The 71309-nt window shown below is 45.6% G+C and overlaps 1 protein-coding gene across 4 annotated transcripts; it reads left to right on the plus strand.

Annotated features, from left to right (window-relative positions):
• The first annotated feature begins 2502 nt into the window (after window positions 1–2502).
• On the plus strand, window positions 2503–32432 carry FAM204A (family with sequence similarity 204 member A). 4 transcript variants are annotated; one of them, XM_037059665.1, is made up of 8 exons: window positions 2503–2576; window positions 6871–7115; window positions 7615–7702; window positions 7823–7850; window positions 8260–8359; window positions 20140–20229; window positions 31218–31324; window positions 31609–32432. In XM_037059665.1, the coding sequence occupies exons 1-8, from the start codon at window positions 2516–2518 to the stop codon at window positions 31658–31660; spliced, it is 771 nt and encodes a 256-aa protein (XP_036915560.1). In that variant the 5' UTR covers window positions 2503–2515; the 3' UTR covers window positions 31661–32432. The 4 variants fall into 4 exon arrangements, with proteins under 4 accessions (XP_036915560.1, XP_036915561.1, XP_036915562.1 ...); XM_037059666.1 differs by having other exon boundaries at window positions 2517–2576; window positions 6874–7115; XM_037059667.1 differs by lacking the exon at window positions 2503–2576 and adding an exon at window positions 2594–3096.
• The last annotated feature ends 38877 nt before the right edge of the window (window positions 32433–71309 follow it).

A 71309-nucleotide genomic window follows, 5' to 3' on the forward strand; every position in this document is an offset into this window, starting at 1 on the left:
TTAGCAGCCACCAAAAAAGACCTCCACAATTAATCTTTTATAACATGAGTGTGACTTGTAATCTCTACACTAAGAAAAAAATGATGAAATATAAGGAAAAACTATTCAGAACCTATAATATTTCTTGGCAAAGAAAAACTGCTTTATGATTTTTCAGATATGTTTGATAATTTAAGTGAAACTTACATGTTTGAAATTAGTGCCAGATGCAACACAATTCAAGCTCAATTCACTAGCTGCATCACATTCAGTATGATTTAGTAAAAGGTATTCAATAATTCTATGTTGCATAGAAATCTCACAAATACAAGTATTTCATTCACAAAATGCATGGTTTGGCAGGTTTCCAGGACAGGAATTTGCTGGAGGGAAGGTAAATTTATTGATTAAAATAAATCAAATGACTGGCAGTTCCCCCAGACAACTGGCAAAACAGTAATATTCAGAGAGTAAGTCTTACAACTAGAACCAGAAGAAAAGTCTGAGCTATTTGCACTTATTATAGGAACCCAATAATGTCAAAAACCACCAGATATTTGAGAATGCTCAAATTAATAGAGAAGAATTTAAAATACCTATTTTAAAATAGGACTTACCAAAAACCTTTGATGTGAAATCTGGTGTTCGTGGGTCTTTGGAGCACCTATAACTACATTCCCCCTCTATTTTGCACATTTACATGTAGTAAAAAAATATGAGTATTCTTTAATAGAATTTATGTGGAAACAATCTAGATAGTCATTAAATGGGCCAACATTCCTTCCTATTGCGTGTCCTAATTCTTCCCCCTCTGCACTCCTTTCCCATTCTGGCCACACTCCCACCATAAGCATTTTAACGGGCTGAATGTTTGTGTCCCAATAAAATTCATATGGTGAAACCCTAACCCCCCGTGTGGCTGTGTTTGGAGATGGGGATGCTAAGGAATTAAGGTTACTTAAGGTCATAAGGGTGGGGCCCTGAGGGGATTAGTTTCCTTAGAAGAAGACACCTGGGATAGGAGATAGGTTGCTCTCTCTCCCTCCCTCCCCATTTTTTCTCTTTCCACACACACATATTAATAGACGAGAGAGAGAGAGAGAGAGACAGAGAGAGACAGAGAGAGACAGAGAGAGAGAGAGAGAGAGTCATGTGAACGCACAGCAAGATGGCTGCTGCCTTACAAGCCAAGAGACAGGACTCAGAAGGAAACCCATTTTGCCAGCATCCTGGACTTACTTCCCAACCTTCAGCTTCAGTACTACAAGAAATAAATTTCTGTTGCTTAAGTCACCCAGTCTGTGCCTGAGCTAATAAAGCAACTAAGAGGCCCAATGCTACAGCTAAAACAGCGCTTTCACACACATCGTTTCTTTAATTCTTTAAGGTTTTGGATCCAGGGAAAACTCCCTTGAAAAGGCAGACTCACTGGGCCAGGACAGTTTCATACAGCTTCTTAATAGCCCAGCTCTGCTTTCTAGAATCAGAGAACGTGAGCCTGTTAACAGGACCTTAGCCACCCAAGCTTGCCAATGCAGGTTTCACTATGATTCTGAGGTTGTAGAAAACTAGTCCATAAACCTGGCACATCTGCTGGAAGACACTGGGGATAGGACATCAGATAGTCAAGTAATGAGCTTAAAGACCTGCTTATACTAAAGCAAGACATATTATTGAGTGCCACACTAACATTTTATACATTCTCAGAATGTTTCAAAGAGAGGCATTATCGGTAATGTTAACAATAATAAATAGCTAAGACAAAATTACCATGGGCCAGGAAATGAATAGGTTAAGGGCTTTAAGTGTATTTTCTTACATAAACATTACAACACCAGAAAACAGGAAACATTCTTAGTCTTCTTATCATTATTACAGGTCACTATTTTAGAAAAAGGAAGCCCTTTTAAAAGAGCCCCCACTCCCATTGCGATCACATTATGGTTTTATTTTTTTCATTGCGCTTTTCTTTTTTTCTTGGCTGTTTTTTCCTTGCTTCTTTTCTGCGCTTCCCCAGGGTCTAAAACAGTGCCTGCCATGGAACAGGAAGGAGTTCGATCAAGAAGCTCTGGGCCAAGGTCACACAGCTGGCTGGTGAGGCAGATGGTAAGCTCCATGAGAGCAGGAGACGGACCGTTTCCTCCTAAACAGGGCTTAGAAGGAAGCCTGCTTAAAATATATGTGCAGAAAGTAAAAAAGGAAGAGAAGGAAGAAAAGGATGAATGAATGGAAACATTCCCAGAAAGGGCCTAGAGAGCGTCTACAGCGATTCTCTTTGCAGCGATTCTCTCCTTCGTGGATCGAACTCAGGTAAAAGTCTAAGCCAGCACCGGATTGATTATTGGAGGAAATGAAGAAACAACAAAGTCTGGAGAAACGACCAGGAGAAAGAGGGGAAACTACGGGAAAAAAGAAGCAGAAAGAAAACAACCACCCTCAGTTCAGCCCCTTGCGCCACCGAGTTGAGCTCTGCAGGTTGCCATGGCGACTGCCAGGCCAGAAAGGCCCCAGCCCATTGGCTGAGGTGTCAGAGCCAATGAGGAAGCCCGATGTTGGCGGGGTGTTAAGATGGCTGCCGGGCGGCTGGCTCTTTACCGGTGAGTAAGGTTGCTTGTCCGGTTGGCTCCCGGGCGGCTTGGACTCCAGCAGGAGAGGTTGGGGAGGGCCGGGTGCGGAGACTGAGGGAGGGATTGTGGGCGGCCTTACAGCCTTTAGACCCAGGCGCCCCGGCCCGGGTCCACGGGAGCTTCGGCGAGGCTGGCCTCCCGATTTGCTCGGAAGGGGCGTCGCGGCGCCTTGTCTAGCCCGTTGGGCGGGAGGGGGGTTCCCCGTCGCACCCCGGCCCAAGTGAGACGGGTGGGGAGGCTTTCGGTTAGGGAAACAGGCTCTTGTTTACTATTGCTGGGTCCCGGAAAAGAGCTGCAGTTAATGGGGTGTCAGTAGGTTAGATTTCCTGTACCGGAACCTTGGGCACCTAGTGCTGTGCCCGGGACGGGAATCCTGTTTGGGGACCGGAGTGTGACGCTGCCGCCAGGGAGCCTGCAGAGTTCCGGGTTGCGCGGCCAAGCAGAAAAAGGTGTAACTTTGTAGAGCCACCCGCTTGCAGTCTTGAGCCTCGTAAGTATTTTCACAGCGACATTCGACTTAAAAATGAGTCCTGAAATGTTACTGGTTAATTGTAAATGTTTCTGGGGTCTGAGGAAGTGTTTGCCACTGCTGGACTAAACGGGCAGTCTCTTTCATTAAAACATGCATACGTGCAAAACCCTGCTAAATACATATATACAATACAATAGTTTATCTGGGACATCGGATTGGTAACATATCCTACGGCAGGCCTGCCCTACACTTTTACTTTCTACCTTTTTGGGAAGAGGGAACGCGTTTATTTCATGAAAGCAAATGGGATGTTTACATTAATGTTAATGATACATGTTTAAAAGTATTTTAGTTAAGTAATTCCAAGCTACAGAAGCGTCTTCAGATGGGTGGGGGGTGGTATCTGATTATTACACCAGTAAGGTTAAATCATATCATACAAGGCTCAGGTTCCCGGGATTATTTCTAATTGGATACAAAATATGGGAAATAAGCTTCATTCAAGGAAAATGGAATTGAGATTTTGGACTGTTAGAGACAGGAGACATTTACTCACTAGATTGCTCAGATTATATGTTTTGTGTTTGGTTATAAGCAGCTGCCTGGTTGCCCAAAATGTGAGTCTTACTTGAATGTGACTTGGATATATGCAAGTTAGTGTAGCATCTTACATAGCTTTCTGCACTTAAACAGTGAGAAAAAAATCTTTTCTTAAATTTTAGAAAGTCCAGGGTTACAGGCTAGAGTCTTTCTTCAGACCCGCTTTCAAATCTTTGTCTCCAAGAATATATTACCACTTAAAGTGCCCTCTGAAAGTGTATAATTTGAAGCCATAGAGTTCCATTTTTGTAAAATAAGCGGATCACGGTGCATAACTGACTTGCCACTTGCTTGGCAAGTCAGTTACCTTATTTGTAAAAGGTAGTCATTCCTGGTGGAAGATGGTTGTGAGGTTAATGGTAAAATCAGTGCCTGTCACATTGTATTTTGTGTGTAGCAATGACTGCCTTTGTTTCCTTTTTCTGGTTCTGTTTCTTCTGCCATGACTGGGGTTTTCTTCCCTTTCTCTAGAGCATCTTTCAGGTGTCCTGTGTGAAGTGTGTTGTCTAATTGAAAACTGTTAATCTTGGCTTTGGCTGCTAGGTTGAGGAGAGAACCTTGTCTGCTGGGAGACTGGGATTTAATCACTGTTGCATCTGCCTGGGAGAGAATGGAGAGTTGCAGCAAAGAATTCAGTGACCGAGTATTTGGGCACAGACAATGCTAAGATCCATAAAGAAACTTTTAAAGCTGCAGGACATCTCGGAGTTCATCTAAACAGACCTTCATTTTGTAGCTTAAGAATGGAGACCCAAACAGAATGCAGTGGCTTGCCTGCAGTTATGTTGCACAGGACTAGAAACCTGTCTTCAACTCTCAAAACCATGTTTTTTCCTGCTGTACTGGCCGTTCCCAGTCTCTTCCACGGGTGCCAATCAGAGCCTCTGATCAAGGAATATGTGATGAAGAATAATGCTTACTTGAATTTATCTCCTCATCTAAAGGTCGATGATATTGTTTAAGGAAAAAATATGTTGGCCTTTTGGATATTGAAGAGTAACTTGGGGACCTCCATTACTGTCTGTTAAACTTGGTAAAAACCTTAGATTAGGAATTGCCAGACTGGGTCATGGTCTTCTTGCTGCATGAAATGAAAGCAAATAGGATGTTTACATTAATGCAGTCAGCCCACGTGTGCTAAATGAATAGTAACCGTGGTAGGTTTTCAAGGGCCAAAGAAAACCCAGCCATTCAGGCTGGAGTGATACATAAATATTTTCAGTTCATAGTAAATCATGTCAGTGCAGGACTAAAGATGTGTTCTGGGTGGTATACACATAATTTTTTAGAAGAATTGTGTGATGAAAAAAGAAAACCCTTAAGAAGTAGAGAGTGTTTGAAGTGACGAGGGTAATATTCAAAACCATAGAGTAAAGGGGGCTTCTGAATTATTTACATTGTTTTTGGGGCAGGATAAGTAAATTAAAAATTATTTGAATTACAGGCTAGAAACTGAAAGGTTATGTATCACTGATACATGGACTGAGGTATATACCTGGCTAGAATCTACACTAAAACGCTTCAGTTTCTAGTCTGGTGTACTGAGTAATTTTCCATCGTGAGGGGTATTATGGAGTGATCTGCTTTATAGTAAAGGAATATGCTCTGAAAGGTGTGGCGTGAGAGATGCTCCAGAGAATCAGAATAGCCAAAACAGAAATAACATTGGTTATTTCTAGTGATTGAATTATGGATACTAGTGGTTCTTTCTAGTGGTTGAATTATGAATGCTGCCATCCATAATAGAAATGACCAAAATTTAGTACATGCAGTTCCATAGCCACCGAAGTAATGATGGCAGAAAGCACTTAGCATTGACCCAGCCCCTGGAGCCTCCTAAGCGTTGCATTGAGTGGCTTTGTGGCTTGTCTCGTGTAACCCTCTGAATACCCCTGTATGCAGTATAATTATCGCTGTGCTGCAGTGCAAAAACCGAGGGGTTAAGAAAGGATTTCCACGTAAAGTACCACCAGTATACGGTAGACAGGATTGCAGTTGGGCAGTTAGACATCAGAGCCCTTTCTCTTAAAAAGCCCGGAGAATATTTGGGTGAGGGTGATCAATCTGGACCAAAGTGGCAGAAAGTAAGATCTGATTCTTTGGACCTGGGAGGGAGTTCTCCAAGTTCTCAGGAATCCATTCTTCAGAGTTACGTGAAAGCCCGTGAAGTCTTTGTCTCAGGGATAATGGTGGTGGTCTTGTTACTAGGCTAATCACAACAGGGGGCAGAAAACTCAGCAGAAAAAGATTTCTACCCTTTCTTTTCATTCCTCCAGGTTGAGAGTAAGTCATGAGCAGTACAACTGACGTCTCAGTTTTAGGCATCTTTTAGACAAACTGGTTTTGCTCAGTACATGTGCTGAAGTAGGCTGTGCCATGGAGATTAATAGTGGAAATATACTCGGTCATCATAATTTGAGCAGACTGATTGCAACTCCCAGTTTTTTTAAAAAATTTTTATTAAACTTAACAATAGTTAGTGGTTCTTTCTACCAATGGGCAGTATAGCTAATGCTAAACATTATTCTGAACTTTAACATTAGTTTCCCAAATACATTATTGTTATTCAAAAAAGCTACATGTTTTTGTTGAAATGTTAGGATTATACTCCATTTAATATTACTTTAGCAAACAATAAACAATTTTAAACTAGGATTTCCTTTTTACTATCATACTTGTCTCAAACTATTTGTACAGCTTAAAAAAATTTTTTTTGAGTAATTGTTTTCCTGCCCCTTAGTAAGTCCCCTGAACGCTTTATACATTCCGATGCAGGTGAAATAGTCAGTTTTGTTTTCTTCTCTAGTTGTTACAGCTTGCAATACAGTATTGCCATTCTTAAATTGCCTGCAATGTGTATTGTTAGCTCTTAACATTCTTGAGCAGTGGATGCTTTTAGTGCATTTTTTTAGGCAAAATTATGCATATAATAGAGAATCAAGGTCCTACTTTCTTCAGGTCATTCATTTATAGGTGTGTTTTGTAACAACTTGCTGCACTACTTTACACTTTTTAATTATATAGGCAAAGAGTTGAATTATTTTAATATGGAGGGCATAGCTCATTATAGATTTTTAAAAAGTTTAGATGGACTGTTACCGAACTATAGGTATAATTATTAGGCTCCTGGGGTGTTATTTAATGGTTTTAAAATTCTTTTAAAGAGGTCTGAATTCGTCCTTTTCCCTTTAGAAGGAAAAATGTGGAGTGGGCTGCTACCTCCTGGCCTAAATGAAAGTGATGTTGAGTTGAGTTCAGAAGATGAAGAAGACACTTTAGAGAACTCTGGACTTAACTTACAGGAAGGTGAAGAAGATGGGACCGTTACAGAAACGGAGATCTCAGATGTCCCTGCGGGTGGACCAAAAACTGACGCAGAGGCAAATGTGAACGCGTATGAAGAGTGTCCTTCTGGAGTTCCCGTACATGTGTGGAATGTAGGTTTTCTCAGCTGTGTTCTTATTAAATAAAGCCCGAGTCTCTGCCATGGTGAGAATGTGTACGTTCTTGGGAGCCAATGGGCAGGAAGGGTTGGCTCAGAATTCTTTTATTACTCAGTGGGTCTGTGGTCAGTCCACTGGCCACTCAGACCCTTGCTTTCATTTTTGTTTTGTTTTTCATAAAAAGAGGAAGAAAATATTAGTAGGATTAGCTACTTTGCCTAACAATGATACAGGAGGAATTTCTATCTTAATTTTATCTTTTTGTTATCTATGAGTCATTGAATTTGCTCTCAAATTATTGGATTGGCTTATTTAGAAATAAAGTATGATGAAAGTTCAGGTTGCGAAAGCATCTTGGGGGGTAGAGTATCTTAAGAACTTAAGTTTATATGTTTATAAATATTAAAATTCAATTTTTAACATTTGTTATTTTTTTGGATGTATGCTTTGCCTCAAGATATATTTGCCTTTTTTTTTTTTTACTTTTAAATAGAAATTTCAAGAATTGCATAAAAAACACTCCGAACAGAAAATTTCAGCTTCAAGGTTCAGAAGGAAAAAGAGGAAACGCTCCAGAAAAGGTGTTTTGTTTTAATTCAGATTAATTGTCAGTAATGCAGATGTTCAACTGTAAGTTTTAATGAATTAACTTTGAAATAACAGCTAAATACTGAGCTATTAACACTGGGAATTCTTTTCAGGTAAATCGAAGAATGAAGAGTCTCATAGGTAAGTGAAATTAAAAATATTTGTCTCTTCCAGACAGTATTCATGGAATTCGTACAGATAGTTCCATTACTAACCTCTGAAACATAAGAACTAGTTGTAATATATTTATAGTAACCAATTAAAAATAATTCAAATAACCCTGGCTGGCGTAGCTCAGTGGATTGAGCACAGGCCTGCGAACCCGACGATCGCGGTTCGATTCCCAGTCAGGGCACATGCCTGGGTGGCAGGCCAGTTCCTTGCAGGCTAACTACCAGCAGGGAATGCACAAAAGGCAACCATACATTGATGTTTCTCTCCCTCTCTCCTTCCCCTCTAAAGATAAATAAATAAATAAAATATTTAAAAAAAATAATTCAAATAAAAATGAGTACATTTGGTGCAGAATGTATTGTCTGTCTTCTTACAGTGAAGAGTCCACAAGTGAAGCGCAGTGGAAGGAACTTACTCAGTATTTTGGAGTCAATGACAGATTTGAACCTCCCGTGAAAAAGAAAAAAGTTGAGAAGGTGAGGTCTTTTTTTATTGCATCTTATATTTCCCAGTAGGAAGTTTTTGTATTAGCCTTACCTAGCATATTTCTCATTAATGTGTTCAGTGAAAATGTTATGATGCCTACTGTGTGCAAATGAGATGCTAGGCAAACAAGTAAAAATGTAGTTAGTTACAAATTATTTAAAGGAAAAAAAGCTGCAAAGGAAGACATGCACAGGGTGTTTGAAGATTGTAGGGTGTTTGAAGAAATGCAGATGGGGGCCCCATTAGCCTGCTGTGGTCAGGGAGGGACTTTCTCAGGAGATGCTGTTTCATGGAGCCCTAAAGGGCAGGAAGAAACTGTCTAAATAAGGAATGCTGGTAACAGCCTGGCCAAGGTCCTAGGGTAGGAAGTCTCCATGTGACCTTTGAGTAACTGGAAGAAGGTCCGGCTGGCTGGGGTGCAGTCAGTGAGGAGGATGGTGGCCCAGTAGAAGGTTGGAGAGGCAGGTGGGCACCAAACTGTGGAAGACCGTAAGGAGCACAGACAGGAGTGGGGTTTTAGTCACAGTGCAGTTGAGAGTCATTCAGGGGTTTTAAGTTAAAGGAGTGACAGGATCTAAATTCTGTTTAAAAGGATTGCTATTAGGTAGAGAATGGACTGTGGGGCAGCAAAAGAAGGTGAGAAAAGACCAGGTAAGAGGCTCTTCTAGGCTTGAGGTCATGGCGGCTTGAACCAGAATGCTGAACAAGATGGAGAAGAGTGGAAGGATTTGAGGTTTACGGTAGAAGTAGAATTGACGGTATTTGCCTCTGGGTTGTTTGTGAGGTGGGGGGAGGGTTTGGGGCATGAGGAGGGAAAGAGCCGTTCTAGGCTTTACCTTAAGCAGTGGTGTGAATAGTGATGCTAGTTACGAAGGTGGGAGAGCTGGGCAAGGGAGGAGATTCACAGCGGGGCCTCTCCAGAGTTCAGTTTGGGGCAGGGTGATACCAGCAAGCAGGTGTAGAATAGACTATTAGTAAAATGAGGCAGGAGCTCGGAGGAGGGTCTGAGCTCTAGAAACACATTTGGGAGTTGTCAGTCAATAGATGGTATTAATACTGTGTGGAAGCTCGAATCGGTGAGAAACACATGCACATACCGAGTGATGACTGACTCCAGCAGTGGGAACACACCACGCAGTGGTGGGGTTGGAGGCACAGGGACCTGCCTGGTTGAACCACAGGCGGTCGTGCCCTGCCTCTGCAGATAGATGCCTCCTTTATGGGTCACTGCTGCAGACTGCTTTGTGTATAGAGGGAACATTACCACTTTCTGATGAGTCAGTATTTCTTGTGAAAAATTCTTGATGTTCAAACCGTTGTGGGGTGGTATTGCATCATTGAGGGCTTGTGCATTAAGGAACTAACACAACAGAATTTTACCTGTGAACTTGTCGTTCCAACTTGGTCAAGTGTCTGTATCATTTAGTTCCTAGAACACTGGGGGTTTGGGACTGGGCTCGTCTTCTGCTGTAACCAATCACTGGTACTGAGCAACCTTTTTATACAAATGTTCAAGCAGGTGCGCAATTTTCTTTTTTTTTAATTTTTTAATTTAATTCTTATTCAAGTACAGCTTTCTGTTGTATATTCCCAACCCTGCCCCCCCTCCCCCCATCTCCGCCCCCCACCTTAATTATTGTCCATGTGTCCTCCATACTTATCCATGTGAGTCCCTCCCCTTTTCCCCTATGATTCTCTCCCCTCTCCCCTCTGGATCCTGTCAACCTGTTCTGTATTTGAGTGTCATTGGTCATATTTTGCTTGTTTGTTTGTTTTGTTGTTTAGATTCCTGTGGTGCGCAATTTTCTTACAAAGCAAGATTGTAGGTAGAGTTGAAACCAGAACTAGTTGGAACTAGTTCCAGCTGTTACACAATGCTCACACTGCAGAAGGGGCTGGGAAGCATTTTAAAATGTAATTGCTGTGCAGTTGACCCTTGTGATTCTGGTGGGCAGGTGGGGGGGATGCTCTGGACGGTACCAGGCCTGTTGTGAAGCATCAAGGAGGGGCTTGCTGACGGAAGTGGTCCATCTACCGGCTTCACGTCCCAGCCTCCGACTTAGCCCCAGGCCCAGTTCTTTTGAGGGAAGAAATGGCTAATTGTTGGTTCTCATGGGACATTTTTGTAAAAGTTTTACAAGTTTTGTGAATTAGGTCATCTTTGATCTTCAATTATTTACAGTATTTGTTATGTTTTCTCAACTATATTGACTTTAGAATGTTTAAATTATTTCTTAGTGAAGTTAAAGCCATGAAATTAAAATTTTAACCATTGTAAAAAGTAGAAATTTTGAGAGTATTTTTTACAATCTATCTGTGTCAGAATTACTCTCTATATATGAAATTGTGCCTTCCTAACACTGGCTGGATATGGCTCCTAATCATTGTCTCAAATTTGTAGTTTGTATAGGGTAACTTTACTAAGGGTTACTAAGATTCCTTGTGCAAAATCTTAGACAACTCAGGTTTAGGGACTAGTGTTCTGTCTTACATTATGTATTAGATGTATTCTAGAAAAAAATGACAAGGCAAACATCATTTTAAAAATGAGATTTCTGTTTGAGGGAAGACTGCTATAAATATTTTCGTAATCATCCATTGATCTGGTTTATGTTTGGATTGCCTTGACGGTAGACATTACTCTGTATGAGTTACATGTAGAAAACTTATGGCAATCGTTTAAACAAGTAAACTGACTTGGGCTGGTCTTACATCTGCCCAGGATTTGCCAATAGTATTCTCTGAGTAAATGCAAGCCTAAAAGGAAAGGAAGGATTTAATGAGGCCAAATGGCTCATATTCTCCTGGCAGTTCCATAATCATGTGCCAGCAAGTTCACACTCTTTCTTTGGTCTGGGGTCACTGTTTTGCATGCATCCCTTTTGCCGTGTCCAGCACAGTAAATAGACGTGGAAGAGTGTCCACAGTGGAGACACCAAGACGAAAGCCAAGAATAAGTGTAAGTCCAGCAGACGTAGTTACTGCTCAGGAAATCTAGAGAGGGCCGTGGACAAAACTAGCATGGATTTCTAGTTTGTTGTTTCTCTGAAGTGGAGGCTGCTCTGTTACCATGTCTCTGAGAGCCTTTTTACCCTGTATTCCTCTGACCCTCAAGAATGGTAAAGCAAAGCAAACTTTTTTGTGTGGGTGAACTTTTTAATCTTATGTCTGCCGCGTGTCTGTTTTTTCCCTGGAGCACTGCCACACTAACTAAAACGGGCTCAGTCGAGGCTGTGTATTTACAATGCTGCTTTCACCTGTTCCACGACCATGCAGAGAGGCCTGTAGTTTTAAATGTAATCTTCCTGCTCTCCAAAACTTTTAAAAAGTACATGTTTTGTTCAGTGCAACCATAATTGTGTTTCTGGCAGCAGTTTACTGATAATTCTGTAATCGTTATTTTGAATCTATGTGGGAATTTCTTTAGATTAAATTTCACTCATTCATTTCATTTTAAATGTCTCAGGTGATGATTAGCTGAGTCAGTTTGATTGCCAGCAGTCATTAGTGAGGTCGTGTTATATACACTTAATGGATACTGTTTGGCATGAAAAACCAGGAATACTTTTAATTTTTAGAGTAGTTGCACAGTGTCTTGGATGATTTTTTTTAGTTGTTTGTGAGAGGAAATTGCTCTTGTATAACTTGAAAAAAGTGTAACTTTTTTCAGATTTACTTTTTAGTAAAATGCCTCTTCCAACCAGGATCTTCCCTGGAGCTCCAGTACACAGATCAGATAAAGTCTGGGTGCCTTGAGTGGGCAGGCAGGAGGGGAGGGATGTGGTGGTGCGTGTGGGCCGCGTGGAGGGTTGTAGTCCTGCTCCCCTGCTGTCGGTTACAAAGTGGTGTCTCCTCCCCTACGGGAGCCTGGTGGGGGGAGCGGGTGGGGCCAGTGTTAGTCTCAGAATGTGGATGTTAGTCTCACGAAGCCCAACGTGCTCTGTCTAAGAAAGCAGACAGAGCAGGGAGTCATGAAATGAGGCTTTAACCCAAGTTGTTTGATCCCAAACACAGATTTTTCTGACGTAAAGCCCAACTTAGTTTTTATTTACCCAACTCAATAATTGAAGCGGATAGGATCCATATGTAAAGGTAACACTAATTCTTAGCCCCTTCCTTTCTTTTTGGAGAGATTATCTAATGTTTTTTCTAGATATTTAGGTCTAATCATACTACAGCACATTTGAGTGGGTAAGTCACTTGCATTAAGCTTTAAAAATGGAATATATTACATATTCAAATAAATATTCATTAGCAGAATTTCCGTGGAACTATACTGGGGTACAGTTTGACTTCGAGCGCTTGAATTGCATATTGAAAGGTACCTGCATGTGCTCACATGGGTGGTGGGTCCTTAATGTTAGACCAGTGGATTTCTGAGGTGTCTGTAGTACTACCTTTGGCAACTGCACCTGAACTTACGAGTAACCAGAGGTTACTTTGTGCCTCGTGGGAACCTGTTAGATGCTGACTTTGGGTGGTTTTTCACCTGTGGCCAAACTGCCATCCCTAAGTCTGTTTGTCTGTATTGAGATATATCTTAAGCTGGATTCTGATTCCTGCCAAAAGGCATCTTAAAATCCCATCAAGGCCCTGCAGAGCACGAGGAGCCTTCTGTGCTGCCTGCTGCTCCTGGGGTGTGAAAGACGCCCCGGGTAATTCTCATAAAGCTCACTTTTTAAGAAGCCTTAATACTCAAGTTTTACTTCAGGAGACTACTTGCTGACTTGAGGTTGAGTTCTGGGGTCGTGTACTTGCAGTCTAAGCCCTTGAAGAACTGTGATTAGGTCTGTAGCCATACGGAGCTAAGCCTTCTCTTTGTTTTAATGGCATCCTCACATTTAGATAGAATATGAACAACTTATCTATTGAATGACCACCATATTTCAAAAACTTGGATAGGTATTTTACATATATTTCTTTGACCCTTATTATAACTGCGAAGACTGTGGCATCATTTTCATTTTACAGGTGAGATAATTATAATCTATCGAGGTTTAGGAACTCACCCAGGTTGCTTGGCTCATAAGTAGAGGAGCTGGAATATGAACCCAGGTCTGGCCTCACCAGCTGTGCTCTTTGTAAGTGGCTGGTAACTTGTGTTAAGGTGATGGGAATGTCTTACCGCGGGATGCCTTTGTCCTAATGTAAGCATTTGGAATATTGATATCTTCTTAAAGAAGCAGAAAGATTGGGTGTACACATAAAACCAGACATTTTTCAGAGCCAAAAGTAACTATTATATTTACTTAAGTAAGTTACCAAAAAAGAAAAAGGAAGAAAAGAAACAGTTCTATCTAGTGAAACTTAGTAGAAATTTTTAAAAAAGCAAACACTTTTAAAAGAGCTAACAGCAAAGTCAAACATAAAATAGGATTTTATTTCTAGGAGAGAATTTTGGTCATCCAAGCCAACACTCTCATTTTTTTAAGGAAACTGACATGTAAGAACTAAGTACTGTGTTCACCCAGAGCTGTGACCGTGTTTCCTGACTCCCAGTCTGTGTTTTCTCTACCGTACTGTGCCTTCTCCCCTTCTCCCCTAGTGGCTGCTCTGAATGGCTGGGGAGTGGAAGGTGGTTGGTGGGGAAGAGATACATTTGTAATTTTAGATGATTTATTTTTAAGTGAAAATAATACTTGTAAGCTCAGCATTTCATACTAGTTTCTAGAAGAGAGGAATGTTCCTGTTTTCCCCTTTGGGACTTTAACTTGTAAGCTGTGGCTGTATCCATGATACAAAGGGAAGCCAAAGGGAAGCCAGCAACTTGATGTAATAAACAGACCACTGGTTCATTCATGGACATTAGTGGAAAGAGTAGGGCAGGTTTCTTTTTGCTCACTGACCTGTGACTGTTCGGGCTTGTGGGGTATGGGAACGCAGTGCCTGGGTGTTATGTCATCTCAGGAAGCCTCGGTACTTGGAGGGAGACACACGGAGCTGCCGTGTACGTGAGCAGGGATGGCCCGGGAATGGGTGCTGTCAGTGAGCAGGCCACTGAGGGGAAAGACTGGAGATTAGGTCTGGTCAGGGGATCTGATGCCCCCAGAATTGCCGCACAGGGAAAATTGAAGTTTGGTTAAATTAGTGTTTTGTTTTCACAAGTCAGAGGCATTTGTGGAGACATCTAATATTCTAGGCAGGTAGGAGGGGCCATGGTTTTAGCATTTCTTAAATACTTTATTTCTGCTATCAGAATAAATAATAATTAAACTATTCCAGATGCAGGTACTGTGCTGTGCTAAATTCTGGGAGCCCAAGATGGAGAAGATGTTCTCCATGCCCTCAAGGAATGTATATTCTAGTAGTGGGAAGATTCATATATAAATAAGTGCAATAAAATGTGACTTCTTTTTAACAGTAGGGTATTACTGCCCTAATATTATGGTGTGGAATTCTCTTGGGAACTTGTGAAAGTAGTGGGTGTGTAGAAATGTTTCCCATTTGAGGTGGGTTCTTCCAGTACTGATGCAGCGGTGGGTCACTGCATGGTGACACGGGCTGAGGGGTGTCTCCCGTGGGAAAGAAACTGGGCTGGGTGCTGAGACTTACCATGCTGGTAACACGTGTGCTGCCCTCGGCGTGGAGCCCAAGGGGGAAGACCCACGCCAGCTCGCTGTAGTGCATCAGGTCAGCAGGTGCGGAAGGGACACTGGGAATGCAGCGACAGTGCGGGGCGGGAGGCACTTAGTTGCTGGGCAGGGTAGGGGGTGTATAGGGATGAGGAGACCTGTGTAGACAGAGGTGACATTTGACACGAGACTTGTAAGGATGACCAGGATTTTTCAAGTAGAAGCGCATCAGAGGCACAGAGAATGTTAAGGGAACTGTAAATGTGGCCAGAGATTAGGAGTACAACATGGCCCACGCTGGGGCAGAGAAAACATTTTGGGGCCTGTTGTGAAGGGACTTAGATGCTATTCAAAGGAGTAAGGAAGTGATACTGTTTTAAGCTGCGTAGTGACGTGGTATCTGCTTTAGAAAGCTGGAAGGCCAATTTGGAGATGGTTATAATCTTGCAAATGGCATCATGAAGCCCTGAAGAAGCGCAGAAGGAGAAATGAGAGGTACTGCAAAGGGAGTGAAAATGAGAGCACGGGATTGGAGGCGCTGAACTTGGCTAACCGGGGGTTTTATCGGGGGCAGCCGAGTGGGTGGTCTGCTCTGCAGGAAACGGGGCGGGAGTGAGGGGCTTGTTTTCAGACATAATAAAAATTGAAGATCCGCATCTTCACTGTGAAGATAACTAGCAGGTAGTTGGACTGTAGTTCTTGATAAAGGTGAGAGGTTGGATGTTTTAGATTGTATGGAAATACAAAGCAGCTTGTGAGAATTGAAGCCCTAGGATTGAGTTACTGGGAAAGTGAAGAGGAAGAAGAAGAGGCTTGTCACAGAACCTCCAGGATTACTCTTAATTGGGGGGCAACAAGGGGAGATAAGGAGCCTCAGATATTGGAGATCGATATCTGGGGAGATAATTACTCTTAATTGGGGGGCAACAAGGGGAGATAAGGAGCCTTAGATATTGGGGAGATAATTACTCTTAATTAGGGACAACAAGGGGAGATAAGGAGTCTCAGATATTGAAGATACGTATTTGGGGAGATAGTTTTAAGAGTGAGGATGTAGTTAACATGAAGATGATCAAGTAGAAGGATGACGGGTGGTGTTGCCTGTGACTGCAGAGGGTTAGGATTAGAAAGATGATGTGGGGGCGACTGATACTATGTTTTAGGAGAGAGAGGAAGTACTAACCTAAGAAGAAATCAATTTGAGGAGAGGGGCTGAGCCCTCCTGTCTAGCACTGGTCCAGAATGTGGGGGATAAGCTGCGTGTGGGGTGAGAGAAGGATGAAAAGAGAGAAGAGACAAGGTAAAGAGAGCAGATGGGAGGGATTGTGATGAGCACGGGCGGTGGGATGAGTCTCGCCAGGGGAGCTCTTTCTTTCTGGGAGGCAGGAAGGGTGGAAGGACAGAGTACAGAAGATAACGCCATTTGAGATGGATAAAAGGAAGATTGTAGAAGGGATACACACATTCTTGGTTCTTTTCTTCCCTCCCCTCTCCTGCCTTGGACTCCCGTGAAGTAGGGGATAGACTTATAATCTGCTAAAAAAATAGGAGGAGCTAGGGTTTAGGGTATTTTGAAAAGTGGAAGAGACGTGTAGTTTCTTAGAGGAATGTGGGAACTTTGAAGGACAGAATTGAGAGTTTGGAAAACAGCTTTTAGTGAAACCAATGGATTGAGTTGCTGATTTTCTCCAACATTGCCGAGACACTTGCATATTAAAGTAGCAGAAAGAAATGGTTGGGAAATGCCAAAACAAGAGAAGATGGAGGAAATGGAAGGCATTGCTCAGGTTGGTGGTTCACAGGTTATAGCGTGCTTACGATCAGTGGGTTGTCAGGCTCCACCCTGAGTTTCTCGTTCAGAGAAATTGCATCTCTGACAAGTTCCCCAGGTACTACTGATGCTGCTGGTCCAGACTCAGACTTTGAGAACTCCTGGTTTAGAGTCAGTTAGAAAAGGTTAGTCATGGCTTGCAGGCCAGAGAGGGAGAAAAAGAGAATCCAGGAAGAGACTGAAAGAATAAATATGGGGATGTCAGGGTGTGGGGTTCCAAATGCAGACAGGGCAGGTTCACTGGCTGTGTACACTTGGGATATGTGGAAGGACAGAAACTCAGATCTAGAAAGAATTCCAGAGTGTGAAGGTTTGGAAGTGCAGCGTTCTGGTGATACCTAGTGCAGGCACCCTCAGAGGTGCAGTCTTCCAAGAGAGAAGGGTCTCGTGCCTAAGTGCAACTCAGTGCCCTGCTTCCTTCTGTAAGAGTCTTGTTCTCGTTTCTCCTCCCCTAAAATAAGTCAGCCAAACAAAACTGCACAGTCATGTGATTGATTCGAGTTCTGACACAACAAGCTCCATTCATGAATTGGGCTGTTTACGGACCAAGCCTGGTACCCAGGCCACACTGGGAGTAGCATCGGCCTAGGGCATAGACTACCAAGGTGGGATGGCATTAGAGGGCTCTGAACAGGAAGGATGAAGGATGTTGGAAGGTGAGTCCAAGGTGTTGTTTGGGACCATATGGTCCTGAACAGATTTACAAGAAAGGGTAATTTCTGGAGACTGGTAGGTGATCATAGGACCAGAATGGAAAGAGGACAGGGTCACGTGGCTTAGGGTGAGAGGCTCCGAGAGGCTTGAATGGAGATCTCACGCTGCCTTTGAGAACAAGGAAATGTATCGTCCTGATAGGTCCTTAAGTGGGTTGAGAGATTTTGGACAGAACAATCTTCATTTAACCTGGACATCGGTGACACCCTCACTGGTCTTTGTGTGTGTAATCTTTTGGGGCACATTATGTGTGGGCATTTTTAAAAATCTAGATGTATAAACTTTATTCCCTTTTTGCTAACAATAAAAATAGTCTATCTAAGGCAAAACTTTATCGTGTTTATCTGATGAAGTGATAAATTGAAGCCCACAAGACAGTTGTTTGTGATTCAGAAACTTTAACAGCCCATTTAATCTGTTGAAGTAATAGTACTTTAAAAAATTTATTATTCAGTTACAGTTGTACAATTTTGTATTAGTGTCAGGTGTACAACATGGTGATTAGATACTTACATTGGGTCGGCTAAAAAGTCTATTTAGTTTTTTCTGTAAAAGACACATTTTTCCGATTTGATCACTATCAACTTCAGCTGGTCTACCCGACCATGAAGCATCGTCCAGTGAGAGACCTCCAGTATCAAACTTCGTAAACCACTTTTGACATGTTCCATCAGTCACAGTACCTCTTTCCTTGTGTTTCAGTTGTTTTTACCTTATGTGAAATATTAACAGATAGTGTGCTGAAAATGTGTGTTTTCTTCCATCTTCAATATTAAAATGGCTACACAAAAATTCACCAGTTTTTATACTGTTTTTAAAATGCATGCTGATAGGACAGCTGTCACAATACAGTCAAAGAGAATTGTTTTGAATGGAGTGAAAGACAACCAAGTGCTACTAGAGCCATCTTACGGGGGAAACCGAATGAACATTTTGGCCAACCCCAAATATGTACCAGGTAGTCGGGCCGGTAAGTCTAGTTCCCACCTGACACCATGCCTACTTATCACACTGTTACTGACTGTGTTCTCTGTGCTGTGCTTCCCGTCTGCGCGACTGTCTTTACAACTGGTGTCTTGTACCTCTCCATCCCTTCACGTTTTCCACGCAGTCCCCCGCCGCCCTCCCTCTGCATTAGTTTGTTCTCTGTATCTGTGAGTGTGTTTCCACTTTGTGTAGTGGGTGTTGTTAAAGTCTCATTTCAACAGGGGTTCCAGAGGAACGACATTTCACTCGGTGGGAGGCGTAGTCAAGCCGTTCACCGACGGAAGGCCCTTGCTCTGGACTCTGTACTGGATAAGGGAGGAGATGCTGGTTAACTGAAAATGTTAAAGGGTACGCTAGATAAGCCATTGTTAGGGTAAAACTTCCTTGTAAGAAGCATATATTGGACCACTTAAACTTATTTTTCTATAGTAATTACTTTCACATGCTAAACCTCAGTTATTTAAGTCTAAGCATCTTTCTTTTTTTTTTTTTAAGATTTTATTTACTTATCTTTAGAGAGGAAGGGAAGGAGAGAGGGAAAGAAATACCAATGTATGGTTGCCTCTCATGTGTCCGCACCGGGAACTGGCCTGCAACCCAGGCACGTGCCCTGACTGGGAATCGAACCGCGAATGTGTGGTTCACAGGCCTGTGCTCAATCCACTGAGCTACACCAGCCAGGGCTAGCATCTTTCCATAAATATGTGATAAATCCTACCTGATCGGTAATTCCATAGAAGTTTTAATTATGGTTTTCTGAAGTATCTTTAGTAAATAAAAACGTTTCCCTTGGAAAATAAAATCATTCTGATATCTAACTTTCTTCTCATGTTTGATATTCAACTTAGTGCCCTGGCGGTTGAAGACGAGGAGAGGTGGCTGAGTGGGCAGAAGGGCGGGGGGCAGATGTCGGGTCGTGCAGTGACTTTACCGCTTATAGACTCTGTGACCTTGGCCAAGGTAGTGAGCCCAGGCCTGTTTCTTTCCTTTAGAACAGGGTAGCAGTGTTACTTAATAGAGTTGTTATAAGGATTAAATGAGCTTTCTCAGAGTGTCAGCCCAGGGTCTGTCATGTAATTTCTAACTATTACCATTTACATTACTGTTGTTAGCAAGAGAAAGTATAGGCTTTAGAGTCACAAAAGCCTGGACTTATTTCGTCTTTTTTAGCCCAAGAAGTTACATGCCCTCGGATAAGCCATCGATGTCTCTGAGTTGCCCTCTTGTCAGTGCGTGGTTTGGTGCCAGCTGCGTGTAGTGTCCTTATGGGAATCAAGTGGTCTGAGTGTGTGATGTGTGTGTTGTGGCCCAGAGTCCAGTGGTCTGAGTGTGATATGTGTTGTGGCCCAGAGTCCAGTGGTCTGAGTGTGTGATGTGTGGTGTGGCCCTGAGACAAGTGGTCTGAATGTGTGATGTGTGGTGTGGCCCTGAGTCCAGTGGTCTGAGTGTGTGATGTGTGTGGTGTGGCCCTGAGTCCAGTGGTCTGAGTGTGTGATGTGTGGTGTGGCCCTGAGTCCAGTGGTCTGAGTGTGTGATGTGTGGTGTGGCCCTGAGACAAGTGGTCTGAGTGTGTGATGTGTGGTGTGGTCCCGAGACATCGTCTGTGCTAGCAAATTCTTGTTCGCCTTTCTCTCCTGCTTAAGTTTTGGGTTTTCTCTCTCTCTAGTCGGGCCTCGAGAAGCGCATGGACCAGGCTGTGGAGGAGGGAGACGTGGAGAAGGCTGAGGAGCTCAGCAACCAGCTGGCCACCCGAGAGGTGAGTAGGGCTGATGGCACGTGCTCAGTGTTTGCACATGTTCTGTGTTTCCACGTTTTCTCAAATGAACGGACGTTCCTTTTGTGATCTTAAGTAAGTTCGGTATTCAGATATTTGGTCTAAGATTTTTCCTTTCTGTTTTCTTCTCTCATGTTCTGCCATTTATTTAAAAACATTTTTGTTTCTAAATTAAGTTTAAAACGTACAGTGGAAATAATCCATGATTGATATTCCACCCTAGATTTTACATGATTCAGAGAGCCTTTTGCCCGTTATGATTAAAAGGCGAGCTTTCTCTTTCTATTTTCGTCTTTAACTCAGTTTAACTCGCCCTCAGGGCGCAGTGGTTTTCTAACTCTTGCTCCCAAAGTACTTTTCTACTTCATATTCCGCCCATTTCCCTCAGCCTTAAAGAATGTTCAGACCTTCTTTTTTTAACCTATAGTTTACAGAGTAAAACTAACAGATACGTGGTATGTTGTGTATTCTTTTCCCAAGTACGTAGACTCCCAGAAGATTCTGACTCGCCCCCCCGAGGGGAACGCCCCTCTCATTGGGGCTCGCTGCTGCCGCTCACTAGGCGAGGTCCCACGTCGAGAGCTTGTACTGGCATCTGTTTTGTTGTAGCTGCTGCGGTTGTGATTCTTTTTTGTTCTTTCTAGGACAAGAGTTCTACCATAGCTTTCACTTTCAGCACGTCTCTGCCTTCTGCATTTCATTCTTAGGCTGTAACTACTCCATGGGGTTTGATTTCAGGGAAACAGCACCTGTACACATTGTATAAATTTTAAATTGTATAAATTGTTGGCTGTATGTACTGTTCTTTCTTACTCACCTGAAGGCAAGCATTTTTTTCTGAAACTAGTGGTGAAATTACAATCTGAGTAAGTTTCTCTGTGGAATTACTGTTTCACTCTTACATCATCAGATGTCGAAAATCTACCCTTGGTGACTGTTTATGGCTTCTGGCCGTAAGAATCTTGTGAGGTTTACTTTTTTATGTGGGAGAAACAAGTCCGGAAGTGAGGCTTAGGGATTCGGAAGTTGTCTTTTTCCCTTTTTCAGTGATGCCCTGGGAGGAGGCGGGTCACCGGCGGCCGGAGTCCCTGGGCCGATAGCTCCGCGTCATCAGCTGCAGCCTTGTTCACCGCGGAGCCTTCCTTTCCCTGCCCCCTCGAGCTGCTTGTGGGAGAAGGGCAGGCACGGTGCTGACAGGCCTTGGGAGTGCTGTTCCTTGGAGGGTGTTCGGTCCCTGGCGCTGCGTTTTGCTTTGTCGTGCTGCTGTTTTAGGAGTGGGGACTGTGTGACACAGACTAGGCAGTGTCCATTTTAGGGTGACTTTGTCACATCTCTCAACAAATGAGGTTGCTCTAGAAATACATGGTATTTTCAGCATTTGTAAGGATAGTGAACGTTTTTCTCAAGCATTCTTTTTACTTCCATACAAAAGTAATGCTTTGTTCTAGTAGAACAAATTAAGTTTATTTAGTGTGGGGTTAAAGAATTCTGATGAAAAGAGAAACAATCATTTGGGTCCTATTCTTGTCTTTGTGGAAGTGGAAAAACATCTGGAAAGGGTTTGCTGTTCAGACACAGGCCTTGGAAGGACACTGGTACCGTGTCAGTTGGGTGCCCAGAGAGTCACTAAGGGGAACAAGATGGAGTTTCCAGAACACATAGTTTAGTGTGAGACTGAAGTTTGCATGTCTATCCCTTCGGTGTCCCACACCCCGGGGATGAGATGGGATTTCGACAAGTACGTAATGGCGCGTTTGGGGAGGAAACCCTGTATGAACTACATGTACACATGCCTGGTAGGTGTCCTTTTGGACTCAGGTGTATAGGCTTTTAATCAGGAGCATTAATCTCTTTTCAAGAAGCGGCGACTGGGACCAGCTGATAAAGCCTTTGCTCAGAGGCACGGACCCCAGAGTTCTTAAAGCCTTTTCTAACCATGACAGTGAAACTAATTTTTGGTGTCTAACATTTATAAGTCTTTGAAACCAATCGGGCAGAATCGGTGTGGAGAAAAAATGGAGCCAGGAGTAGAACCGTGTTTGAGAATGGTCCTTGAAAAAAACAGTTCCTCAGAAATAAGCCAGAACAGACCGTCAGCCCACTGCCGTGGGAGGCAGCCAGTGCGTGTTTTCCCAGAGTCACGGTCCCTGAAGTTGACGAGGACATTAAGGATGTGTGTGATCTGGTTTGGGGAGGTGGCGCTCCAGTTCACGTGGTTGAGCCTGGATTGTGCTGCTATCTCTGGTTTTGCCCAGGTAATGAAGGGGTTGCTCTGAAACTCCCTCTGGCTGATTAAACACTTCCTGGTCGTTAACGGTCTTGGAGGAGAGATGAAGTGAGAAATATACTTGGGTTTGTGTCATATGGATGAAACTGCTAAACAAGTTGTTTTTTAAAAAATACTATTGCACACATAACACTCACACACAAAAGTATCTGAGCATGTCTGTGGCTTGTTCCCCTCGGGCCTGGAGTACATTCCATTCACTGATAGCAATCGGTCCCCTCTGGTACTCTGTATAATTTGCAGCGTATTAATAGTCACGTCCAAGATACTGTGGTTGTAATTTGCTGCCATCTTCGCTAAGGCCAAAACCCCTCAATCTGAGTGGTGGTAGAAGATGTTTTATATTTTAAAGCTTTTGCCTGAGTTAATGAACGCAGGTCAAGGCAGTGACTCCCACTGCTAGTGCTGCTGGGCACGGTGTTTTTAAAAAATGCCATGTTAAGATGACCTTTTTATAGATATAAAAAATGCTCCATTGGCAGTATGAATTAAACTAAGAATTAATTTTTATTAAATTTATTAATAGACTACACAAATGTTTGGATTCCAAAACGTAGGTAAAGTCAGTAATGTTGAAATAATAATAAGTTGTTGCTACTTAAATAACACAGGAATGGTTTTGTAGAAAGAAAAAAATACTGTTTGAATTGATTGAGTTATATTCTTTCTTAGCTAAATTAAGTGCTATCTAAATTTGGGCAGATTATTAATTTGTAGCATAAACTCTGTAGAGCAGTTTCCTAGAAAATCTGAAGGCGTTCTCATTGAAGCGGGGTGTGGACACGTCCGAAGAGGCCGTTTCTGTATTTCACGTTCACATCTGAGAAGTGGTCCTTCTTCAGAAGTGCCTGGGGCGCCAGAGCCCTTACCCAGCATGCGGGGTGTTCCCAGTTTCCTGTTGTTGGCCTGGAGTTGCCCTGAGGAGTCTGGCCACAGTTTGCCCTTTTTATTTTATTTGGTCCTTCGTTTTACATTGATGTACATGCCGTGCTGTCTTGATGGAGTAAGGGCTTGGCTTCCTCGCATCCCCCTCCTCCTCTCTCCCCCACAAATCCTTCCTGGAGAATACAGGTTTTTTGACATGTCTAGCTATCACAGGGCCCAGAGCATGATCGTATCTAGAGTCAGAAGTGAAACATTTGTTTACAGTTTTGGAGCAGAGATGCGGCCACACTGGGTGAGTTTAGAGCCACTTTCCTCAGGGCAGTTGCAGAGCCCTCATACCGCAGGAGAGGTGTTGCGTCACACATGGAAGAAGCTGAACCGAGCGGCACGCGCAGGGAAGGGAGTCTGGTGGCTCTAAACCGTTTGTTCCGTAATCCGGAGAGCAGAATTGTCTTCTTTCATTTTCTTGAACACTGTCTTCAGGTAGAAGTATCCGACCAACCTTATTTCCAAGGCGAAATAGTTCAGATGTGGAGCTGAGCGCACATTCCTTTTGCTGTCGTAAGGGTTTATCAGCAGAACCTGTGGCTTTGTGAAGGACGGCGGGTACTTCTCATTTTCTTAATTATCATGATTTCTAGCCACTAGAGACTGTGTAGACAGAGTAAAAGTGCATTAAATATTACTCATTTTTATATGTTAAAAATGTAAAATTTCTCCATTTAAACATTTTATTTTTCTAAAAATGAGATTACTTTGTTAATCTGTACCAGTAATGAAGAATACATTCTTTCATACAAAGTCATCTAATGCCTGCAAACTCCGGCAAAATACATGTTATGTCCTTTGAAATTTTACTGCTCTATCCTTTACTTTTTCTTTATTTTTCTCTTTTTCCAGTTATGTTGTGTGGGACCATTTTCTTTGTGGTGCGTTTCACTGGTTACCAGTGGGAAAGAATGTAGGGCACTGGAGGGAGAAGAGCCTCACTGTACGCCAGGTCTCTGCTCGTCAGGAGCGATCAGCTCCCTGGGCCAGTGGGCGCTCTCCCCCACCGTCGAGAGGGCATGTGTCTGTCAGGGGTCACCTGGAACGGACGCACTGTCAGTGTAACTGGTCATTCCCTAGTGGCTTCTTAATTTAAACGCTCCTCTGTGTGTGGTTCTGTGTCCTGCGTGTAGTCCAGTTATTTCCTGTAGGTGAGCAGTTAGAACAGTGTATGGAAAATAAGCTATTCCTTTGCAGGCGAGGGACGGCTTCACTGAATTCCTTTACACGGAGGTTCAAGATAGGTTCCTTCCCATAGAAAACTGTGTGCAGCCTTGCAGTTGGAGCACTTTAGTATAAGAAAATAAAGAATGGCACCAAGTGGTGGGTTTTCCTCGCAGGTTTTTAGGTGGGCTTGCTTCACTCTGATGGCATTGAGGGTGTTTCTTTCAACCTTCGGGCTCTGCGTGGGTGAGCACCTAGAATGGTGTTCCTCATGCTCTGTTCTAATTACGCTGGTCTGTGCTTTTAACAAACCTTAAAAAAGATTTCAGATGTTACAAGTCTAATTAAAGAGACAGACAAAGCGTAGTTTATACTGTAGATTTTTTCTGCAGTTCAATTAATCAGCATGTTTTCTCTTTTAATTAAAACCATTTTAGTAAATTAAAGCCCACAGCAAAACACATATATAATTTGTTTGTAATTAGCTCTTAATTGGTGGTAGTTGAAGCTTAGCACCCTCGGTTTCTTTCTTCATGATTGCCATTTTATTAGCAGCCAGTCATTAATTAATCTTTTTCTAATTAGCTTATAAAACTGTTGATGGCACATTATTGTAAATGTGATTTTAAGTTCAAAGCTTGTTAATAAGCTTTCTTACTTAGAAGAACGGAGATAAAGAATTTGCTGAAGACAGTACTACAGTTCTTTAAAAAGCCGTCTTCCTTATGGGGACTGTGTAAAGCATCCGAGAGCTTATGGTTAATTTTCCAATGCTTCATTCTCCTTATGAATGGAATACGTCGCTTAAATATAAATGTCTGTATCCAGGAGTAATTTCAACAGTATGACATCTTTTCTCCCTCCTTGGGAGCGCTGTAATCTACTTACAATTTGAAGCCTTAATAGTCATCATTAAAACAGGTGTGATATAAGCTATTGCACTATGAAATTGAAGTTGCTTATATGAATTAAAGTATATTTTCTCACATCTTATAGGCCAAATACATTTTTTAAGTAAATTGCAAGGTGAATTTTATATATCACATATACACACAAACATACACACATGATACACAATATTTGTGTATAAACAGATCTGTATGGTATGTTTTAAAAATAGGATTGGTTGGCTTCCACTTTGAAATAAAAACCATTGGGGTTTAGCTGACATGAAGTTGTAGGTGTAAGTGATAGGTGGCGGCGCAGTTGTGCACACATGTAGATCTCTGTGGCGCACAAACATGCAAACCTGTGCACGCACATTTTGAGATGACAGTGGAATTAGGCTGTTTTCTGTAATAGAGAGAAAATGATTTCATTTCAAGTCAGAGCTTAAATGACAGGATATGACATGGCTGGTGTGCTGTCCTCAGAGCTCCAGCCTCTCAGGTGTGACGGGGAGAGACAGGTAGTGATCCAGATGCAGGCGTCCTGAATTTACCACAGGACGTGCGGTATTCAGTTGTGGTTTGAGTGAAACACACTAGCCACACCATGCTCTTTACTGAAATTAACTACCAGCTTTGTGAAACTCTTTAACTGCGTGATGTTCTGAGCTGTTTATCAGTGTGAAGTTGTGAAAGTTATATATAAAAAAGCATTATCAGTCATTGGAAGTGGTTTTTTTCCCCCCTTATTTGCTTTTTGAACTTGGCATGTTATTTCAACTTTGGCTGTTTCTTTGCGTGTTTTCAAGGCGGTGTTTTAGGATGCTACACTAGAAAGGGATAGCTGACAAGGAAAAAATTAAAAATTGGATAAAAAGTAAATGAATAATGTCATATTACCAAAAAGATGAGAGGCTAATTTGTGCCGACTTTTTGCTAATTTTGTTCAAGCCTCAAAATGAGGAGCTGTCACCCGGCCTGTGTAGCGCCGATGACAGTGCCAATGATCCATGAAATGAGCTGCCGCTGGCTTTGTTCTGATAAGAATGAGCAAATCTGCACAGGGTTCGGCTCCCAGAATCTCATTTTCATACTTGCATGCAGGCTAAAAGAAATAAGCTGTTTGCAGACTTGATTAATCAGACATTGGAGGGGTTTTTGTCTCTTTGATCTCTTTCGTCTCCTAGGTAACTTGCTTGACATTAATGTTGAGCTTGAGTCAAGACAATCAGGAATTGTCGACCAAACTGATATAAAAATTAAAGACCTTGACACTTTAAGTACTCCAGTAATGGTTCCGCTTTACTTCAGAAAACATCTGTTTTCATTTAATTAAAGAACAAAAGAGAATGGCATAAATATTTTTCATAGAAACCTATTATTCCATAAAAAGTTAAAGTATGATAATTGGCATTTTAAAATAAGTGCCTTGAAAGTATTCAAAAGGGAGGAAAACTTTATAAATCTGTTACCAAGCTAGTAGTTTTGAGATGAGTACAATATTTTATGAAATGGATAAGAAGTTGACAGGCTAGATTAAGCCGTTTGAATCAGATGCTTCAAACAATCATCAGCAAACTTTCCAATGGCAAGGTTTAGCAAGAAAAACTAACTTGATTTTGAAAGTTTGTCTTTTAAAAATCACTATGGTACAAGATGTGCCATTATATCTATTTTACAACCCAGTATGATTTACACATGCTAAACCTGTAAAATTGAAAGGAATTAAAAAAATGTCGCCGAGCATTTGCTTGAGGTTATGCAGCCGCTTTTACAAATCTTCCAAGTGGCTGTAAAGATGAATGCCTCTAGGGTCCAGCCAGGGCCCTGCTTTTCCAACCAGCTAAAGCCCTTATCTTAAATCCAAGCAAAGTACCATTAATCTTTTTGAAAGACCTTTTATGGCTTTTAATATATCCCAAATTAGAACATTTTACACCCTTGGTTCCTGAAATATGGTGATAAAAAGCCTTTAGAGCTTAATTTTCCTTACCGCTTGCTCTGACCAATTTGCAGTTCTTTGTGATAATGTTTAGACACCTTAATTAAAATGCAGCAAAATATTGGATGTTCTATATGGAAAATGCTGATACTTTGGCTACACATACAAGAAATTCTGTATATATTTTTTACCCATTTTAAAAAATGTCTTCCCACATTGTGTTGCTGTGGTTATCTGATGACAGTTTTTTTATGTAGAAACCATTGACCAAGCTTTTGTGATGTTTACTTGGGCATGAAGAAGCGTTTTTCTTTTTACAGCAATGAATGGGGATTCCCGTTGGCCTATGTTATTTGTTTGTAATACTGAAACATAGCACGATATTCTTTTATCTCTGGAACTCGGGTTAGTCATCTTGCCTAGCAAAACGTGTTTCTTCTCCACTGTCTCTTCCATAGAAGACCTTATTCTTTCACATTTTCAAATAGTTCTGCTTTGAAATTCTCCACAAGAATAAGTGAAACATTTATTTTAAGCATTCGAAGGACACAGAATTGATAGGATTTTTCATCATCAGTGCAAGCGTGAAAGGATCTTTCCATTAAATACATAGACCAGGCTTGTTTAATGTTTATCAGTTGAAGAACATTCCATTTAGGCTAATCCAAGGCAAAATACAGATAGAAAATAGAGCTTTTACATGAACAGACCTGTTTGAAAGTATTGCCTATATACCCAGTTATTTATTATATTTACTTAGTCCACAAAATGGCACCCTCTCCTGTAAATATCTGTTTTGTCCATTGTAACAAATTGCTTTTCACAAGTTCGTGCTATGTCTGATGGACATAATGCGCTAAACCTTTGCTGTGATGCCGATGGTGCCGGGTCGTCGTTCACAGTGCCGGGCAATGAGAAGCTTTCGCACCCGTAGGGCTTGTGACCCTGTTGAGAGGAAGAGCCCATTTAAGCCAAGCGACCACATGTTCAGACATTTCGAGATGCTCTTTGGTTTTTCTCTCAACTCTAGAAAATCCATATTGGAAAATTTCAAAAAGTTAAAATGTAAGAAACATCTTAATTTACAACAGTTTTAGAAAATAACATGGTCACGTGGTGTGTGGCAAACGTGTTCAGGTCATTTTGTTTCATTCTCAGAATGTAAGCTCTCAATGTAAATATAAGTGGGATTTTGTTGGGCTTTTTAACTTGGCAAAATTTGCATTCGTTACACATACAACACACAGGAATATAGTGAAGTAGAGATGTATGGTTCTGTGTTTTACCATTTAGAACTGGGGACAGGACAGAGACCAAATATTCAGCAAATACGTGGAGAGGCCCAGTTTACCTCTTTTTTTTTAAAGATTTTATTTGTTTTTAGAGCAAGGTGAAGGGAGGGAGAAAAACAGGGAAAGAAACATCAAGGTGAGAGAGAAACATTGATTGGTTGCCTCTTGTACACACCCTGACCAGAGGCGAACCCGCAACTTTATGTTGGCGGGGCGGTGCCCAGCCCGCAGCCACACCAGCCAGGGCCCCGTGCACATCTTAGACCCAGGCGGCGAGCTGTGTGGCACAGCAGCAGGCTGTTCAGTAGGCACACGTCCTGCTCTCCCAGTGTGGACCCCATAGGGCCCCATATTCCCAGCCGCCTTGCATTTAGGGTATACCGTATAGTAGTTCTGACCAGAGGGCTGTGGGCAGAAATGACAATGGTCACTTCTGGACTAAAGCTTTTAGGAGCCAGGGCGAGACCCCCCTGGCTGTCTCTTCCTCTGCCGTGGCAAATTTGGCTCAGAAGCCACACGTTGAGGTGCTGGTAGACCAAGGGTGGCAGAGAGCCCTGCCAATCCGCCACTGACTTTAAGGGAAACAAGGTAAAAGTTCAGCCAGTGAGATTTGGGGATTTGATTGATAATGCAGTTTTGATCAGCCTCACCTGGCAGGCGCTAACATGATTTTTCACTTAGGGCAAACAGATAGATTTCCAGTGGAAAGGGGATCCTCCTCACCGATAAGTCATATCGCAGCAGCCTTCCAGGTTCCATTTCCTCTTTGGAGGGTAATGCTGCAGCCCTTTGAGTGTTGGCCCTTTGTTAGTAATGAAGAACTGAGAATAAAAAGAGAACCAAGAGCCCAAGTCCCATCTTGAGGCAGTATGATGTCACTGGCAGCCCCGCCTCCCCAGCCCCACCTCCCCAGCCCCACACTTGAGACCGAGTCCTCTCGTCCCCAGCTCTGTCTCCAGTGCCTGGAGTAGTGTCCAGCAGAATACTACACTTGTACCCTCACGGTACTCCCTGAGTGCTCGTCACCCTTGTGAGAGGGAGTGGGGGTGCTGCTCCTATCAGGTGGGTTTTGAGAAGGAACTGGCCGGTCTGCTCTCTCTGGTGGGCTCTTGTCACAGTGGATCGTCTGTTCTTCAGTGGCTTTCCTGCTGGTGTTGACCCTGGTTCAGTGGTCAGGCTCCTGCCTTTTGTTTCCATTCTTTATGTAGACTCTTCCCTGGATGGAAAAATCAGATCTATTTCTGCTCTTGTTGAGAAGCCCCAGGCGATGCTTGACTGCTACTCATCAGTTTCACCTTGGAGGAAACTGCTCCCGGATGAGCTGGAAGGAACTCGGAATGTACTCACTTTGCTCTCTCCTTACGTGTGCTGACTCGGTCTCCCCCTTGGCAAACAGGTTCCTAAAACTTGAGCTCTGAGTCGCGCCCAGTCCTTCTTTTCCTCTTCCTTAAGTCTGCTGTCCACTAATGTGCGTTAGGTTGAGTACAGGAATAGAAAAGGTAAGAAACACCAGGAAGAGTTTCAGGCTTTGTTGTTTTGCCTGGGCTCTTAACAGATACTTTTGAGCCATTGTATAGATGGGTATTTTTAAAGTCAGAGCCCACTAAAACCAGATCACCGTGCCTGTCCTGGAGATAACTTCCTAAGGAAGAGTCCCACAGCGGAGAGCTGGGTGGGGTAACGTGGTAACTGTCGAAGCCCACGAGCAGGAGAGATGGATGCAGGGTGCCGGAGAGACACAGAAACAGAGACTTGCAGGTCAAGTTAGAGGAGGCCTTGTAGGATGGGAGAGGAGGAGGCTTCATTCTGATTGGACCTTCCAGGACTGGCAGGTGGGTGTAAGGAGGAGTCAGAACAGAGGGACCATCGGAGGGAAGACTCGGGTACCGGGGTCCTGGTGCCCAGCCTTTTTACCTCTGAGCATCCATTATAGTTTTTTCTATCAGTGAATTAGAAGCTGTTGCTCATCATACAAAGTACACTTATGAAGGAGTAATTAGCTTTCCCATGTTTTATTAATCCCATCTCTGACTGCCAGAGCTTCTGATCAGCATGAGATAACTGGTGTGACCATCCTGAGTCACTGTAATTCTTGCCCAGAGCAAAGAAACTGGATGTCTCTGTCAGTCTGTGCAGTCTTATCGGGGCACATTCCTGCTCAGCCTACTGAAGAGCTGAAATAGCTCGCAGATCTTCATCTCAATCTGTGCGGGCCCTTGAGGGCCCTCAGTGTGGGAAGGCTTGTCATCCGGGAGACGGGTGCAACCAGGGGCAGGGTCTGGGGGCGGTAAGGTGGGTACAGGCGGCATCTGTGTTGCCCTGAACTGCCACGGGACTGTGGAAGTTCACAGAGTCCTCACACGGGGACTCCTCATTTCCTGACGCAGCCTCTGTACCCCCAAGTGCTCTCTCATATTTGTGTATTAGCTGAAATGTTTATTTTTACTTTTTCTTTGAATTCTTAGCTTGGTGTGAAAATTGCCAAAGCAATCGCCTGCCATAACTTCGTAAAAGCCAAAAAGGAAGCTGAAAATTCACAGGTTGCTCGAAAAAAGAAGAAACTTGCGTGGGGGTAAGTTTAAGGCTTTTGGTTGTGATTCTGCAGACTTCATAGACGTGAACACACCCTGTGACAGATTTTGTGAACCCAGTTTGTGCTTCCTGGTTGCTCTTTTTGCCTTTGTGCAGAACGTCCAGGAGACTGTGGTCACGGGGGCAGTTCTTTGTCCTGCGTGATGTGCATTTTGTGATCGATGGAGTATGTGAAAATTTATTTTACTTTGGCACTTAGTAAGCATATAACTTTAGCAAAATATTTTAGAAATAAATCGAGATATTTTATGTTCTTTGTTTCAGGTTTGAAGCGAAGAAGAGATGGGAAACCAAGAGTAACATGGGGTACATGTGACCTGCTGAGTCCTTCCAGACGTCGTGTCTTCCCTGAGGTTGCACTTGGACCTGCACTTGCTCAGTTGGCTGAAAAGATAGCCCTGCCTATGTTAAATATGTCAGAAATTGGTGGAAGTAGAAAAACAAGCATAAAATCTAGGGGTTGATTATCAGTCTGTTTCTAAAGAGTTCATTCTATTGAAGTGAATTGAATAGAATGTTCTGGTATTTGTACAGGGAGTCTGAGCATACATACAGAAAAAAGACCGGGTTTATTTATTTATTCACAGGGACCGACATTATCAAGTCGATTTTACTTTCCCTCCATCTGGTAGAGCATAGCCAATGAGCTCCTTATGCTTTCTTATCTGTACTCAGTATAACTGCACTTATTCTGGAATTGTGTTTTTTAAGATTGGCATTTGTTTATAATGGATTAGTCATAAATCTAAGAAAGTCTCAATTGATACTGTTTTACAAATGACTGTATCTTAAATGTTTTAGAAGGAACTATTGGGTCTTTATTGGATGCAGTAGAGTTGATGCTTGACAGTCACGTAATGAAAGCAATTGGTTAGTTTTAGTGTACCTTCAGATAAAATACTGCAATAAAGAAAAAGGACAGAATGTCGTGTGTGGAGGATGGTTTAAATTCAGCTCTGCCTGGAAATGTTTTCCTAAATATCTCTGAGTTGTGTCATTCTTTAAGTTAGGAGCTGACTCTTAGAAGAGAAAATGCTGTAATTATATTAGAATGTTATAACTGAAGACAACATAACCTGGGACCTTCTGAGAACGTGGTTTGATTATTTTTACTCCTCTGTTGCTCCTTAAAAGATCGAAGCATTGGCCCTGGCTGGTGTAGCTCAGTGGATTGAGCGCGGGCCTGTGAACTACACGATCGCGGTTCGATTCCTAGTCAGGGCACATGCCTGGGTTGCAGGCCAGTTCCCAGCGGGGGATGCACGAGAGGCAACCATACATTGATATTTCTCTCCTTCCATTCCCCTCTAAAGATAAATAAATAAAAAATATTAAAAAAAAGACCGGAGCATTAATGAGCCGAATTGGGGTTTGGCACCAGAGGAAGTGGATGTCAGTAGATGGCTGTGTCATCGTCCTAACTAGAAGGGGATCTGAGACATCCTCTCACCAGCTGGTACCAAGACCATGGCTGGACGCTTTGACTTCTGGGCAGGCCTTTGTGTTTTAGTACCTCCCTGCTGGGCGCTTGGTGGATTAAGAACTACTTACCGTGGTTTTCATCAGCTAACTGCCTCCTTTGAGCTTCATCAGAGGTCTTCTAGCTGTCTGAAACAAACTTTCTCTGGGCGGATAACAGGTGAATCTGGGAACATAGGAAATGAGTCATGATTAGAATTCTATTATTATTTTGTTATTTTTAGGTTTAGAGTAGTAACATAGTTTGACTAATTTACTGTTGGCATGTTTAGTGTTTTATCTATGTTCTGGAATAAGTAAATTGATATTTAAGGGAACAAAAATCGTATCTTGCTTCGACTTAGGTGAGAAAAGCCAGAATAGAGAAAGCAGAATTTTAGATTATCTACTTACAGAATTCACCACGAAAAGGTGTCCAGATCAAATATTGCAAAATCTTATAATTTATGATTTAATATCTCCTATTGCATTTTGCAGATAAAATCATACACTGCTTACCTGCAACATATCATTTTAAAATCCTAATAGGTGAATATAATCTTACAGTATAGGGACCTTTCCTTTGAAAAAACCCACGGCACAGTCCAGTGGTTCGTCTGCAGGGGGAAGTGCTCTCTCCAAACAGGGTGGGCGGCAGTCTCACCCAAGGGCCGGCTGGTCCCACGCAGCTTCTGCCTCGGTTTTCTTTTCCTGCATCCACTTCCTCGCGCACTTAGTGACCCCTGCAGGCGCGGCTCACAGTTTGCTCGCGCCCAGGCCCCGCCAGAACAGCCTCACTGAGGCTCTGTCTGGTCGGGAACCCTCCTTCGGCCTGTCCCGGCGCCAGTGTTGCCCACTCTGCCCCACGGCTTAATGTGGGTGGGCATTTGAATTGAGTGGGGGGCATTATGGCAGACTCAGATGTAGCGGGGGACACACATGGTAAGAGAGTCATGCGACCCCACCCTTCGGAGGCCTGGGTTGTGAAAGGCTTCGGAACATGGGACAGCAGAGGGGGGTGATTTGAGGGAAGGAAGGGACCTGCTGTCTCCGATTCGCCTGCTGGCACATCATTTGGAATCAGTTTTATTTTATTAGCTTTAATTTGAATTAGACATTTTACTCGTTAAAGCATTAAAATGAGAACATGATTCTCAGAGTGCCTGTTTTCCCTCCAAAGTGCAGTCATTTGTCCTCCTCCTCTGGTCACAGCAAAGGAAGAGGGCTGTTTTTGCGTCAGTAATAACTTGGGCTCCTGAGGCTTTCACATGTGTGGGTGCTCCCCCCGGGCGGCCTGCGTTAGATTAGTAATGTAAATGTCAGTTACAGTTAACGGAGATGAATACGTTTCAGGCCATCAGCATGGCATTAGTGTAACTGTGATTTATTGAGTACTTCAGGCTGGAACAACTCACTACAGAACAATAATTTTGAGCTTTAACGGTGCCGGTTCTGGAAGTAAAGTGGGCAGTGTGTTCCCGTTTGGGAGCCCTCAGGACGCTTCTGATGTTCAGCAGCACATTCTGTTTCTTTCACCAAAAGGAGGGTTTGACTATGTAATCTCGGGTTTGCTATAATTAGTTCCGATGACAGAGTTAAATACCTTGGCCAAAACTATAAATCAGCAGTTAAACAGGTTTCTGCAACCGATCATAAATCTCATACTCCATATTTTAAACACACTTGTTTTTTTAGACAGCTAAGGGAGGGACAGGCCAAGGACAGGAATGAAATGTTATCTGAACTTCAAGTAACAACAGCTTAGAACCTCACATTGAAACACCTACTGATTGCCCTGCTGCCTTTTGTCTAGAATGGTAGCTTAAATATTTTCATAACTTAGCTTGTTGTTTCCTCTCGATAGGGCATGTTTGGATTTTTAAAGTATGAAAATGGATTTTCAGAATGGCCACATTTTTATGTGCTAGGTAAAGATACTACTTTTTAAAATGCATGTCTTACTAAACTATAAAAATGACTGCATGTTGTTGATACTTAAGATTCTAGTTGCGCTGTTTTTTGTTTGTTTTAAGAAAAAATGTAGGGAAACCTGGTGATGTTTGTCAGACACCGCCTTAGGAAAGGAACGTAGTGCTGCCTGGTAGTGAGATCGGAACCAGCGGGAACACCTGAGTCCCCACGTTGGTGGCAGCCGCCTCTGTTTTAGGGTCTGGCGGAGGCATGAGTGCTTTTCATGTCAGTTTAATATTTTTGTTCAAGCTAACTGTTTATTTATTGGCTTAAAATTTACACTCTGCTAAAGTCTTAGCTGACTTTCATGAAACACAGAGTAATATTTGGACAAAATATGTACATAGAAATCTTTTCCAGAACCAAATGCAGATTGGTATTTGCGGCATCAGTGCCTTCGAACATGGTAACAGATCTTAAAGTGCTTAGGGAGATGCGCCCTGCTCGAGAGTGTTGTGTTGGGTGAATGTCTGTGAGGGGCCAAAAGGTTATTTGACTCGTCGTGTCCTTGGCCTGTATAGCTTAGTGAGACAGCACGGCGTGCCTCATTCTCCACGTCTGAGGGGCGCTCTGCAGGTTTTGACAAAATGAACAGAGCAGCGTTCTTTGGCCTTTATTATTTTATCTTCCCCCCTCCTCGCCTTAAAAGCAGAGGAGCCCCGCACGTCCCGTGGCGGCTTGTCATCAGCTCAGAGGCTTGCTGGGGAGGGGCGTCTGGACTCCGGGCGGGAACAGGGCGGGCTGCCCCCCGCAGACCCGAGTGCTGAGAAGACACTTAGGGGACAGGCCTTTGGGCTCCCGGGTGAACACGAGCCCTGGCATCTCGGCGGTAGCTCCTTCTGTTCCCTGGTGAGTACTCGGCGGGGGTGGGAGGGTGGGGTGTTCTTTTTGGTAGAGTTTCTAAAGATACAGCCGTGTTGCCAGACCAGCTTCCCGCCACGCTGGCCTTGGGGACCCCGAGCCCCGGACCGTAACGACAGGCCTTCGATAGGAATGCCCGTTAAATGCCATGCCGTGTGCTGCGTTTTAAGACATGCTTGTAAAATCCTGAGTTAGCTGAGGAATAATTATCTTTTTATTAGTGTTAGTAACCCCTTTTTAGATTTAAGTCCAGAAAGCCAAATTTTTTTAAAATGAACTATGTGCCTTTTGTATGTAGACCAGGTTTCTTAAGGAGGCACAGCAGGGGAGGAATGAAGGGGGAAGAGAGGGTGGGCCCGAGAGAGGCCCCGGTCCTGGGAGCCCCTGTGCCAGGTGTCCCCTGGCCCTGCTCCCTGGCCTCCTCCTGTCAGCCCCAGTCCACCCCCCTCTGAGCCCCTGGGCTGCCACCCACCGAATTGCTGCATTGCTGCTGGGGGCCTTCTCTGTGACAGGTACCGAGTGAGGTCAGCTTTCCCCACCTCTAATTCTGAAGGGTGTGTCTGTCCAGTTATTACTTGTTCATTGAACTTAAAGGGTTAGAAACCAGCAGCTACAGTCCAAGCTGTAATTATTGATGTCTGTTCACATTCATCTGTTAGTCTTGGCATATGATCAAGAAGTTAATACATCACTTCGTCTCCAGGCTGAATGTGCCTCAGCTCATAATGTTTTATTGGTTGATGGGATAGTATACAATTATGACTGCCCAGAATAAAAACTGTTTTCATTTGTAATGTGGGTGATACCAGAAGTAATTACGAACGTCACAAGGAGGAGCGAAACAATGAGGCCTGGTGTTTTCCTGAATTCCTTCCTGCGTGATCTCTGGGAGCCGTTCACGGGCCGCCTTCTGCGTGTCAGACACTGGGCAAACTCCCTGGGACGCCAAGACGCACAAGCATGGTCCAGTGGGAAATGGATGTAAATCATGTTGGGACAACTTGATTTTTTAGGTGGGCTTTTAGAAAACCGGTCCCGTTTTCTTTGCTAAAAACAAAGAAATCATCTACACATGAAAGCAGAACTTAGCCGGAAACATTTTGGTTACACAGGTGTACGCCCTCCCAGGAGGCGGGGTTTCCTAGTGGGGTGGCCAGGCGCGCTCCCTGTTACTTGGAGACCCATCCCCACCCACAGGGGCTCCCTTTGCGAGGAGGGGGCTGGGCCCCCAGACTTTCACCTGTTTCTTGGGCTCACAGACGAGGGCCACAGAGGAATAAATGCAACTGGTTTTGCACAATACTCGGTAATTTTAGGTGTTGAGTTTTTCTTAGGCTGTACCAACATGTCCTATTGTTAGGACGGCTGTGTCACAGCACCTGCCCTGGTCAGGGTGATGTTGGCTGCTGCCAGAAGTACGCCTTGCGTCTGGGCCGAATCACAGCAGAACACAGCAGAAGTTTCTTTCTTGCTCACAGGGCAGAGGACGATGTTCTCGTCAACAGGGGTCTGTGCTCCACGAAGTCGTTCCGAGCCCCAGGCTGACGGCAGCTCTCACTTCCTCTCCCTGGGAACCTGGGTGTCACGGAGCACGCTCTGGGCAGCCATGGGCCTGGCTTGGGAGTATGACAGTCCCAGTCACTCCGCACTGGCTCGAACTTGGCGACTTCACCACACCACACCTGCCAGGAGGCTGCAAAGTGTGTGCTGGCTGTTCTCCAGGAAGAGTCGAAATACCTTAGTAACTAGCAGGCAGTGTCTGCCGAGTCACCTCAATCACACGTGACCTTGACTTGGTGGTAACTTGCTGAGGCACGATGTTGAACAGCACAGGCCACTATTTCTGATTCAATGTGGGCACTTGTCCTTGGGCGTGTCGGCAGAGCTGATCGAAGTCGCCGCCCGTGTTGCCAGGTAGCGTGCTTGCGTGGTCCCAAGGATCTGCGGTCCACCGTAGTGGCCGGAACAGCTACGTGCCCAGGGTGGCTCGGTGGGAGTGTAGTCACCTGTCCAGAGTCGGCCAAGGCTTCCCAGCAGGGGCAGTGCTTAGTGTAATTTATAAAGCTAACAGGAACTTGACGCCAGAGGCCAATTGCAGCAAGAGCGTCGCAGGCCAAGCAGCAACAGGACGCACGGGGCTCAGCAGGGGCTTTAGCAGCTGGGGGTCTGGGTGGAGGGGGTCCAGCAGCCGAACCGTGATACTGGGAGGGTGGCTGGACCACACTTGCACGCTGCTTCGGGAGACCTGCTGGGGAGCTTGGGCCTCTATGTCTAGGGAGTGAGGAAGGCAGTAGGGGCAGGTGACATGAGTCACATTTAGTAATTTCCTCATGTCAAATGGGACATTTTGCGACACCATGTTTAGCAAGGTAGGTCACATTTAGACATTCCGTGTCAAGGTGCCGTTAAGTTAGCTCCTGGGCAGTGTTTATAGAGATGCGGAGGTGAGAAGACAGGTTTGTTGTGGAAGACGGGGAGGAACAGGGTTTTTAAAGGTGGAATGTCAAGAGCAACTAATGTTGCCGAGCCGTGAAGCCAACAGTAGGAGGCGGCGGGCGCTCGGCGTCAGAGGGCCCTGGTGGTCCGGGCGAGTCGGAGATCCACATCATGGTCACAGGAGGTGGTCTTAGGTTGGTTTCCTAGAAGCAACGTCTCTGATGTCTTGTGGAATGACTTATAAAGACGTGTGCATCTAGAAAAACCTGCAAGGGAGTAAAGCTGATGTAGGAGGGAAAGAGCCCAGCAAGGAAAAGCCTTGAGCCATCCTTACGGCAAAGGTGCTGGCTTCTTAATGGCCATGTCTTGGCCAGTCCGTGACTGGGCGGCCCCTGGGCCACCACATCCCTGGCAAGGTGGCCGCCCTCAGTGGAGGGCAGGTTTCCAGAAAGGGGCAGCTGTGAACCGTTAGCAGCTGAAACAGCAGCTGGGGGGTGGGTCCGCAGAGCCAGTGAGGGGCCACGCGGGGAGGGGGAGTGCGCATGTGTGGTCGTGGCTGCTGGCCTGTCCAGGGGAGACCGTCTGGACGAACAGCATGGGCGCAGGTGTGAAGTTGGAAGGGTTGGAATAATCCGCACCACTCCTGGTGTCCCGGTGAAATGAGAAATCTCAGATACAACTAGTGGTGCTGGGTGGAAGCCTGCTGGACTTGAAATCCTTAGTGCTGTGATTATTGGTTCTAGGAATAAGTGAAACCCTTTAGTCACCCGCCCTGAGACAGTACGAAAACCAGTGAGCTGTCTGCATATTTTAAATTCCTCATGAGAGCACTGTGCATACAGCAGGTGCTGCACGAGGGAAGCAGGTAAAAGTTAAAACCACCTTCTACTGTTGGGTATGTGCTTAAATGTGTAGATGACTAAACACATGTATCATACACAGAGTGGAGAAACTCCCAAAGTAAGTTTTATTTGTCCAAGGTCAGGTCCGTTGGGGAAACACTGCATGTTATCACCCCGGTGGCCTTGACTGTGTATTGTCACACAAGGGCTGCAAGATGTCAGTAAACCCCTGTTGATGTCTCTCACTATGCTTCTCAAACTTGTTTAATAATGTGATCATTTTTATCTTTTAACCTGCCATTTATTAACAGTCCACATATGGAGCCACAGCGCCCTGGAAAACGCAGATCTATCCACCATGCCTACGGGGCAGCAACAGTTTAGAGTCTAACGCTTGTCTTGCTCCTGGGTTCTCGTCTGGGAAGGGCCTCTGTGCGCCCCCCTCTGCTGTGTGCTGGACCCCTCCCTCCCCCATCTCTCTTCATTTGAGGCTCATCTTCAATCTTCATACGCCCCAGTTTTCCTTGATGTTTGCCCCCAGGGCTTCAGAGTCACATCCTCTGCACCCTTACATTATGTGGATTTGAGTCCACGCCAGACTTACTGAATCTCTGCAGTGTGGGGATGTTTCTCCGGCAGCTGTCCTGACGGGACTGCAGGCCGACATTTTATGTGGATGGATGGATGGGTGGGTGATGGATGGATGGATGAATGGGTGGGTGGATGGGGAGTAAATGCCTGGTCCTCCCAGTGAAACCATTTTCCATTTTCTTGTCTTTTTTTAGATTACTTATTTCTATATTTTTAGAGAAGGGGAGGCAGGTAGAAAGGGAAAGAAACATCAGTGTGTGGTTGCCTCTCACACACCCTCTACTGGGGACCTGGCATGCAACCCAGGCATGCGCCCTGACTAGGAATTGAACTGATGACCCTTTGGTTTGCAGGCCTGTGCTCAATCCACTGGGCCACACCGTCCAGGGCTGCATTTTCTTGATAGCCTTATTCAGTATTCATGACTGATTGGGAATGTAAGCTTTGGAAGTACTGTCATAGTTCTATTTAATTTTTCTAAATACTTTGGTTATTCAGTGTAATATAGACTCCTGCCTTAAAGAGACACCTTGATTCTGTGTACATAATAGGGAAGTTCACAGGTTGAAAAGCTGAAATGTTTTCATCACTTTCCGTACTCTCGGAAGCGTCCTTCCAAGGAGGCCAATATACATTTTCCTTGTTTAATAGATGAGGAAACAGACGCTGGGAGGCTAAAGAGAGAACTCTATACATCTAGCATAACAGGGCCAGGATTAGAAACCAGGCCAGGCCTTTGCTCTTTCTCCCTATTCCTCGGGTTCTCAAATGTGACCCATGCACTAGCTGGAAGCAGAAAAATCGCTTGTTAAAAATGAACACCCCAGGGCCCCTCTCTGGGGCAGGGCCTGGGACTCCGCAGTTTCATAAGCTCCTTTGATCTGTGCATATTAATGTTAAAGAATCATTGTCTTGGAGTAGCATCTCTTTCCTCCTGGGGATGCCGGAGTGGGAAAGAGAAACAAGCCAACAAAACTTGCATGTTTTATCAAACTGGGGAGGTAGGTGTACCATGCGGTGTAAATGCTGAGTCCAGTTCCACCGATATAAGTGCTTGTATCCCCCGGCAGGCTGGCTCTACTCAGTCAGCCACTCTCATTTCCAAAAAAAAAAAAAGAGAGAGAGAGAGAAAGAAAGGTTCCATGTCAAAGAACTCAATTGGAACCCTTGCTTGGTACTTATTTCCTTGCTGGCAGTGCTCAAAAAAAAAAAAAAAATTCCAGTCCATGTACATAAAAGTTGCGTTCCCCAAGGTAGAGGGCTTAATTAAAGTCCTCAGATGTTTTTCACCTTGGAAGGCGTTTTTGTGAAATTCTTACATTATCAGAAGTGGCTCCAGCCCCAGCAGCAGCAGGCCACTGCCTTCCGGACGCTGTGTCCCAGTTCCTTACCTCCCCGACTGCTCGGGGATGGCACTAGAATGGTCTCCAAAGTTAAGGGCAGATGACAATCTGGAAGCAATGGATCCCCCCCGTTCTTTTGCCTCATTTTATCAATAAATACGTATTGAGGGTTTGTTACGTGGCAGATGTGATTGTGAACCCTGAGGATATGACACTGAACAAAAATCCTCACAGCCTTGGCAGGGAGGTGCTATTACCTCCATTTTTCAGAAGGCGAACCAAGATACGGAGAGATGAAGGAGCCCACGTGAGGTTCCACCATTCACAGTGGCAGTGAAAGCGCCCAGTTGATATGTAATCTGAGACTTAGTATGATGATGTAAGGATCTGAAGTTTATATGGTTATTTGTGAAGATTTTATTAACATGCATAAAGCCCTTCAGCACATAAGATGTGGAACATGTTCAAGCAATGTTATTCAGCCTGCTGGCTGCAGTGCTACAATTTCATGAGCTGTCCCTTTTCATGACGCTTATCTGTAGACATTGCACAAAGGTATGTAGTAGGTGTTCAATAAAATTTTTTGAATGGCCAAACGTGCCTACTAACTAATTAATACATTCTTATTTCCTTCATCTTATCTTTAGAGGCATTTCTGCTCTAAAATATCCTCAGTATATTTTTCTGAAACCAAAAGATTTTTGACAAAACTTGCTTCTTTCCCTTCCTCTCTGCCGCTGTCTTGTCACCTTCCGGAAGCCAGAGACAGACCCTCCTCCGAGAAGATACACAATTGAATGTACACGCTGCATCACGGCACGATTCCAGGGCATCTGGGCCTACTGACCTTGCCACTTGGAGGTCCCTGCTGACAACACTCCTCTTCTAGGGGACTGAGCCCACTGAGACACAAAGGCCTGGAATCGCAGCCCATCTGTCTGTCCCGGGTCTGCAAGCTATCGGACAATCTGCAGCTCAGTGGCCCTTTCATCCCTCCAGTTAAGGCTGGACCTAACTCTTCCCAAACTCCTTATGATTTAGGGATAGCAAAGGTTAAAGCAGCTCAGGCATTCTGGGTTCCTTACAACAGGGTTGAGGTTATTGAGATAAGCTAATGAAGATGTTACATCTAAAACCAGATTCATTCAGTCTTACCAATCATGTGTAATCCTGAAACTACTGAACTCACCTTTTTATAAGCATATTTTCCCTCCCCCTTCATTTACGAGTTGTGAGAAAACCCCAAGGTCAAAGAATCGCCAAGCTTGCCCGGGCCCTTGGGAACCGAACAGTCATGTCAAGACCCTTCTGGAATCAGAAAGGATAAGACAAGAGAAGACTTTCTGAAGCGAAATCATGTCGAGTGCTTTGCTTGACCTCAAAAAATACTTAACCAGGGCTGGTAATTGATTGACAGGGAAACGCACAGGGAGAAACGGAGGATGTATGAAAACACTTCAGTAGAACTGCCCAGAGGAAGAACCTGAAAAGTTCAGCCATAGATTTTCTGAGAAGATGAAAGTGGAGGCATTAGTGTGCTGGAGAATTAGGCACTGAGTTTTCCCCATTTGGAAGCTAAAAAAAGAATGACCTGCTGCCCAAGACAAAGAAGAAAATGATTCGGGCCCAGAGGGAACTGTCACTCACACGCACACCGTCCGGGGAGCTGGGGAGGATTATGGCCGCCATTGTGGCTTCTCCAGAGTGAAGCAGCCGAACAATGTCTGGTGGTTGCTAGGCAACCATGAGCCCATCGCTGCCCTTTTCCATTAAACATTATCTGCCTTCTTAGATTGTTTTAATTTATTTTTTAAACAGCAAAGGTATTGCAACAAAGAATTATCAATGAGACCTAACAATAAAAGCACATTTGAGGTGAAGGCTTTGAACAAGGTTAGAGCAGTCTTGGGTAGGATGTTGCCGAAAGTGATGGGTGACTGAAACCTCCTCCCCGAAATATTTCATCTCGTGACCTCATGTTTTCTGGTGCCCAAAACAGTAACACTGGAGACCATGATAATCTCTGAGCCTTGTAGAATTTACAGTTCTTGTTGACCCAGTTGGAATAATCTCAGTGCTCTGCTGTGACCCACCCCAGGCTATATGTTGTCCTGAAGCAAGGTTTTCTATCAGCAAAAAGCGGCTGTCAGAGGGGGTGAAGTGGAGTTCTGGCCCCGAGCAGCTTTGTGGACAGCGGAAAGCGTTCTGGTCCCAGACCCTGAGCATAGGCACATGGAAATAACACCTGTTTAGCTAAGGACCCCTTTCTGGGACACACAAAAAATGAAAAGTTCCCCTTTCTGAATAAAAGTCTTCATTCAGAAACCCATTTGCATTCAAGTATGGTGGCACCTCAGTATTTGTTCTTTCTGGGACTGGTGACCAGTGCAGAGACGGAGGAGTAATGAACGAAGAAGCAGGGTCTCTTGCTGGGTGGCATTGTGACTCATACAAGTTCTAGCAAGTGCGGTGAGTCCCAAGCAAGCGCCGATCGCCGAAACATTTTTTTTCTCATCAAAATGCGATGACTACCGGGTTTCATGAGTTTGGAAGCTGATGAGTGCCAGGTGTGACTGTATGAGAGAGACACTTGTGACTCTGACCACGAGAGGGTGGGGAGGTCCCCAGAAAGAGGGGGTAAAATCAGGATTAGGAGAGTTACTGCTAGCCTGTATACCATTTTGTTGCCTGTAACAGTGGGGTTAAAACAGATCCCAACCCAACCAGTACCACTAGTCAGGGACTGTATCGTAAGTCACCTTACCTCACTGTGGGTGTGCGTTTGGGAATCCCTGATTCTTCAATAATCGAAGGAAAATGGGATGGACCCTCTTTTTAGAAAGACACGCATAAATGTGCATACAACTTAAGGAAGGTCCAGAACATCTTGGAGTTTGGGTCGGCCTTGTTCTAAGAACCATGAACGAGGCACTAGACTAATTCAATAATAGTCTTGGGGTGAGTGTGTGTGTGTAATTATACATGCCGTGTAGAACCAAGCCAGAAGGAAGTAGAAAATAAAAGCCATTTTCGTCGAATCTACCTGGTAGCTAGAGGTAGGCACTGGGCTTAGAGTTGTTTGCCCGCACACCTCCCTGTGGTAAGGTCTTCCTTTTGAAGCATTCGGTGTAGGGCTTCCCAACCTGCAGGGCCTTTGGGAGGCATTTGATGAATTAGCCAGTGTTCCTCTGGCTTTCCAACCCCTTAGCCAACTTTCCATGTAACCAATGGAGGGTTACGCTGTACTCACAGAGAGGTTGCGATGTTATGACCTGGCTTCTGGTTCCTGCACTGCTGCTAATTAGACCATAGGATGTTGGTCAAGTCACTTCCATTCTCTGGGCCTCATTCATTCATTTCAGCTGAGACACCAGGGCCTTGAGCTGGGAGGTTACCAGGGTTATCAGCTGGATGACTCAAGGTCTCCAACCTTAAGTGGCTCTCAGTCTTGCAAGTCTTGAATATTTAAACAAACAAACAAGACTCAGTGATGACTGGAAATGGAGCCCAAGGTCTCAGTTCGCACATGTGTGAAATAAAGGGTTAGATAGAGCAGAATCCGGCGGATGAGAGCCCTGCCTGTGGACCAGATTTGATTGCCAGCGGCTTTGCAAGCAAAGCTTCACTGAAGCATCACCACTCTCCTTTGTTGGTGCGTTGTCTATGTCCCCCTTTCTGTTGCAACAGCAGAGTGGAGCAGTTAGTTGTAAGGGAGGGTAGGGCCCACACCTCTGATTTTTCCTTCTGTCCCAAAACCCGCATGAGCTCCTGAGCAGGCAGAACACATGGATTGCATTGGGTGTGATTTTCTTTGAAGAGCCCAGCAGAAAGTCTGTGTGCCCGAGCAGACAGCGAGTGCCATTCCTTGGGGGAGTGGAGACCCACCAAGTCCCTGGGGTGCAGAATGGAGGCTGGGCGCTGTCCTTTGGGGAAACTATTTCTAGACTGTACGAAAGTTCTGCTCATTGCTGTAACGGAGCTCATTAGGGCGCTGCTCCGGCGTGCCAGTGGGCGAGCGTGCACTTGCAACGAGAAACAATGGTGTTTCCAGGGAGTCCCAGCTGACAAAAGCACTCGGTTGTGTAAGAGCTGATCCATAGGAGGCCCGAGGGGTCTAGCTGGTGTGGATGGACTAGCAAGGGAATCACCAGCCCTCCATGGATTTTCCTTGCAAGTCTCTAGGAGAAAGTGAAGATTGGCCGCCTAAAACTGGGCCGGCTCCATGGCAGGTTCTGACAAGAGACTTGAGCGGTTTCTGGGAGGACTGGATGGAGCCCTGAACAAGTAGAGAGACGAGTGGAGTTAGGCTGGGCTGCTTTCCCCTGAAGTCTTGATCCCTTTCTCCTCAACCACCTTCCTACTCTCAGACTACTCCTGTTTACTCTTCTTTCTCAAATCCTTAAAGGCAGATGCCGAGCCAAGATATCTTTTGTTTATCTTTGAACTGCTGTGGGTGGTTGCGTTATCAGCCCCTGTATTCATCCTTTCCTACTGATATTACCATTCTCCCACTGTCTCTATAAGCAGAACGGCAGAATATAGTTTGCTCCTTGATTTTGGGCTTGCCCATGTGACTCCTTTGGGTTAGTGATATACTGGTGAAATGAGAGTGTGCCAGCTCTGATCCTAAGTTTGGGTTTCCACTTGTCACTCGATATATTTACCATCACTGCAAGAAAAACATGCCCACATCAGGTGTGGGGGATCGAAGAGGGGAGTGAAAGGAGGATGAGAGACACATGGAGTGGACTTGCCCCAACCAGCAACGGACCTGCACTGAGAGCTGCCAAGAGGTCTGAAGCAGAGTTCGGTTGCGCCCAGCTAGATCAGCCAAATCCCAGCAGAACCACAGATGTGAGCAATAATAAATCATTGATCTTCTCAGCTCCTGAGATTTGGGTATTTTGTTACGCAGCAAAGCTAACGGATGCCAATCTCCCTCAAGCTCTGGAAGAAAGCTCTCAAAAAGCAAGAGAACAGTTAAATGAAGAGACCAGAGAAAGTCCACCCACTGTGTTTGAAAGCAAAAAGCAAAGGTGAATAGAACCTTTCTTTATTCATGAAAAGAGAGGAGAAAGAGGAAACAAAGAGCAAAAGGGGAAGGAAGGAAAGGAGGAGGGAGGGAAGAGAGAATTTGGGGCAGTGACTGAAGAAAAAAGATGGGCTTACAGTTTGAGAAATTGGAGGAACATATCACGAAGATGCAGAAGGAGATCATTATTTTGAAAACAAAATAATGCCCCCCCCCCCAAGGAAACAGAGTTTTTAGATAGCTTCCGCCTGATACTTGTAAAGAAATTTCAAGGAAATAGGAACTTTCGAGAATAAGCAGTCAAGTGTAAAACGAGACAATGGTGTTAACAACATGTGCTCTCTTGGATCCCTCACTTCAGGTCACTCGCCAGTTGTCATGCTGTGCAGACACTCAGCAGCCCAATGGGGAGGCCCTGAGGGCGGGGGGAGGAGCTGAGACTCCTGCAAACAGCCAGCACTAATTTTCCAGCCACAGGAGGGAGCCACCGTGCAGGTGGATCCTCCGGTCTTTAGAGACAGCTATTTGAAGAGAGTATAAGGTGGAAGGTGCAATGAATTTTATGACCTACACTCCGTTATTTCCTCGACGTCCTATTGGTCGCAGAGTCAACCCTATTCAATGGGGAAGAAATGATACAAGAATATGAATGCCAGAAGATGAGAATCATTGGGGGCCATCTTGGAAGCTGGCTACTACACTCAACATATGATATAGTTGCCTACTGGAAGAAATTTTCCGGTAAAAATAGTTGCTAACATTTATCCTCTACTTGCTGTACTACAGACCTGTGAAAGTGCTTTACATATAGAACTCTTTTAATCTTCCCAACAACCCCGAGGAAGATACTATTATTCTTATTTTATAGATGAGGAAACTGAGGCACTAAGGGTTTAGGTAATTCGTCCAATGCTATTTGCTTAGTACATAGAAAATGCGGGTGGTCTGGCTTGAGAATCCACATTTGCAAGCCCTCTAGTATCCTGCCCCTCGGTGAAACTGAATTCCACCACCATGGCTTGGTTTGAAAGTGTTTCGTGGAAGTGGGAAAGGAAATATCAAGGATAGGAGGGAGCCTGGAAAGTCGGGGTGGCTCCTTGGCTACTGTGCTAAGAATAGCAACTCAGGAATCCGGAAGCTCACCATCCACACAATGACTTCTCTGCACACTGCGCCTGCGACAGCTGGCCCTCTGTGCCCCTCGCTGCACCGGAACATCCTCACGGAACATCCTCACGGTGCCTTCTGATGGTGTGTGTCTGTGCTGCAACCAAGCTACTTACGAATTTTCACACCTCCCTGGCAAAGAATACGATTAACTTGCCCCTTCAAATAAACTTCCCTAGCCGCTCTAATGAAAGTTACCTGCTCTCTGCCACCAGGGAGCACAGGCGGTGGAGAGCACCTCACCTACTTCTATTTGAAGAGTGTCGGGCGGTAAATTATAAATGAAAACTCAGCCTGCTCAGAATAGCCCCACCTGTGCGTCTGACCCTGGGAGAACGTTCACATCCGTATACCAGGAGAAAGCAACTGGATTTCCCAGCAACCACCGGCTGCCTCTGTGCCCCCCCAGTGGAGCTGTGCTGGGGTAGACCTGCTGAAGACTGAGACAGTTGAGGTTCTGCGTGAGGCCACCTGGAAGGTCAGGCCGCTGCCTCCTGGGGCCCCAGTCATGTCTTAGTGCCCAGATGCTGCTGCATGGCCAGGCTTTGAGGGAAAACCAACAAGGTTTGTTACAAAGAAACAGAAAGTGTGACTTGGTCGGGGGGCGAGGGTGTGGAGGGGAGAGCCTGCAGAGGGCAGTGAGTGGGTGCTCCCATCTTTGTTGCTTGAATTCATGACCCTTTCTTTCTTTCTTTTTGGCTCAGAAGATGATTTAACACATGGCTCACAGCTGCCTCTTGCAGGGATTTCAGAAAATGATGGGAAGACAGGGAACACCTGGGCACCTTTACACCATTCCGCGTGGGGAGAGCCAGGTGGGCGCTCTCCTCCACCCCCTTCCTTATGGAAGGCTTCCCTCGCTTTGTAACAGGGAGAGAGAGGGAGGAAGGGGCACTGGGATGTTGTGCTCGGGGACAGGACGCCGCGTGTATGAGCCCTGGTTAGCCACTGAGGATGGGCGTGGTTAGAGGAGCACACCTCTCTCCTCCAGAAGTCCTCAGCTCGTGGTTCAGTCAAGGGCTCCTGGCAGGTTATAGTGACGGGAGACACTCATGTAGCATTACACTGAGCCACGGACACTTCCAAGTACAATATGTAGCAATCTTTTGAGGTAGGTGCACTACTATTCCCATTACATAGATAAGGAAAGTCAGGCACAGAGGGATTAAGTGACCTGCCAGAGTGTGTCCAAGTATGATGAGCAGAGCCAGGAATACAGAACAGACAGCCTGGCTCAGAGCCCATGTTCATGGCCACCACTCTGTTGCTTCTCAGACCAGGGGGGTCCTTGAGGCCACCCGGCCTAGCTCTTCAGAGACGTCACCCACTCCTAAACCACCTTCATATTTTCTGTGACATCTGTGTCCCACCTCTAATGTTATGTACTTAACAGTTTTCTCTTAATAATCCACTATGTTTAATTAAACACATTTATTTTAGGTCACGGAGGTGTCAAACTCATTTTCACCAGGGGCCACATCAGCCTTGCGGTTGCCTTCAAAGGGCCGAATGTAACTTTAGGACCGTGTAAATGTAACTACTCCTTAACAGCTGAGCGAGGGCTCAGCGTGGAAACAAGGTGTTGGGCCAGATAAAACAAGGTGGAGGCTGGATTCGGCCCACGGGCCTTGTGTTTGGCACCTGTGTTTTAGGAGGAATCTTGACATTCCTACTGAAGAGGGAAAATCAGCATCATTTGCTGAAAAAAGAGGGAAGTGTAAAAATAAGCTCGGTGCTGTTCCTCCCCAGGAGGAGCGGAGGGGTGGAAAGAGAGGAGGGAACCGCTCTTACGGGACATGCTGCCCTGGCCGGCTGTGTTCTCTCAGGCACTCTGAGATCGCCGCTCGCCCCCCCCCCCCACTCTGAGACAGGCGGTGTAGGGCAGCTCTCTCTTCTCCCCACCCAGGCAACCGAGGCTCAGAGAGGGAAGCTCTGTGTGCAAGAGTCGAGCCAGGACCAGCCCTCGGAGCACCGTGGCCCCGCACACCCATTTCTGGACATACTGTTGCACGTGCCACACCTGTCAGGTTAATTTCTGAGTTAATTGTTATCATTTGCACTTGACTGTGGCCCTGCCACCCAAAGCTGTCCTTTGGTTCACATGTTTCTGGAGAAATCCCAAACCTCTGCTGTCTCAGCTGTCACTGTCCACCCTGGACACATGTGAACTTGGAGTCCAAACTCCAGGACCTCATGGGGCCTGTCTGTCATTGTGGTGGGAGTCGATGTCTTCCCATCTGCCAACCCACTGCTAAGTGGTGGCTAATGGCACTTCTCTATGTATGTCAGAGAGTTGTTGGGATCCGAGGGAGGTAATGGACTTCAACACGCTCTGGTGGGAAACACTGCTCTCAGCACGCACGCTCGTGCTCACTCCAACACCGACATGTCTGGCATGTGCAAACGATGAGAACTGTGAAGGAAGGGAAGCGGCTTGCGAATAGACAAATGGATATCTCCAAGTTGACTCGGGCAAATGTGGGCCAGGTACTCACTCTGCTGCCCAAAGGCCAGGTACTAGCTGGGATTGAAGAACACAGACGAGCGGCCATGGGGCCCTGGCTTGAAGAGATCCGGGTGTAAAAGACAGACACCCACAGCCTATCACAGGGAGGGGCTCTTCACCTACAGACCTTCCCCTGGGGCATCGTCCGTCTTTGGTAGACCCGAGTTGTCTGTTTAAATCACGTGACTTCAGAACGAACAGATGAGAAGGAGGCAGGGGCTGTTTCTGGGCCAGGCAAAATGGAGTCAGCGAAGAAGAGCAGCTGCTTTGGAGAAAGAGATAAGAAAATGAGGAGTCAGGAATTTGGGCACTGAAGTCTAAGGTCACTCAGTGGAAGAGCACAGAGCCTTACAAACTGCAGCCACCCCGAGGTGTGTTGTATTGTAGAATAACCAATACTCCTGCCGAACTCCTGAATCAGGGCTTTGCACTTGCTGTTCTGAACCTCTGCCTGGAACGCTCTGCCCCTGACCTCTGCTGGCCCAGCTCCTCACCTGCTTCAGGCCTCCGCTCCGCTGACCCCACCCTCAGGGAGGCCCCCCTTGACCATCCCAGCTCTCGGAACCCTTTCTCTATTTTGTTCCCATAATACTTATCCCTTTGGACATGCAATTTGTCATCTATTTGTCTGTGTACCTATGATCTATTTTTCTATCCATCCATCTATCAATCATTCACCACTGATCTCATGGCTTTTGTTGGACTCCCATTTCTAGAACATAAGTTCCGTGAATGCAGGTGTGGGTTCCTCCCCACCCCACCCCCGAGTAGAGCCGGCGGCCTGCGGATGTAGTGGGCACTCAGTAAAGATCTGTGGGTTGACCTTCAACTCTGAGCCATCAGGAAGAGTGAAACTACAGTTGATACTCAGGGCCTGGCACAAAGAACGCCCCTCCTCTATTACACAATCATCAGCCTCTAATTCTGTAACATAACAATTGTCACACTCAAGCACACCGTAGGACATTTTAGGGAAAATGTTCAAATTAGAACTACAAATGATTCCCTACATGATTGCCCTCTCAACCACACTCAAGCAGGCGTTACTTCTGCCGGACCCTGTATTTTGAACATAGAGCGCTTGGTAGGTGCTTTCACGCCCATCATCTTGACACATGATAGCACGTCAGTGTGTCCATCACTTCTATTCCTGGACAGGTGGACCCGACCTCTTGAACCTTTATATCCAGCGCCAAGCCAGGGTCGGCCCAGAGAACCACAGCCCCTCCTCCAGGCAATTTGGACTTCCATGAGGACTTCCCATAAAAGAGCCTCTACGGAGAAAAGGTTTATTTTTTTCTTTATTTTTGCCACTTGCCCAATTTTCTTCACAATTTCTGTGTTGCTTACCATTCTTTAAAAAGTTATTTAGGAGAAAAGTCCTCAGGATCCCTGTGATAGTAAGACTGACAGAAACAGAGGAAAAATACAGTTAAGTCATGCAATTCGTTCATATCCACGCTCCTTCACTTCAAAAAAACAACCCAAAACTATAAAGGCAAAGTTTCAAATTAGCAACCCAAAATGCCCCCCTTCATGTAAGTACTTTTTAGGTCCACCGTTGCTATGGTAACTGGAAACAGACCTTGGTGGTTACTGTGCCCAGTTCTATTGAAGCTAAAAATTACCGTAGCTCTGAGCGTGCACTTGGCCAGCCCAGGAAAGACTGGGTTACAGAAAATCCAAACTTTTTTAACCAGTGAAATTACTTTTACTGAAGTAAAAGAATCCTCTCAAATCTAAGTGTGTTCCTTCTTAAAAACAAACAAACCAACCATAATTTGCTGGGCATTAAAATAACAAAGGGGCTTTGAGAAAGGATTGTGGGTCTCCGATGGTTCACCACTAGAATTCATTTGCTTGATACCCCACTGAAGCTGAAATCTGCGGCTCTGAGGCAAAGTTGGAGCGCTTTCTCTTCCCGTAAATAAAGATGTCCGTGACAGCCCTTCATCCCTTCTGTCCAGAACCTTCCTTTGAATTTCTCCCCTCTCAGACTTGTCAACCAGGATGGTGGGCAAACTGGACGCGGGACTTCTGTCAGGGCCAGGGAGCTGATGACCAGAGACCCGCCTTGCTACGAGCTCGAAATGGAAAACGCTGGAAGCCTGGAGACTCTGAGTAAAGATGCTAGACATCAGAGGCATTTCCTAGCCACGAAATGCAATTTTTGAGATGAAGAGTTCACAGTTCTCTTAAAGTAAAAGGCGTCTGGCCCTGGAATTTCTCCGAGCCCAGGGCTGTGGCTGCCTAGTCACTGGGGTAATTCTGATTTCCGAAAGTGAGCCCTGGTGACAGCACTGGCCTGCCTGCGAACGCACGCCTCCTTCACCCCTTGGAACCTACAACTCTCTCCAGGCAGCATGGATTTAATTAGTGTGACATCGCTTTAAAAATTCACATGTATATCTGTTTCTATGTAGAGCAAAGGCAGAAACTATCTGGGCTTTGAATACCTTTTGGAACCCAAGCAACTGTATGTAAATAAAGGGCTGTTATTTCCCAACAAGGGGGCACCTCGGCTCCAGGCCACCGAAGGACTCCCCTCCCCGGCAACGTCACACTTATTAGTGTGATTGCCAACCTCAGTTTATTATTCACAAACTCACCCTGAGCCCGGTCTCTGAATGCGAAGAAAAAACGGTGTTTGTGTTCCAGATTTTTGGCTTTGTTCTCAGGACTGAAGTAAAGGACAAAGTATTTTCTGCCTCAGCAGAGCCAGCGGAAAGAAACACATGTTGTAATCGCCTTAAAATGCAGGCAAGGGAGACTGCCTCTGCAGCTTCTGGCCCTGGGAGAAGTAGGGGACACTGGGGTGTCTCATCTCAGCCTTCCAAGTATGTGTGCACTTGGGGACTCCAGGAGGGACCCGGCCACCTTGCAAAGGTGGGCTCTGCCCAACCGAGTGGCAGAGCTGCTCTCTGTAGGTGGTAAAACGCATACTACTGATTGAGTAGTACTTTGCTTTTCTTGAAAGATGAAAATGGATGAACATATTTAAATGTTTCTAAGGAAAACCAATGTATTTGAGTACCACAAAAGAATGGGAGTGAATCTAAATTTTACTCAAAAAGTTCCATCAAAAAGTCATCACACAATAAACACTTGTGAATCTGAAACGAAGGTGTTATCAGGCGATATAGATAGTGTTCGATGCTGGAGNTGCCCCCCCCCCCCCCCCCCCCAGGAATCTCAAATTCTGGCACCTGATTTGGGACCCGGTTCCCATATGGTCAACTTCCTCCATAACCACTTTATTTTTTTTCCAATTTTTTTTATTTAATTATTTTTCAAGTACACTTTTCTGTCTATTACTCCCATTCCATCCCACCCCCCTCCCCCATAACCACTAACAAAACAGAAAACAAGTCGGCTGAGTCTCTCTTTTACTCCCAGAAGCATTCATCACGGGGTTTACGCTTAAAAGAAATAGTTTTATGAAACAGGAGACAGAGCCTCTCCCATCAGGGGATGACGTCTCATTGACCTTGGAAGAGTCCTCGCTGAGGTTGGAAGGGAGGCTGGTCACACAAGTCCAGCCCTGAGCCTCCCTCGGGCTGGCTGTGCCGTGGGCCCTGGTCTCCCCGTCCCCTCTGATTTCTCCCTCTTGAGAGGGCAGTGGGTTTATTTCTCCTAATTTCTCCTCTACCAAGTGTGTGCTGTGTTTCTTCTACTACTAATTCATGGGAGAATAGAGAATCAAAGAGGGTATGCCTCCGTGGCGGTGTTTTTGAAGAATGACAAATTAATCCCCTCGGACGTGCCTGGAGGCAGGCAAGATACCTCTTGTTTTGTTTTGCAAAATTCTGCAATTAGATGTGTAAAATTTCCATTTTTAGCGAAGATTTTTGGACACATTTCCCCCACCTCAGAAAACACACACAAATGCATGCACACATGATTTCCAGAGAATAATTCTGAGGAGACTATATTTGTGGACCATGGAAATGAACACTTCATCAAGTTCTGCTCTCTGCCAGCCTCCCCTACTGGACCCCCAACCCCAGCAAGGTCTGGCCGGGTGCCCTGGGCTCCAAAGTGGGTGGTGGGCTGAGCAACCCCTCGGGATGAACGCTGCTGTGAACGCATGACTGGGACATCCTTTCCCCCATGTCAGCTCTACAGTAACCCTAGGAGGTGTTATCGCTGCCCCATTTTACAGATGAACAAACGGAGGCTCAGGTCACACAGACTCATTGGTGGAGCCAAGATGCAAACCTAGATGGTCTGACTCCAAATCTCAACCTCTCTTCCAGGTTCTCCCGACTTGCTGCAGGTTTCATGGACGTGAGAACGAGGGTTGGATGTGCTGGAACGTCGAGCTTAATTGTGATCCCAGCGAAATGAAGCCTGTGTCTATCCAGCAACTCAAAGAGAGGGGTCTGAAATGCAAGTTCATGACAGGTCATGCTTTCAAGTTAGGTGTTTTGTGCCCGCAGCATTCGGACACTAGTCTCTCACATATCGACGCCCTTCGACCGGTTATGCTCGTAGACACAAATGAACCCTGGAAATGAGCTGCACTCAGACAGAGTGAAGCCTTTCTCCCCACGTTTACAGAAGGGGCTTGTTGAAATGCCAGCGAAACTAGAACATCTCTGTCCCTCTCTTCCAGCTACACTTCTCACCCACGAATGCCCCCTCCTCGGCTACTCGTTCAGAAATCGGTGCCCCTGGCATATCGCTTGCTTTTATTGTTGTTTGTCATTTGGGTCGGTTCTTTAAGTCATTTGGCCAGACTGCATACGATAACATCAAGACGCACCTCTTCTTTCTGAACCTGCAAAAGGAAGGGAGGGAAACAGACAGTTACTGAACTTCACTGTGCCCTGCACCCTGGTGTGCTGAGTGACGGCACTGGGTCTTTCTGACACTCTGGCTCCTCCCCACAGCGTGGGGGGTGGGGGGGACAGTGATTTCCGCTTCATGGGTGCACAGACTGGGTCTCCTGGAAGCGGAGACGCTGCCGGGCCGAGCAAGTGAGCGGAGCACTGCTGTGCCTCCGGGCTTCCCCCTGTCTTCCCCGGCAGATCAGGACACTCTCACAATGAGGTGCCAGAGCAGAGTGTTCTCACTCAAAGGTCGGTGGCTACAATCTTGGCAGAGCCGCACAGTGTGAGTCGTGAACCCCTTCCTCAAGCTCATTCTGAAGGTCAAACACCTGCAAGAGGGTAAGTTATTTATCTAAGGTCTTGCTGCATTTCCTTAGTGGAGGAGCCTGGGTTTAAGTGAGAATCCTTTTATCCCTAATTCTTTAAAATTATGTTATTTATTCATTTTTAGAGAAAGGGGAATGAAGGGAGAAAGAGAGGGAGAGAAACATCCCTGTGAGAGAGAAACATCCATTGGTTGCCTCTTGCATCCCCACTGGGGACTGAACCTGCAACCCAGGCATGTGCCCTGACGGGGAATTGAACCGAGGAGCTTTCCCTTTGCGGGATGCCACACCACCAACTGAGCCACATCGTCAGGGCTATTCCTAATTCTTTATGTCTTAATACCACATTTCTTTACACTTAATGCCATGTTTCTGTCAATATCATTTAAATTCATTAAAGTCGGGCCCGTTAAAACGTAACAAGACGGTGGCTGGAGATGAGGACGATCTTTCCTCTGAATGCCGCACCAGCACGTGAAAAGGACGTGTTTGCAGAACCGCACCCAGTGCTAAACGCTTAGGGGTAACTTGGTGCGGATCGAGGCATCAGCTCCTCCTCCGTACCCCGAGTCCTCGTGAACACTGGGTGATTCTCTGGGTGCAGCCCCTGAGACCCTCGCTGTTGTAGGGCTTTATGTGTTTCTTGGAGTCACACAATTAGGCCTAATGCCCTAGTCTTCAGGCTTTTAGTGTTTGTGGTTGGTCAACACAAAAGAGGAAGCCAGCAGAATATTTATCCAAGGACAGGACACTTCTCCAGAGCAAAAATGTTGTAAGTTCAGCCAAGTCTGGGCCTCAGAGGGTCCCTGGAAACAGGACCAGAACAATGAACTTGCCGGATGGCTGCTCTGCCTAATTGGGAGAGGACAGTCGAATGCAGGAATATGGGGCCCCGGGCCCGGCAATACCAGGACTGTGCCTGGCGTCACTGGTTCTCCCAGCCAGAACGGAACTTGGGCAGACCGTCAGGTGATCCACGTTTCTGTTTGATGCCAGCCTTTGCGGGCCTTCTCAGAGCTCCCTGGGGCCCCCAGAGTTGGCTGCCTAGTCTCGCCCCAGCTCTCTGGGGCCTGGTCCTCTTGGGCTGTGCAAAATGAATAGCACATATGGTTAAGAGCAGGAGCTCTGGAATCAGACAAACCAGGCCTTGATTCCTAACCATTTCGTTGCTCTGTGACTTCGCACAAGGCCCTTAACCTTTCTGAATCTTGGCTTCCTCATCTGTGAAATGGAGACAGTCATATTTGGTAAGGATTATGTGAGATCGTGTATGCAAAGTACTCAGTGCCTGACACATAGTAAGTGCTCAATAAGTGGTAGATTAACATTTTTTATTAGCTGTGTGTTTTGAACATACATCTTAAAGATATGAAGCTTACAATTGTGTGAAGGGTAGTGATGCATCCAACAGCAGGAGAAACCCTGAAAACATCATGCTGAGTGAAAGAGGCCAGGCCCCAAAGACCACCCATTATATGATTATAATTCTACTAAGATGAAATGTTCAGAATCAGCAAATCCATTGAAGCAGAAAGTACATTAAAAGTTTCTAGGAGCTGAGGATAGGGGGAGAGGTGACTGAGGAGCAGCTATTTAATGGGGACAAGGTTTCTGTTCGGGGTGATGGGAATGTTCTGGAACTAGACAGTGGTGATGGTTGCACAACAGTGTGAGTGTGTTAATGCCACCCAATTGTGTACTTCAAAATGGTTAAAAAGGTAAAATTCATGTCATGTGTATTTTGCCACAATTTAAAAACAATAGTGCGGAGCCAGTCATCACACTCATCGTTGCCAATTCTCTCCTCTCCGTCGAGGTCACGGACTTACCTTGGCAGTCAGAGGCAGGATCGATCGCTGCCACCACTCCCCCTAAAAACTAATTTATCAAAATGTAAAGCCTTCACATTTTAAAGAGTGTGTTATAACTGCTTCCCATCAAAGCACATTCCTCGCCGTACTGTGAGGGAGGCAGCAGGGAACCTGGTCCCCATTTTACAGATGAGAAACTTGAGGATCAGGGAAGGTCGGGTGGGCTGTGGTGTTACATTTGCAGTTTTGTTTCATCAGGGGAGTCTATCCTGCCGCCCACAGGCCACATGCGGCCCAGGGTGGCTATGGATGCGGCCCGACACAAAATCATCCATGGACTTAATACCTTTTAGTGGCTCATCAGTTTTCGTTAGTGATTGTGCATTTAATGTGTAGCCCCAGACAACTCTTCTTCCAGTGTGGCCCAGAGACGCCGGAAGTTTGGGCACCGATGCTTGACGTCACCTCCTGATCTCACAGAGCTAACGGGTGTCAGAGGCTAGATTCAAATCCTCTTTTCCTGGCTCCTGGATCAGTGTTTTTTCAACACTCTCCATTTTCCATGATGCATAGTTCTTGACGGGACATTTTATATTACACATCACTTTAACTTTATGTTCTTCATTCGTAAGTGAGATCAGATTAGGGTTTATTCCTGATTGAGTCACCAGGAAGGAAGGGCAGGTTGCTCTCAGTGGATGGTTTGCGTTAGGGCTGGTGGCTTGCTCTGTTTAACTGACAATTACTGCCTTCGCTAGGGGTTATTAGCACATCAAACCGGTGTTTGCTGAGCCAGGAAAAGAGATGCATTATGCTTGCATGTATTCCTTGGTCCCCAAAGACTAATTGTTGGTTTGTATTTATAAATACCCTTCCAAGAGCTAAGAGCCCATAATGAGTTAAATTAAGAAACCATTAGGGTTAAGGATAGTGGTGTGATGAGGGCCCAGTGTTCCAATTACAGTGCTTGACACCAGTCAGGCTGGGCACCCCACCCCCACGCTGCAAGCTCCCCTATTTCTGCTCTGTTTCCTCTGCATCGAGTTGGATCCGCACGTCAGTCCTTGTACATGGGGAGCTGGAACTGCCTCTGACAGGTGAGGACAGCAGGGAGTAGAGAGGTGAAGCGGGGAGCCACTGCAGAGCCAGGAAGGGGCATGCAGACGTGGCTTTGGGCGCCCCAGTACCCCTGCCTCGCCCCAGAGGGCACCGCTTTGCTGATGACGTTACACACTCGGTTGGTTGTGGGCATGCGCAATGCTTGTTCCTATTACAAACTGCCCAGACCCCACCCCATACCTGGACGTCCCACGACTCCACTTACAGATCTGACTTGCCCGCAGAGGCCAATCCCTGCTTGCAACTCAGTACCTCAGAGGACGCCTCTAACAAGCACCCATAGAGGCTGTTACAAGAACGGCTTGGGGGCTGTCCCTGAGATCTGACGAGGCGCTCAGTCGATTTCTCTGAGTGGATGGAAACCCCACCCGACCGCACGGCCATAAAAGGCAGCGGAAAGAAGCATCTGGGGACACCCTCGGAGAGGATTTGCTGCCAGGGGACCCAGAATACCAGTTCCAGGTTGACTTTGTTCGTCTTAATTACCATCACCGTTTATGTTTACTCGGTTTTGGGTGCCTCACACCACGTGCGTTTATGGTATCAAATCATCTCAGCTCTCTTAGTGGGGTTTGCCTACCTTGCAGAAGAAGCTATTGTAGTCCAGAGCTGTCAAGTGGCTCCCCTGAGGCTCAATGGCCACTGCTCATAGTGTCCCCTCTGCACTTGACTGAGATACCCTAGCTGGCCTCGTTTTCCTGGTGGTTCTAGTGTCGTTGCTTGTCCTCAAGATTCTGCCCAGGTGAGCTCCAGAGGTGCCGGATTCACCACACCCTATCAGGCCAAGGCCAAAGGCAGTCAGTGGGAATGAGTCAGAAGGAGCTTCAAGGTCACTGACAGAGTCTACACCAACCACAGGCAGCCCCTGTCTTTCAGGATGCTGGGGAGGAGGGGCCGGGAACCACTAAAAAATGCAGGGTCTCCACTCTGCAGAAGCTGTGTTTCTGTGGTGTAGCAAAATAAATAATCTGCTCCCGTCTGAAGTTTTCTAGCTACAGTCTAGCTCCCAGAGTCAATCTGCACATCACCCACCTATCTGTGCTGATCGGTACATCACTCACGGGGGGCTGTTTGGTGCTAGGGGAATGTGGCTTCTTCTTAACACGCAGCAATCACCGTTACCTCTCGTTACTTAACGAATAGAGAAGCACCGGGCCACGGGATTTCAAAAGAACCTCTTGAGAGCAGGGCTGGAGATGCCGCCCCAAGTTGCCCAGAATTAGCTGGCAGAGGGCAGGCGATCAGACCTCTTAAAGTGGACCCAGGGGGAAACGCACGTATTACGTAGTGATAGCTCAGGCAGCCTGTGACTGTTCCTGGTTCTTCCACCTTCAGCGCAGACCCGGGAGCCACCCTGGCCCTTCTCTCTCCTTGCTAAGAGAGAACTAGTCAGCGAGGAAGAGGACTGAGTCAGACCCTTTCTGTGACTAGCACTGGTGACGGATGGGCTGGCGAGCGTGCTCTCTAACGCAGCACAGCCAGTCTTTCAGCCGGGGACCAAATGATCAGTTTGGCAAAATGAAAAGAAAAGTAAGTGAGAAGGGAAAAAAATCAATCAGCGAAGTAGTGGGGAAAAAAGAGAAGTTACACTGTTTGGTATTAGGCAAATAAAAAAAACTAGATTGTAAGGTATCTTCCTTGGTCCTTCTCTGGTGGGTCAGCCAATTAGCAAGTGTTACTAAAATTTCATGAAAAAGGTGTGGGTTAAACATGGCCCATTTTCTTGAGAAATATGCTCTTTCTTCATTTTAGCATATTAAACAAGCATTGTTTCCTATGAGAAAGCAGGAGGGGAAATAGACCTTTGGCTTTATTTGAAAGATTTGATTTTGATTTAACGTAGGATTGCAACTTGGACGAGAGCTCTGCTTTCCCTGGTGGCATCAGAACCAAAATTAAACTTGGGTTTTAACTAAACACCCTCAGTGCGTAATTAGGATTACATGTGAGGGTGCTGTCTGCCCATGAAACTTTTGATTTCATTTTGATTGGCGTCTCCGAATACTCGAAGCAGAAGAAGGCATGCTTCTAATTTGCACGAGTATGAAGATTTTAGGTATTCGGCTTGCTGGCTTTGCCTGGGTCTTTACACCCACTGAATAGCCCTACATGTGTTGTAGAATCAAGAAGTAAAGGAAGAAAGCGCACCGAAGAGATGGCCCTTTCAGAACCTCTGGTTTCCACGAGAGCAAAGGTAAGCTCTTTGTAACTATTGGTCAGGAAATAAATTCTCTTTATTAGTCCACAGATGCAGGCAAACCTCGCCTTCCCCTGCTTTTCTTCAGCTCTTTCTCCAACTACGTAGTCCCTATGACCTTGCATCTCTTCTCACAGACCTGGCAGTTTGGAACTTTTCCGACTTTAATTGCCGGACGTTTCTTCCCCTGCTCAAGTCAGGAAGTGAAACTCCTCCAGCTGTTGAGTTAACCTTTTCCATCAAACAAACAAACAAACAAACAAAAAAAGTTCTAAACCATCTCCATTTTCAATTCACCCAGTAAGGAAAAAGTGACATACTGCCATCTTTGTCAAGTCATTGCAGCCTCTAATGTCACATTCAGTGTCTTAAAATGATGCTTTTAACTATATTCAAGGAGTCACGTTGTAAGCACTTCAGATTTTTCTATTAAAAATGAGAGATTATGACTCCAGATGGCTTCTAAACACTTTTTGAAGAAATGTAATTTATCTCACTAACGCTCTGCCCAGAAACCCACAACTTTGTTCACCCCACAAGCCTTTGCCAATGGCTGTGAGCGATCAGCCCCTGCAGAGGAGGTGGCGGGGGGCAGCGACGATGAGCGCACACGCGTTTGCTATTCACGTAGAAACCCCATGTGCCGTGGCGATGCACTGGAGGTTCAGTGACAGTTTTTCTCTACAACCACTCTTGTCGTATACTGTGCGAACTGAAAACTGGATTAACCTTTAATTACCCCCAACGATCTCTCAACCCTGAGACATCACCACTCCTACCAGTAGCATTTGCATATACAATTTAATGAGAGAAACATCTGTTTGCATATTCGGTATCATTGCTATTATGCAGATGAATAGATATTCACAATGTGATAGGCATTTCTTCATTTCCAGTCTTTCTTCCTCCACCTACTGATTCAGCTGGACTTGTGTTAATTAGTCGGAAGGGCGGCCTGCAGCCCAGAGCCTGGTGCAGAATGCACAAGTGCAGCGGGTCTGCATGTCTGCAAAGCCACAGTTAGTTCAGCGGGGGAACAACTGCTGGGTCTGACCAAGGCACGCCACATAGGCCTCTGTGCGTGTGTCTGTGAGCTCTGAACAAAACTCTGTTTCCCCATCTTTAATCCAGATAATAATAATAATAATAATAATAAAAAAACCCTTTGTATCTATTTTTGGAAACACTTGCTTTCCCACACACAGCTTGCCTCGGTGACAGCTGTACCCAATGTTTCCTAGAAGCAGTCTGACAATTTTAGTGACGACGGAGCCCTTGGAGGCCAAGCCAATTACGCTTCAGTTTCCTAGGCGGGCGCTGCGACTTGCCTGCAGTCACCTTAATGGCTAGTGATGGGTGGGGCGGGGTTAAGGGGCGGTCTGAGACTCTGGCCGCCACGCCCTGTGCTTTTTAGACTGAGTTGTGCTGCCCCTCTTTGTGAGTAAGTTTCAAAACACCACAGTCAGTTAACCCATTTTACGCAGTTTTCTAGAAGTCCGCTGTGATTACCGGCGGAGGCCATTTTAAAAGTATGCATACCTCATGTATATAACATGCACGCTATAAATACAATCTTTATCAACAAGCACGTTTTGTGTATGGGTGTTTTGATTCTTGCATATCAAAAGCTTCTATTTTTATGGGTCCAAAGACAGCGAAAGGTTTGCTAAAGATTTTTCAGAGCTTTAATTTCATGTTATACTTTTCAATATGAAAAACTGCTACATCTTTATGCTTTTCAAAGTAAAAAAAACCAAAAAAACCCTCTCCTAACTCAAGTCCACTCCGTCCTGATGATAAGCCTTGAGCTGGGGACCCTCACCTTGGGGACTTCTTGCTTCCCAGCATATGCCACGGAAATTATTTTATAAAGCTACTTCCCATGCCTGCATTGTCTCATCGGGGTGAAGAAAATTCTTGGCTTTCATTAGCGAATCCATCCTCATTATTTCAAACTACATGGCGTTGGCGGTGAAGGGCCAGCCAGATTAACTAGTGAATACTTTGAACTATAGAAATTTTTATGGGGAACCTACTATCCTCACTTCCATGGATGTTCTGTAATTAAAGCTGGGCTGTGACTACACCAGTCTTCGGGATACGTGATTAAATCACTTGGTCTGTGATTTCTTAGTCATTATTTGCAGGCAAAGGTATATAATGAAGCTATTGGAGGCCATTTGTTCTCTAAGCATTTTCAACTTTCTCCTTGTACCCCTACCTCCTTATTTACACATCATTCATTGACACTATCTATAAGATAGCAATAAAAAAGCATTTGTTCAAAGGAAAAAAAGGGAGAGCTAGTTCAGAGAGAATCTGGGTTATGATAATTTCCAAATACATAAGATTTTTGCCATATTCTCTAAGTAGGCATGGACACAATGTGACAATTTGATTTAAAAAGGCAATTTGAACACCTGCCATGGAAAGAGCACCAATCAGGAACTAGGTTTTTTATCTGAAGTACAGTCATCCTGTATAATCATTTTAGATGTTCCATCTCCTCCTCTTGTCTGGCAAATAACACTCAAATACTGGGTGGAACTATGCCTTCCAGTCGTGGCTCCAAGTACCACGTGTGAGTGCACGCATGGCACACCACAGACAGTGATGACAAACGTTTGCAGGACGGAAGGACTGACGGACAGATGGATGGTGACGGCATGAGAGATCCCGACCCTGTTAGTCATTTCTAGAATCTTAAGGAGTGCGCCATTGTCAATGATGTAAGCACAAGTTCTAGCCTCAGAGCCCAGTTCTGCAGAGAGAAGTGTCACTGTAACCCATGGCCACTAGCAGGCGCTGCTCTCTCTCGCTCGCATCCAGTATAGGTTCCCAGACTCTAGACTTGCTTGGGTAGAAATTAGAGCTGTGTTCGTGTGTGTCTGTGTGTGTTGGGGAATTCATTAGGGGTCCGCAGAAAACTGCACTTACTAGACAACTGAATGCCTCCGGCTCCATGATGACCTACATGCACTTTGATGTTTCTCCAACTATTCATGTTACTATTTTTATCAGATCTGACCTATGGGTGCTCCTATCGTATTTTTGGCTGTGCCGTAGACTCTAGAATCCATAGTACATGCTCTTGGGTGAGCTGATTTATTCCAAGATAAGAGGGACAAGCAGTTAGGAGGTGCAAGACCAGGCTTCCCTTGCAAGATGTTGAGGGTGCACCTGCCGATTCACAGGTGGGGACTCCTTCGATTCCTGCTGTAAGCGCACTTCACCTGCTTCTGACCCAGCTGGGTCTGAATTCTCGGCAAGTGACCCAGCTTCTGGTTGTAACAGGAAGTTACATCGCGATGGACAGGAAGGATCTGGGCGGACCTTGGGTTTCCGTGGGCTCATCCACTTTGGGGCATTTAACAGTGTCAACAATTCACCAGGCCAAGGACAGAAAACACTAGAATTTCTGTTAACACGCTTTCATGGAAAATAAGGAATAAAATAAGCATTACTATTGTAGTACTTATTATATTAGATTGAAATCAGCACTTGCATGTAATTTAATTATGAACATACATATAATGGGGATGCTTAAATCCTTTTTCAGGGATGGGGATACCTGATCAAAAAAGCCTGCAGTCCTCCGGTCCGTGGGAAGATGGAGCGCAGTTTCCGGGACAGCCGAGGGGGACCCTTTCCCACGTGTCCGGTTTTGTCTCCACGTAGCTCTGGACAGTCTGGGGATCCCACCCAGCTTCAGGTCTCTGAAGAGGCTATGCTGCTGTGTCCCGGAGGGCCCTTGACCTGCTGTTTTTTCAACCTTGGAGTGTCTTTTTCTCTACTCTGTGAATCTTTATTTTACTTCTGTAAATAGGTTCCTGTATTTGCTGGACGGCATGGATCTATCTTTCCAGGGGCCCCACCACCTCCTCCTCCTGTCTCTGTCAGCGCCACACAGGCGTATCGCTCTTAATGTCTTCTGAGCGGCCGGAGGGCAGAGATGGCTCCTTGTACATTTGTGACTCAGTGCTTGTAGCACGAAAGAATGAAAGGATCAAGTGCAAGTCGCCTGGCATTGACAACCAGCTGCACGGTTGGGGCCCTGTGAGTTGTTTAGGTCACCAGGAGGGGTCGCTATTGGCACTTTCTGTGATGGGGAAAGCCTAGCTGTGCTGTGTTTTCTGAGCACTGGGTTCTCTCCCAATATGGCAGTCTAACTTCGGTTAACTCCTTCCCCTACCCCTTCTCTCATCCACTCACTGGCAAACAGGGTAGATAGAAACTGAGCCAGAAGGCAAAACAGCCTCTAACTGCCTAATGTGATGTGTGTGTGTGTGTGTGTGTGTGTGTGTGTGTACCTGGAATACCCTGAGAAATGCAGACCAAAACCTCTGGCACACGAGCCCATTCTGGTTGAGTGGCACCCAAAAGATGCTGGAGAAGTTGTTGATGGCCGCCTTGCTTCCTCTAGACGGGAGACGCTGTTCTGGATTGAGCGGTGGAATATGCACAGGCGTGTGAACATGCCAGTGCTGAGAAACGGCAACCGCACACACGTGAGCAGACTGTGAAGCAGAAAGTCCCATGGCTGCTTGTGAATTGCAGCCGGGCTGGGGACTCGCGGGGCTCCCTGGACGGAAAAACGCACCCAACTCGGCGAGAGCTCTGTGTGAACCTAACTTCGGAGAATGCGCCTCATTGCCTTGACAGTCTGTGTTTTTAAAGGGCAAGTACTTAGGAAGGAGTTGGTGCAAATAAAAAGGGTACAGAATGTCTCAGTCCCATCCTTTAAAATGGCTATTAATTTTTTAATGTTATTTTAATTCAAGGACATTTTTATACTTTAGTAATAAATTAACATTTCAAAAGTACTTTCACCTGCTGAGATGGTTCATTCCGCTAATATGGGTAACGCTGCGGACTCAAATAATTAGTGTAAATTGCCTTTGAAAAACCCGAAGCCGAGAACAACTCTAACTTGCTAGGGCTTAATGCCCCTTGCCTACAGGATGAAGAGTCCTTAATGGGGCCTGGAAAAACAACTAATACCTACAAATCAAAGGAGGAAAGCCGTTTTTGATGCATTTGTCTGAGAGTGTGAGTTTTAAACTAAATTGTTAACACTTCCTCCCTGCTGAGGGTCATGGATTAGGGAGGCTGGGAGATTCTTTGAGAATCTTTCACACTGACCAGGGGAGGCAGGGAGTTCCAAATACAAGTGTTTTCTTAACCCTAATCCCTACCTCCCCGACCAGGACAGCTCTGCATTTCCCTCTAATTAGGTGAAGAATTAGGAGGTGGATAAATGCGTTCAGAGATGAGGAAGAGGTGATTAGTTCGCTCCAGATCATGATAGCGATTTCCAGGCACTACTTAGTTCCTTTCAAGATAATAACTTTTCCCTCTCTTTTTCATTTTTACAAAAAAAAAAGTATTCAAGCAAACCTCAAACATGTATTTGTAAGTGCTGATCGTTATCTTTGGGCATGTGTGGGGCAGCATGGGGACTATTTTTATTCTCCTTTGCGTTGGTTAAATTTTTATAAGATTTTTGTCCCATAGAGGAACCCTCAGAAGTTCCGATTCTGACCCAAGCCTTATAATTACATGTGCAATCTGAAGAAAATCTAATAACCTAACCTCCCAAAAATGTATCCACATTTAAATGATCCTCTCCGGGGAAGGTCACAAGGACATGTTGGTTACAAGCTATCTGAGATGAAGCCAGTTTGACACGTCTCATGCGTGTGAGCACACACTACAGTGCGTGCCTTAAAAGACATCTTGTAGATGTTCTTCACTGAAGCGTTATTTTAAATTTCAGGCTGAGCGAAGCGGTGTCAGAACAGCTTCCCACTCTGGTGACATTAGCCACCTTTATCCATGACGAATACCCCAGGATCACCCAGACCTCTGCATCAGTCTCTGCGCACAAAATACCCATCAAGAAAAGACACGGTGTTTCCCACTCGGACAGCCAGCTCTAGAACTGCACGCACCACGCTGTCCTCAGCTTCTGCTCCCTGAGCTCACTTGTTTGCTGAACACACTGTCCTTTCTCTTGCCCAGTACATGCCTCCTGTGCAATAAACGTGCAATGAAAATAACCTCAGGAGAAGGAAAAGTGATACCCAACAAATAACAAAACATAATGTTCTTCTGCCTCCTTTCCGAGGGTGTTTGAAGGTCGGGGGCGTTACTCCCCCTGGGTGCAGTAAGGCAATGATCTAAGCTTTTGGAACAAGTTCTCCTCATCTCGTCCATCTTGGGCGCTCATCTCTGAGGATTAGAAATGAGCCGGAGCGAAGCAGGAGGACAAGCAGGACTGTAGGGGCTGCTGGGGCCCCAGGCTTACTTGCCGAGTTAGCCTCAGCTGATCGGGAGCAGGCGTCGCCATGGCCTCCGGAAGGCACATCACGTTATTATCCAAAGCAAAAGAGAACAAACAAATGGGCAAAAAAAAAAAAAAAAATTAAAAAAAAAGAAACCACCCCTACTTCTTTCAAACCACAATGAGTTTTTCCTTCCACTTCTACAACTCTCACGGCTGGTTTAAGGTATGATGTCTGCCTAATGCCCGATTACGATATACACGACAGATCACACTACATTAGCTAGGATTATGTTGCCTCTTGATCTTATCAGCTTTGTTTCCTGAACTACAAAAAGATCTAACACAGTGCTGGTTAGCAGTTTGGCTNATCGGGAGCAGGCGTCGCCATGGCCTCCGGAAGGCACATCACGTTATTATCCAAAGCAAAAGAGAACAAACAAATGGGCAAAAAAAAAAAAAAAATAAAAAAAAAAGAAACCGCCCCTACTTCTTTCAAACCACAATGAGTTTTTCCTTCCACTCCTACAACTCTCACGGCTGGTTTAAGGTATGATGTCTGCCTAATGCCCGATTACGATATACAAGACAGATCACACTACATTAGCTAGGATTATGTTGCCTCTTGATCTTATCAGCTTTGTTTCCTGAACTACAAAAAGATCTAACACAGTGCTGGTTAGCAGTTTGGCTCAGACCCTCTCCACGGCCATCCATCACTGTCACTGGCCAGCAGGAGGCATTAGGCACAGAGCGAGGAGAAGGGATGCCCAGTGGCGCTCTCTTCCCAGGCTGGCTCTCCGGTCTCACGCTTAAACCACCTCTTCGCCTGCTTGTCCTTCTTTACTGTTGGAGCTTTCTTTTCTTTGGGGAAAGGTTATCTATACCTGCTGCCTTCTGTGATCGCACACACAGTGCTTCACATCTCAGTTGCTTGTGTGCTTGGGTTTTTTTTTCTTTTCAAATTTTAAAAAAGATTTTATTTATTTACTTTTAGAAGGAGAAGAAGGGAGGCAGAAGGAAAGGGAGAGAAACATCCCTGTGTGAGAGATACACCCCTCAGTTGCCTCTCACATGCCACTAACTGGGAACCCGGCCCACAACCCAGGCAAGCACCCTGACTGGGAATTGAACCGGCGATCCTTTGGTTTACAGGCCAGTGCTCAATCTCCTGAGCCACATGTTTTCAAATTCTTAGCCACTATAGATAAGAGAAGCAGCCAATGTACAAGGTAGAATATACTTTCCTGGGCTAACGAGAGGGAGTAACTCAGATGTCTGAGGGAGACAAGGTAAGTAGTGGATGAAATCTGACCAATCTCATCCTCTGGGTTTAACGTGGGTAAACTCTATGGCCACGATGGGGATTCTCAGCAGGAAGGATGCAGCCAGGCTAGTCTCTTTTTTATTTTTATGATTAAACCTGTAATTATTTCAAACTCACCCATTTCAGCTTTAAAATCTGGCTCTTAAATAACCCCAGGAGGAAATACTTTGTAAAGTATATGATTGCTTAACAACTATGCTGTGCACCTGACGCTAATACAAGATAATATCGAATGCAAACTGTAATTGAAACACAGTTAAATAAATTTTAAAAATATACAAAGAGGGGGAGAGAGAGAGAAGAAAAAGAGAAAGAAATATGCAGATGTAAAAGGTAGGCGGTGTGAGTCTACGTATCAAAATCCTTTGTATGCACTCACCACTGGAAGGCAGGACCCCATCACCTGTGCGGAGGCAGAGTCCCGACCTCAGGCACGGATGAGGCAAGGTACTTCTGAGACTGCTGCATGGAAGCAGGCAGTGGGCCGGTGCTCCTTTTGTGAAAGAGAACTAGAAGCCAGGTTTGGCCTAGGGAAAGATCGAGGAAGCTTGTGTTTTCTCAGGATTTTGAATAAAACAAAATAGGATTTCAAAAACTCAAAATTTAAAAAAAAATACCCTCGGAGTCAGCCAGAACACCCGGATGCTGACCCGCTCTGCGTCGGCACGGAGCCCCCTGTGCGGGGCCGCTACCCTGGCTGCACGGGCGTCCCGGGAGGCCGCACGAGATGTGAAAGCAGAATCCATTACCTTTTCTGTGGCCACTTCTGATAGGATCAAGTAATGGGTCCCCCAGTAGAAATATCTGTGTGTCTAGTCGTAAATTTGAGAATTGCAAGGACACATTTACTGCAGCAGGAGAGACCACCAAACCAGAAGATTAACATTGCTGTTACATAATTACAAGTCCAAGGTCAGCCTCTTATCACGTTATAGGGAGGATAGAAAGTAGGAGCGATCATCTTTAATTTGTAATTATTTAACTGAAATGTGATGTCCAGTGGCCTTACTCCTACCCTTCCAGGCTGGCAGACATTGGTATGCCGCAGCCGTCCAAGAAGGCGCGGTCCCCTATCAGAGGATGTTTGATTATTCTCTAAAACCAACGGAGAGAAGTTAATCTCATTGAACTTCTTTTTATTCAACAAAAGAGTTGGATGTTTCCAAGTCTAATGTGACTATAATGTTCATTAAATGGACTTCTTCCACCTTTAAATGGATTAACGGCACATCTTCACAGTCTAATTACTATCCATGTCATTCAAAAAGAAATCACAGATCTAATTCAGGGGATGATAAAGGCCTTCTTCTTCTTCTTCTTTTTTTTCTAACTATAGAAAAGACACTGCAGTAAATGGATGTGATTTTTATCGGTGCCATTTTTTTTAAAGGCCACATGTTGCCCCAAGGAGGTAGGCGGGGAGGGCAGTGCTGAGGGTGCAGAGGTCTCCTGCCCTCGTGGTTTGAGTTTCGAGATTTAGGAGCTGGCCAGGCCCGTGCCTGCTCCTTCCGGGCTCTCCGTGCCAGGTACCGGAGAGTTTCCCCCTCGCCTAGCCTTGCCCAGCTAATGACTTCAGTCTGTCCAAGACAGCTTGTGGCCAGATAAGTGATAAATTATAGACAGCCCCTTTCAGTTGCAGGCCTCTGGGATCCTTTAGCCAGGTCTTCCTTGACAGGGAGAGAAACTCTTTCCCCGTGTCCCACAAAACAGCGGTTCCATTTTCACCCATATGTCTGACATCAACTATCTTTGGGTCTGTACTTGTCTCCCTTTTTTTTTTTCTGAGAGAGTATTAAATCTGGCATGTCCTGGCAGCTCACCGGTGTCCTAAGAATGTCACAGGCTTCACTCTCGTGGGTGCAGAATGCTCTAGAAGCTATCAGAGAGCTGCCAGGATGTTTCTCTCCTTGGGGAAGGGAAGTCTAGAGGGGGAGCCCCAGCATCACCGCAGTGAACACTTTCAGGCTTTCTCCCTTCAAGGCTCAGGAGGTGCAGATTCATCTCCATTTGCTCAGTGCCCCGGTATTTATTGGGGAATTATTATAGATCAGGCCCTAGGCACACCAGATGCCGTGCACGGTTGGGCGGGCACGATTCCAGCTCTTGGGGAGAACTCGGTCTAAGAGACTTTAGCCCACAATCTGATAAACTGACGGAGGCTCTGAAGCTTCCACGTGAGCAGAGCTTAGAGTCGGCGACCTAGTTAGAAGGTGGCTTGAGGTCTGGCTCCAGGCTTGTGCTGGCTGAGCCAGCTCGTGCGGCATTGGTCGGCCTCCTACCCCTATGAGGTTGCTGTGTCGTGGTGGACGGAGACCTGCGTGGGGAGGAAAGGAGGCACGCATCCCTTCCCTGGGGGCCACCTCTGGACACCTTTCTTCGAGCCAGTCAACACCTTGACTGGCTCCTCCAAGAGAGACTGGGGAGGGGGAGGGTGGCCCCGGCGAGGTCAAAGGTGGGAAGGTCAAAGGTAGATGAGTCTGTGGAGCATCCTTCCAGCACAGTGGGAGGAGCATGCTCTGTGTCAGGCAGGTGGGCACCGCAGCAGTGCCAATCCCGGGGAGGGGTGTGACCGGCAAGTCTCTCACATTTAAGCCTCGGTTTTTAAAAAATCTGTGAATAGGGGTAACTACATATCCACTTTTCAATGTTCTCGTGGGGATTTAGAAAGAACAGATACATAGAAAGTCGAGAACAGTGCCTGGCACGTGGTGAGTTTCAGTGAGTCCTAGTACTCGGTCCTTCCCTATCAGCTGCCCCGTTCACCGTCTGCCTCCACTCCCTGCTCCGTGCCCCCTTATTAATCTTCAAAATTAATCCTTTAATTAGGCCTCACCTCACAAACAAGGTATGGCCGCTCAAAGCCTGCCTGTGCTGGGGGTCTCTGCCTTTCAAAAGGAAAATCCTGAAGCTTTCAAAATCCCAAGGAGCAGTGGCATGCTGGTCACTGGGGCTCTCATTTGGACAGATGGACACTCTTTGGGCATGGGCAGCCACAAAACCTTGGGACTGTCGGCTCTCACAGCCCATGGCTCTCCCTGTCCGCAGGGAGCTCCATTTCAGTCTCCCTGGCTCACCTGTACCTGAAACTCCATGTTGGGCCTGCGCAGAGTCTGACTCAAGTGCTGGTTTGTGAGCGAGGGTGGTGTGGCCCAGACCTAGCACGTGCTGTCCCCAAGGCTGAACCGCCCCAGGTGCAAAGGTCAGAGAGGACACTCTTGCTCCCTATCCCAACCACCATCTGGTCTCCTTCCTAACTGGCCGTAAACAGGGTGGGGCAGCAATGGGTGAGGACACTCTTAGAGATGCCTGCGCTGAAGCACAAAACTCTTTCGGGAATCATGTAAGATCCATGTTGCACCAAGGCCAGTGATCAGAGTCCATGGCTCCAGAACATGTAGGAATTGTGCCTCGAAGCGTCAGCACGAGCTCGGGCCCTGGAAGCCTCTTCTTCCCATCTTCGGAAGGAGGGAGGGGCAGGAAACTTGACTCAGCAAACATCAGTCTTCTGTGGCCTGCTCAGTACTGTGTCCCCGCTTCCAAACTCATACATACTGGATGAGTAAATAATTTTGTTTTCTCTCTGTGTTACAGAGATTCAGTCGTATTTGGCCAAGCAACTTCAGGGAATATCATTAAATACTTTTCAAATAGTGCTTCCTCTATGTCTCATTGTGCTCTTGGAAAATGCCCGTAGATCAATCTAGAAGTCGAGGGGGAAGGAAGTGGGATGTGAATGCAGCTTGCTCTTAGAGGGCCCTCAGAACTGGACCCGTCTACCACCGGGAGAGAGCTCGGCACAGGAGCACACAGTGTCGGTTCTCTCAGTCACTCCCTCGCCCGGCTGCCTCCTTCTTAATTCTGAA

The sequence above is a fragment of the Sturnira hondurensis genome, unplaced genomic scaffold (genome assembly GCF_014824575.4).
Source record: "Sturnira hondurensis isolate 20B ecotype Veracruz unplaced genomic scaffold, ASM1482457v3 Scaffold0011253, whole genome shotgun sequence".
In the NCBI taxonomy this organism is placed as follows: domain Eukaryota; kingdom Metazoa; phylum Chordata; class Mammalia; order Chiroptera; family Phyllostomidae; genus Sturnira; species Sturnira hondurensis.

Excerpts from the sequence above, each read along its gene's own strand:
- FAM204A (XM_037059665.1), top strand. The coding sequence starts at position 2,516 with ATGAGGAAGCCCGATGTTGGCGGGGTGTTAAGATGGCTGCCGGGCGGC. Across the intron at positions 2,577-6,870 it reads GGGCGGCTGGCTCTTTACCG|AAGGAAAAATGTGGAGTGGG; the intron begins GTGAGTAAGGTT and ends TTTTCCCTTTAG. Across the intron at positions 7,851-8,259 it reads AAGAATGAAGAGTCTCATAG|TGAAGAGTCCACAAGTGAAG; the intron begins GTAAGTGAAATT and ends GTCTTCTTACAG.